Source organism: Echiichthys vipera (genome assembly GCF_963691815.1).
Source record: "Echiichthys vipera genome assembly, chromosome: 10".
NCBI lineage: Eukaryota > Metazoa > Chordata > Actinopteri > Perciformes > Trachinidae > Echiichthys > Echiichthys vipera.
The window spans coordinates 11,271,779-11,331,784 of NC_139835.1; the positions used below are offsets into that span (position 1 = coordinate 11,271,779).

The 60,006-nt window shown below is 40.9% G+C and overlaps 3 protein-coding genes across 3 annotated transcripts in view; 1 reads left to right on the plus strand and 2 right to left on the minus strand.

Moving 5' to 3' along the window:
* wnt6b (wingless-type MMTV integration site family, member 6b) overlaps positions 1–24,922 on the minus strand; it is a 29,155-nt gene extending 4,233 nt beyond the window's left edge. The window contains exons 1-2 of the mRNA XM_083921533.1: positions 24,611–24,922; positions 11,006–11,226 (exon numbers count right to left, since the gene is read on the minus strand). Coding sequence (XP_083777659.1) covers positions 11,006–11,226; positions 24,611–24,690 — 301 coding nt within the window. The 5' untranslated portion in view covers positions 24,691–24,922. The remainder of the gene's footprint in view (positions 1–11,005; positions 11,227–24,610) is intronic.
* A 15,788-nt stretch (positions 24,923–40,710) lies between these two features.
* LOC310953236 (FAST kinase domain-containing protein 3, mitochondrial-like) lies at positions 40,711–44,263 on the plus strand (the record flags this gene model as incomplete). Its single annotated transcript, XM_083922198.1, has 9 exons — positions 40,711–41,589; positions 41,771–41,921; positions 42,034–42,221; positions 42,356–42,524; positions 42,817–42,902; positions 43,217–43,388; positions 43,594–43,663; positions 43,842–43,956; positions 44,165–44,263. 9 exons carry the CDS (start codon positions 40,711–40,713, stop codon positions 44,261–44,263), a joined length of 1,929 nt encoding a protein of 642 aa, XP_083778324.1.
* A 1,543-nt stretch (positions 44,264–45,806) lies between these two features.
* cfap65 (cilia and flagella associated protein 65) lies at positions 45,807–59,725 on the minus strand (the record flags this gene model as incomplete). The annotated part of the gene is made up of 34 exons (XM_083922200.1): positions 45,807–45,882; positions 45,983–46,396; positions 46,710–46,841; positions 47,069–47,289; positions 47,389–47,439; positions 47,522–47,659; positions 48,351–48,467; positions 48,621–48,758; positions 48,883–49,041; positions 49,376–49,567; positions 49,895–50,005; positions 50,296–50,362; positions 50,496–50,581; positions 50,732–50,822; positions 51,912–52,031; positions 52,294–52,507; positions 52,636–52,764; positions 53,212–53,377; positions 53,532–53,678; positions 53,793–53,877; positions 54,011–54,150; positions 54,256–54,507; positions 54,810–54,938; positions 55,117–55,273; positions 55,365–55,603; positions 55,758–55,952; positions 56,161–56,429; positions 56,572–56,797; positions 56,884–57,026; positions 57,596–57,804; positions 57,954–58,120; positions 58,491–58,593; positions 58,753–58,922; positions 59,645–59,725. The coding sequence occupies 34 exons, from the start codon at positions 59,723–59,725 to the stop codon at positions 45,807–45,809; spliced, it is 5,334 nt and encodes a 1,777-aa protein (XP_083778326.1).
* Between the last annotated feature and the right edge of the window lie 281 nt (positions 59,726–60,006).

Below are 60,006 nucleotides of genomic sequence, written 5' to 3' on the forward strand. Positions count from 1 at the left end.
ATTTAGGCTGCTTTCTTAAACAAATAATGTTATTAAAGAATATTTAACATTGTTTTACATTATAGTATATATAATGCATTACATTGTGTACCCATTCTAGAAATAAAGAGAGAAAATAAAGAATAAAGACATATCAATTAGCTAAATAACCATTCACTTTACCATTTAAATAAAGAATAAAATTACAGATAGCTGCCAATATGACTATACTAGGCCAATATTGTTATATGTTCTGGCTCTACACAGAAGCCCTGGAAATGCAGAATATACTGATATCTGAAGTAAAAAAAATCTGTTGTGTCTTCACCACAGTGTAAAGGAATAATTTAAAACCTACATGTAGACAGGTACACCATCAACACATCATCATACATTCAAAACAGTGTTGTAACTTGCAAGCTAAGCTAATCAGCTGTTAGCTAGCTAAAAAAGAAAATCAACATATGCCCAAAACTATCCCTTTAAGTAATGGTATACATTTGAAACAAAAATTAAACAGGATGTTGAAAATTGGCAGCACTTTGAGCATTTCCACTATGACACATTGACATGACATGGACTTGATAAAAACCTACACATTCACCACACTTTTAGATAATAACTTCATTTCCCTAGACATTCTTGTGTAAGGTAATGGTCAATCCCTCTGTATTATAGTGGAGAGCTATAATTACAGGACTTTCTTTAGATTACTGCTGAGGTCAGTTAATCTGCCTTAGACTCTCGGAGGAACACACCAAAGCCATAATTTCTATTGGCGTCTTCTCTCTCACTCTCTGGCAGGTTGCAGACACAGCTTAGAGTTAGATGATAACGCTCACCATCACTGGGTAACATTTTGCATTTCCTGTAAATCCTTAATCTTCACGTTTATGCACTATAGTCAATTGGATGTTTACACATCTCCCTTTCGCTGTCTCGGTCCACCTTTCTAGTATAAGAATCTGAGCGTTGCTGTTTGAGTCTTAGAATTGAGGTGACTTCACGCACTACTTTGTGTTGACCACTCTTTTGTTCTCAAGTATAATAAACTCCTTCAGCATAAGACATACAGGGCTCTGGTACTTCGTCTTCTTCATTGGCATCACAAAAAATTCCTCCCTAACACACACCACATTTTGACATCTGTTGATCATACTCATAACCAATCACAGGACAACAACTGGGGAAAAGAAAAAGCCCTACAAGTGAAAGAAGCTAGTTTCCATCCCTCTCCATTCAGTCAATCAATATCACAGCTCCATGGAACAGGATAAAAGCATCTTTAGCTCAATCCTGCTCCATTACTACTCTCTCATACATCTTTGGATTTGTGTTGCTGAGAGGATGTCTATTTCTCCCTCTCTCATGCACACTCATATACACCACAGCTGCTGGTTTATTCTGGGTGCAGAGCTTAACACTCATGGATGAAAGCATGTCCAACTACAACTGCAAATTGATCGTCTGTCCTCGACAGTGGCTTCAGCATTCTATCCTCAGCGCAACACATCTTTATCCTCAGTTATTGCAGCTATGAAAGAATCTCAGAGATCTACTGGGCTGAAATAAGAGAATATCTTGTGCATTATTTGTCCTCTTTGTCCAGTGACTTTTAAAATTCTACTATGTTACTGTTAATACGCTGGTTTTGAAAACCTGTCTCAGTTATCTTTCTTCTTAGAAGATCTGTATTACAGTTTGACAAATCTAATAACCTTGAGTGCACCAGTACTGAGACAACTTTGCTGAATTTTGGACCATTTATAGGATTTGTTGACTATAGGAGTGTGTACATTTTGCAAACAAACAAGCAGTGGCTTTGTACTGGACATCATTTTTTTCACTGTGTGTGTGTGTGTGTGTGTGTGTGTGTGTGTGTGTGTGTGTGTGTGTGTGTGTGTGTGTGTGTGTGTGATTGTCTGTGTGTGCAGAAACTAAGCGATGGATTTTTATTTCTAAGAGCTGTAAGGCGGTGAGCGTGCAGTCACCACCATCAACGCTGCCAACTCTGTATCGCATGATTCAGTGAATGGGATTCATTAGGAATGGTAACACACACGCAGAATGGGTGGCGTGCGACGAGACCTGCACACCCCAGAACGCTGTGATATCAATACCAGCTGTACACCCCAACACCCAGAGTTGTCTCCAAGGCAGGCAAATTAGGTAAATTTGTGTGCATGTGTGTGTGTGTGTGTGTGTGTGTGTGTGTGTGTGTATGTATGTGTGTGTGTGTGTGTGTGTATGGGTGAAAAGCATTATTTTATGTAGATTTAAAGCATTTATGACATTTCACAAATACTCAGCTTGTCAGATGTTTTGTGTCTTATTGTAATGCTCGTTAAATGAACTCGTTAAGTCCTGTGGATTTTTAAAGGTTTACGTTTTGTGATATTAAGTAAATCACTTACGTAATTGTATTTGTGTGTTAATTCACATATGCATGGTGGTGTTTGCATATAGAACATTTCTGCAACTGTTTGTGAGCTGTGTACCTTTCTTGTAGCTCAGTTAAGACCACACCTTGTCCTGAAAAAGACTGAGATTTACAGGAGCAGCAACATACTCGGATCAAGATGTGTCATCTCAAAAAACTTCCTGGATTTATTTAGAGACACGTGTATGAAACACCAGCAGCATACAACTCAATATTAGTACAATATGGTGATAGCAACATGAGCTGTGTCCAAAGAAGATGAGAGCCTGTCCAGATGTCCTCAGATGCACTGGTGAAACACATTCAGTGATTCAGTACAGGACATCTACATGAAGGAAATGTCATATTGATACACATTTAAGTCAAGCACAAAAGTACTTGACTTAATTTTGACTGAAATTATTATTCTGGTTTATTAAAAAAAACAAAACTAAGTATCGGTAACCTGGAGCAAAATATCATCCAACTAGAAACAGACGGAGATAGACAGAGAAAGTCAAACAACTGTGAGTAAGAGGAAATTTAAAAGACAGAGAGATAAAATACAGAGAGAGAAGTATTGTCATGCGTAAAAGAAGCTATCAAAAATCTGCTTATTTGAGGCACCCTGTTTCATATTTTCCTCGGAGACATGAATTCCAAGCAAATTCTCTGCCACGGCGGGTGTCTGGGCCTGTCTACGTCTGCTTCTAATTCCAGAAGATCCTTCTGCAGGAATTAGCACATATTATTCTAATACTCTGGCTTTCAGGCAATGTTATGTTATAGTCGAAAGTACTTCAATATAAAACCATCTTGCAGTCTAGATGAGCATAGTTTAATAAACAAAAAAAAGTGCTATCTTATGGGGAAAGGTGTTGATTCTTAGATTTATCTGTTCTAAAATGCATCCTGCAGTATCTAGTCTGCCAGAAAGTCTTTGGAAGAAGATGTCTGATGTGTCTGGGGCTCACTGTGAGCACCAGCATATTAGATACGCTGTGATATTAGACCATCTCGAAATTTAAAGACACTGTAAGCTAATTAACAATTAGTTAAGAAAAGGTAAAAGTGGAAATTCATACAAGATAAGTGAACAGTACAAGAAAAATTAAAGAAGAAGAATAAATTACACTTGTCTAACCTTACCAATGAACTGCAATTAAAATTAGAGCAGATAGGTGCAGACCTTCTGACATAATATGGACATAACAGTTATTTGGTAACCTAAAGACTGCAGTCCTTGGAGTGAGACTTACAGGCAGAGGTATTTCACCAGTTCATCCATCCATCTTGAGACTGGCCTACCAGGAAAACAACAGCATCAGTCTTTTGCAGGCACCCCAAAACATCTGTTTACCCTCAAGTGGCAAAAAAGCCTTTTAGTGGCCTTGGTAATTTAATGGGAGAAATGCAGGAAGTCAAGTGACATCATTATAAACCGACAACGTTCCATGTAGATAGGAGGTAGGGAGATTGCTGTAACCCATTTCTTACTGTTGGGAACAATTGTTGGGAACAATTAAATAAAGCATTGCGGTGATTGTTCCCTAACATTAACCATGTGTTCTTTATTGTAACCATAATTAAAAAAAAACATTAACTAAGTGCTTATTGTAATCAAACTGCAACCTCTGGGGCTGAAAGATGAAGACAACACGGATGTGCTAAAAAATGCATTTCATCAAGTGCCTACTTGAGGCTTGCTCCAAAAGTAAGTCAGTCATTCCACATAGACCCCCCATGTTACAATGTACAACTTTACAGCACAGATAAACATTTTTAAAACCTTGGCTTTTATAGCTAAATGCCCTATTCATGACAATGGAAACATAGGGATGATGTCACAGAGACTACGTCCTGTGTATACCTGTCTCTTCTATGCAACCGCAGTACAGCCCAGAGCAAGAGTCCTTGTTTATTCTACAACAGTACAACACAAACTATGCTTGGGTGGTGTCAACAGTATTTCTAGTATTTAGAAATATTATAGGAAGGATTTTCAGTACTGTCAAGTATACAGACTCTACTCTTTCTGTTAAACTGATATGAAGATTTAAAGGTTCTGAGATTTTTTTAAATGAAATTTTTACAATCCTGTCTCTATAGTACAATGTATATCAAAATGAATAAAAACAATTGTACATTTCTCCAGACCACGAATACGCTGAAACTCAACTCTGTTTCTGAATCACTGCAACCCGTTATCATTCCCTATTGTCTCATATGGACTCCAGTCACTTTTTGACGTTGACATTTGACTTATCGACTACGAGGGGACAGCCATGCTATAATTTAGTTGTAGGCAACACAAACTGCGGTCTCCAGGGTGAAATTCCCATGGGTTTATGACCCAACCATCCATCCCGAAATCCTCTCTAAGTTTGGGGCTCGTCATACTACATCGCCTGGTTTTACAGGAGAGTCAGCTGGGATCCAAATGTGTTTCATATAAATGCTTCTGTGGTTTGCATTAATGTATACATCTTGTGATCAGGCTGATTTTTAAGATGTTTTTTAAACCTAAACATGTTATACAAGTAGCAAACACTTTTAAGGAATAACTGAGTACATGCCACACATGACATTAGCGAGTGTGCAGTCGAGAGAGAAAAAGAGTGTGTGTGCCAAGTTCCCATGTCGCTAACTTAAAGTGGACTGACCTTAAATGTGGACCAGGTATTCTCATTTCAGTGTAAATGTTTTTGTTATGTTATGTTTAATATATTTGTGTACCGTGTACCCCGATGAAATGTTAAGAGGGTATGAGAAAAAAGATACTGCCCAAGCCTGCCACTCACACATCCTGTGATGTATAATGACTTTCAAAGAGCTGCAGCATCCCTTATGTGATTACTAGCATCAATGTGTGCTGGCTGGCTCATCCTGCCAGTCATGACAGCTCCGGGGTTAGTGTGTTATCTAAAAATGGCAGAGATCAAGGAAAAGAGAATAACTACCAATGAATGAAAAAAACAGAAATATGACCTTGTTTTGAAGTTGAGTGTACGTGAAAGGTTCATGTCCAGAGGACAGAACACTTCAATTCCGACACAAAATAAGTTAACATCCTTGTGTCGACATGTTCATTCATTCATTCACTTGTTGTAATAAAGGTGGCAGGGTTTCAGTAATGTTGTGAAATCAACGGAAGCCCCTATTATATGAACACACACACACACACACACACACACACACACACACACACACACACACAAACACGTTTCCACATCTCTCCCCCTCAGCCTCTTTCTCTTTTCAAGTGGCTTCATGCAAAGTCCAACAGTAGACATTTGCAAGATGCCACATGCTGTTTGTGTGTTATTCCAGGCATACAGCTGGAGATGTGATGTATGCAATATCATGTTCATCATCTAAAACATTAGAATGAATGAATACATACACATGCGCACACACACATGCAGATATTATCAGTACAAAATCCCTTCAACTTATCTCATCACTTCACTGACAAGCTTTACAGTCAGACACACATGTTGACACAGAGCAGCCATGCCGCCCTTTAACACATCGCAAAGCACACCCCATTACTGAGGAAGGTTAGCTAATGAACACACCGCACGGCACAAGCGCTGCAAGCTGTAGGTGTTTGAGTAGTGGGTGAAGATAGCCCGGAGATATTTTTGTGAAGTGGGAAGTAGAAGAGGATGTTTCAGTCAGCTTGGTTGTGCTCCCAAACCAAGCTGTACTGTTATAACCCCAACAGAAAAGTGCAGATAACAAGGCAGTAATGAACCATTCAGTAACAGTAATTTAGTTATTAAATTTTTAGTAGGTTACTAGTTACTGCCAAAAGGAACAGAGTTATGTTACACTGGATGGGAGTGACAGGTATTCTACAGCTATAAGGCATGCAATCCACTAATAGTCTGAGGAAAACCTCCACCTTTAGAGCCACTGTGTGTTGATTTTGAAAAAAAAATGTAACTAAAGAAATCAGTGGGATCCGGGGGGGCAGACAAAAAAGCCCACAGTAAGCTCATGCACAACAGCCCTATGGACAAACAGATGAATGGACTGAAAGCTGCACATGTTTTCACTGGGGCTGTCTCATTCCTCTACAAAGAAAATGTTATGTAATTAAAATAAGTATTATCACATCAAATCTGAATAGAGGTCAGTGAGGTTAAATAAACCACTTAGGGTAAATCCACAGGAACTTTTATTTTGACATTTACTGCTATAGTTCATGATAAACAGCCATTAACAGCAGATCCAGATAATTGAAGACAAAGGCTTCAAAACAGAGGAGCACTTTGGCCTCCCTTATAGACAGGCAGGAATTTATGATTAATGGAAAGTCTGTCTTCTACTGGTAGATTCTTGTCTCCTTTCCCTCTCTCTTCCTCTCTGTCTCAATGTATCTTTGAGCCTTTATTCTTTTTCTCTTATTTCTATTCCTGTCAGAGACCCTTGCAGCACTGACTGTCAATTGCGACAAAGGAAAAATAAACATAGTCAGGTTCAGCTACAGTTACTGACAAATAATGTCACTATTCTGATGGTGTGAGACCAACTTGTGCTCACGTGGGTGGCTAGTGTCTTTTAATGTGACATGTTATTATGAATCTGAATGTTCCACGATATTTCCTGAGTGAAAATGTATCCTGTGTGGTTTAGAGAGAGGGTGCTTTCAAGAAATATTTTGCATTTTGAGTGGCTTCATGTTAATTAGCTTAGTGTGGGATTTAACCCATGTATAGTCTTCACTTTTGTGACCCTCTTGTATCCCTCATGGCAAATTAACCCGGGATTTATTGACAATAGAGATAACATATATGTTTATCAAATGCAAGCAGTCTCTACTAGAACACAATTAACAATGATAGTGTGATTGTTTTTTTGTCGTGGTGGTCGTGGAGGTGGACACATGACAGTGAGAGCAAACCGCTTCTCTGTGCTTACATTATAAAAATGCCACATTATCTTTGTGTGTGTGTGTGTGTGTGTGTGTGTGTGTGTGTGTGTGTGTGTGTGTGTGTGTGTGTGTGTGTGTGTGTGTGTGTGTGTGTTTGTGTGTGTGTGTGTGTGTGTGTGTGTGTGTGTTTGTGAGTGTGTGCGCATTGTTGTGTGTGCCTCTGTGTATTTGGGTCAAACTGACCAGAAGACCATATGAAGGATGTAAATGTGTAGGGTATAGAAGCATGTGTGCTCCATTATTTATTTTTTTCCTTTGTATATGTTTATCACAAAAACATGTAAACTTGTACCATGTTTCTTCTTGCAAAATCTTGAAGCAGGTCAATTTAACAAGAATACCATACATCCATCCATCCATCCATCCATCTATCTTCAACCGCTTGTCCCTGTCGGGGTCTCGGGGGGGCTGTAGCCGATCCCAGCTGACATTGGGCGTGAGGTGGGGTACAACCTAGACAGGACGCCAGTTTATCACAGGGCACATAGAGACAAACAGGGACAGACAGCCATACACACACACATTCACACCTAAGGGCAATTTAGAGTCACCAATTAACCTAACAAGTGCATATCTTTGGATTGTGGGAGGAAGCCGGAGAACCCGGAGAAAAACTACGCAGACACAGGGAGAACATGCAAACTCCACACAGAAGGGCCTCAGTCAAACCAGGAACCCTCTTGCTGTGAGGCGACAGTGCTAGCCGCCACTCCACCGTGCCGCGAATACCATACAAGGGTTTTATCTTATCATTTACAGTTAAACACAACTGAGAGTGATTTTTCACTACCTTTGCTTTCTTGTTATAAAAACTATAGTAAATTATTGCAGACAGTTATCTCCTTCCTGAATGCAACATACAACACAACTAAGTTTGGAACAGGATAGACACACACAACAGGGTGCCATTTTATATAACTCTATCTTTACAAATGATACCAATCTTCTCCCAAGGTATAGACTGACTGTAACAGTGCAAAGTTCTGTCTCGGAAGGCTTCTATTTTGATAGCAGGGAACAGGACTTTTTTTTTTTAAACATGCTATATTTCTGAGAAGATCCCATATTGTATAACAAGAGATTTCCATGTCTTTTTTTATTCTCATAAAGCATATCAAGGGTCTATATAAATACCGTGAAAATATCAAGATGTTCAAACCACAGAGAAATGCACACAGCCCGTAGTCCCATACTGCTTAAAGAGACAGATGCTAAAACGGACATTTTAGACAGAGGATGCATACAGGTATCTTAGACAGACAGACAGACAGACAGACAGCGTGTATGAGAAAAATGCGTTTTTAACATTAAAAGACCAAAACCTGAAAATAAGCATTTTAGACCAGTAATATAAAATGTCACTATTCTGGCTTTGTCTCAGGGACAGGATAAGTTTACACCTTACACTTTAATGTTAAATGTGTACACACATGTACAGCTGTCAACTTTTTTTTTCCAGTACAGGATCATGTCAAAGTGTATATCAGTGTCAAACAGCATTTTAAGAATAAATTACTTACTGAAGTAGTTTTACAAAATGAGAACACTATGCAGCTTTGATGTAAAAAGTCCAGAAGACTGATAATACCAATTCAGTATTGACTGTGGCATGAAAAATTAATATGATTAAAATGTCATTTCGCAGACGTTAGTGATAGGCGAGCACAAAACTTCAGCATGCACATCTTCCAGCAATGAGAGCCAAAATGGGTTTAATAACATGCTTGACACATTTTTCGTTGTATATTAATATTGGTTATTCCCTGTTTGTTGACTAAACACAGGAATAAAGGCTCTCTGTAGTACCTGTCAAAAAAGGGACAAGCAGCTCTCTATGAATCTAATGATACAAGAGAAAAACCAACACAGTAATTGGAGAAGACCCAGTGGTGACCCAACATCAGTTATATTATAGACTTCAAAGAGCTGAAGGAAGATGTTAAGAGATCTAAAGAGAGATGTTAAGAGAAAAAGGCAATTTTAGCTGATCATTTCAAGCGTGCCCAATCTGATGAAGAGGAGAGTCAGTCAAGTGTGAATATGTCTGGTGTGTAATACAACAGCTGCCCTTGTCTGTTGGAGTGGCATCAGACAGGGTCTAACCTCAAGTTGATGTAAGGCCGTCAGCTGCGGTTGGGAGGTCATGGGTTCAGATCTTGAGGTACTCAAGGATGAATTATGGGACATGACAATATTTTTTATGTTTTTTTTTCCTAAAAACTCTGAAAAAAAGGCTTTTGGAAGGACTGATGGAGAGAGCCACAAAGATGATTATGGGAATTCCCCATCACAAGTCTAGGTCAAGGTGCAAAAATCCATAGTACTGAGTTACATGCAAGTGTTTTAATTTTTTAACAAGTGGCTGAACAAATCCAAACAACTTGTATATGTATGACCTGTTTACAATTATTTGACTGATGCTGATGCTTTTTGTGAGTTTATAACAATGTTAAAATAAATTACAAATTACTCATAAAGGTTCTGCTTAGGTTAAAGAAATAGTTCAATATTTATGGAAAATACACTTGGGACTTTGTACCAAGAACTAGGTGAGAAGATTGATAACACTCTCATGTATGTCCATTCATTACAAGGCTACAGAGCCAGGGCACAGTAAGCCTCGCTTAGCTTAGCTTAGTTTAGCTTAGCTTAGTTTAGCAAAAATACTGAAAACAAGGGGAAACAGCATCCAGCTAGTACCAAAACTACTTAGTTAGGTTTCATATCTAACTTACGTACGTGAAGTTAAAAATCAATTAAATTTCCTTACGGGACTCATCCCAAAGGGATCAATAAAGATAAGTCTAAGTCTAGTCTAAGTCTAAGTTGGCAAGTCTGGCAGATCGAGTTGACTCAGTCAAATTTTGAATGTTGAACTCTCACGCCCCTCCTCCACTACCATCGAGCACCTCCGCTCCCTCCCATCGAGTGCTCATCAGTGCGCAGATTCCTGTGAACACGTCCGTCTCTTCTGTCATAGATAAACGGCATGGAGTGCACGCTGCACAGACGTAGGCTGGCTAACTTACTCATAGATAGCAATTGCTAATGTCAGCGTATGCCTAGTTTGAGGCGTTTAATATTGCTGAGTGGACCGGATAATACTGGTGCGGTCGATTTTTGCAAAACAAACAACAGGCTTTAGGTGCACGTCGAGAAGTTTTTTATAAACCGGATGATTTATGTTGTTCTATTGGAGCAGAGTGTCAGTTACGTAAAGTGACATGGGACACAAACAGCAGTCTCCTTACCGTGTCACTTTATACAACAACTATGTCATCTCACTGTGCTGTGGTCAAGCAGTTTAATCATAAAGAGGCTAAAGGATGTCTTGAGACAAATTGCTGTTTTTACATTTACTTGTTTGTGCGGATTAGATAAACAATAAATAATGTGTTAGTGAGCTTTAGAGTGCTTGTAAGCAAGGCTAGCTGTTTCCCCTTCCCTTCGGTCTACGCTCAGCTAAGCTTCTGGCTGAGCTTCATATTGAATAGACAGATTAATGAGAGGTTTGATCTTTACATCTAACTATGGAAAGAAGCAATAAAGCATATATGTGTCAAACTGTTGCTTGAAGTAGGTTTAAATGGCACTCATACTACATAATAGGGGGAAAAGAGAGACAAAGGGAGTGATCAACAAGCAAAACACATTCCTCCTTCACTCACCTTGCTGCAGTATTTTGCCAAAGTACTTGTTGTGGCTAGTGCAGTTCCATCTGCGGTACCTGAACTGGTACTGGCACTCCCTGACGCCAAGCCTGGCTCCTTTTGCCACCTCACTAACAATCTCTGGCTGAGTCTGGCACAGTTCAGCCTGCTTCCCTGCCAGACGCTTCGCCTTCCTGCAAATGCTGTTGGGGTCCATCACCAGCGGACTGCCCACCGCCCTATAAAAGTTTAAACAATGTTAGAGAAGAGAACAACCTCTCAATAACATAATAACAATTGCAAGTTCCCACTTTTGAGCAACACCTGTTAACTTAATCACAAAGTAAACAGTGTGGGTAGCCTCATCAGCAGCCACAACCCAAATGCAAGCAAAGTTCTTTCTGCTAAGCCTGCCAACTCTACCAGCGACTTCTCAGCTGTGGTGACAATTTGCTTTTTGAATGGGCATGTGGGAGACAACAAAACACAGAGTTTCCCAGAGGCATCTCAGCTCTGACGTCAGATTCACAAGTCTGTATTTTGCTTTTGGACTGCACTTGAGAGAACTGTGTGGTCCTCAAAAAGTTGGCAGTGAAACAGTTGGAAGTCTCTTAACAGACAGGCCGTTTACAGTTGATCTTAATGCTAAGTTGATTTTGGTAAACCAGAAGGCAGACTTTCTAGATTTCTTGATGATACAGCCTCTCTGGAGATTTTGTAGCAGTTAAGAACTTCACCGCATAAACCACATATATCCCTTGAATCAGTGCTGCGAAAACAATTCCCAGATTACCCATCTAAATGGAAAGATTTACATATTATGTTACTAAAAAGAACAAAAAAAATGAATGTTTTAACTGTGTGGCAAAAAATAATTCAAGCATGCCTCATGTAGAGCAAATATTTAAAACATTAAAGTATAGATACATACATTTTGCGTTTGATGGATATGGACCTTGGACCTCCTCAAAAGCTTTGACAGATGAGTGTATATAATAAAGATAAATTGTTTATTCTAACTCTTAATGGGAAAGAGGGGCTTGGCTCTGCTACTTCGAAACAGTGCCAGCAGCCGTGGCCACTTCAGTACAGGAAAGTGGCTTTGTGATATGACTTTATTTCCATTCTTTTCCTCCACTCCTTTCATTTGCTTTCCCTCACTCACCCCCTCTATGTTGTTAACTTTATGTTCACTCAATTCCTGTTTCCTCACATCCCCCCTTACATTTACTTCATCTCTCTCGACTCTTCTCCAGTTGACTTTGAGTCACTGAATCTCAGCAGATGTGATCCATAACTTCAAGTTTTACCATGAAATAGGAGTCAGGAGGGTATATGCATGACAGAAAGAGGCAGGGCAAAAGAGCGAGGGTGAGCAAAAGACTACCTCATAGGTTTTCATTCAGCCTTGTCCCTGTTAATCGCACCGCCTGATATCATTCATCTGCTTCGAGAGTTTGTTTTAAGAAGCCGAACAAACACTCTCCCCAATCCCCTCTCCTGGCGGTCTGATGCCGAGCAAGACATTTGCGCACACACAAACACACACACACACACACACACACACACACACACACACACACACACACACACACACACACACACACACACATACACACACACACAATCACACACACACACACACACACATATACACATACACATGCATGCATATTCATCCTTGCACACTCATTCCTTTTTGGAGGTTTCGAAAACCTATTTCATTTTAATAAAGCTATTTAGATGACAGACGTGATTGAATGACTATTTACAGGGAATCTTATGTCAGCCTCAGCCAATATCATCATGGAATGGAAGATCCTGTGGAAAACTGCCCAAATACTGTTATCCACAGGGACTTAAACATGTGATAATGGAGGAAAAGATGGATTACAGTTATGGTTTCCTTGTAATCTATTCTAATAATTCAACTTGTCTGAAGATAAGAGGGAGTAAATGTACCTAATGCTACAGTAAGAGCCAGGATATCTGCAGTATATTGTGGAATTTTTAGTTGAAGATCATAAGTGCATTGGCACCTAGGCATACATGCACAAATGCACGCATTAGAGCATGCAAGAAATGTCTGCACCCACACACACACACACACACATACACACAAACACACACGCACACACACACACACACACACACACACACACACACACACACACACACACACACACACACACACACACACACACACACACACACACAAACACACACACACACACACACACACACACACACACACACACAAACACACACACACACACACACACACACACACACACACACACACACATACACACACACACACACACACACACACACACACACACACACACACACACACACATATCTGTATGCATACTCAAGGGACACCCACTGCTGCATTCCTTCTATGAGTGTATTGACACAATTTCTATGGAAACAATGCTGTATTTTCAATGCAGGTGTTCTGTGTGTACAATGTGTGCTGGAGCGTGTGTGTGTGTGTGTGTGTGTGTGTGTGGTAGTCACTGAAATAATGCAATCACACAGACAGTCTGTATGTGTTAATTAGCAGGTACAGGTACAATACTTAGCAACGCACACTCCCTTTAAACAACCACATTTACGTATATACCCACTGTCATCAGGTGTGTGTGTGTGTGTGTGTGTGTGTGTGTGTGTGTGTGTGTGTGTGTGTGTGTGTGTGTGTGTGTGTGTGTGTGTGTGTGTGTGTGTGTGTGTTTATGTGTGTGACAGAGAGAGAGTTACATGCAATCGTATCTACAGTATATACACTATGGGTAAAGTTTTATGGACGGGAGAGAAATATATTGTACTTGTTTGTGCCTGTGTGCGTGCATGTGCCAGGGACAGTGCTGTGAAGACAGCTCTGTCAGCAGCTCACAATAGCCAGCCTGGTTTTTTACAATGGGAGGTGTAGAGTTGTAAAACTAGTGAATGTACTGGATGAGGTTTCGATGGAGTCCTAAAAGCAAAAGACAGACACAGTTAGAGGGCTTTGACAACGGGAGAAAAGGTTCCTTATGATCACCTTTTGCACAAAATGCAAAATACTGCAGTGGACTGGAGAAACTGATAAAAACAGATAGCTTCTGGTAGGAGATCAGATGCAAAACTAAATTTAAAACCACACTTTTTGTGTACTAAACATTCATTTATTTGTTTTCTTTCTCTGCACTGCAGATTAGTCCTGCCGTTTGTATACTGTGTAGTAGTAATATCTATTATGGATTTATCTCATCATGCATCTGTGTAATCTTCTCTTTTTTCTCCCAAACTCTAACAAATAAACAATATGAATTCACATTTTGCCATATCTTCTTAAGTACCATATCATACAACATAATTAACAGTTATCTTCCAAAGACTGAGCAGCTGCACAATAGTTGCAAGTGGATACTAGAAACAATGGAGAAAGGAAACAAGCAATAGCAGTACTCAAACTGGTTGGAGGCTAATTTTGTAACTGACCTTTTTACAATAACAAAATAGAATATAAATAAAGTGAATATGGAAGATAGGTACAAAATAAAATAGTAAAACCCTTTAAACACAGTTGACTGAAATCATCTCTTCATTTTAGTTGAAGGCTATTTTGATAATCCCCACCGGACTGTCTCCAGTACAAGTTTAGAAATGGGGGAATGATGGGAGGAGAATGGAAATGCAATCTGAATCGGAAAGTGGAGTGAACTGAGGTGGAATAGCACATTGCTGGCGATATACCCAAAGATGGGGTGCAATAATCGGACAATAAGATGACAGTAAGCACCCAACATTCTTGCCCTTGTTTGGAGAGTGTGAATCCCCTGCGAGGTTGAATAGGACATGGGAAAAATTTGACTAGTTGGTTTTTTTTTTAAATGATCAGAGCTAGGGTAGCTTAGGAAGATGTGTCTGCACACTGGACAGTAAACTAAGTGTGTGCTGCCTTCTGTAGGCTCAATGAACACCTGCTTTGAATGTTATCAGCAGATTGAATGAGCATTATCAGTTGTTCTCACTACAAAAGATATGAGGCGACCCTACTCGACCTCCTCAGTAGGCCATTATCATCTATTGGTAAGCTGGATCACCCATCCACATCAATGTTATATGCTTAGAGCAACTGCTCAAGAGTGGCACTGTGAGATGAGGTACTGTAGTATGAAAAGCAACATGGTAGGAAGTAGTAAAAGAGTGAGACTCTGGGTAAGGAGGAGGGTTGGGCTGATAGATGGGTCAAACTAACACAGGTGTCCCTGTCCCATGTGAAACTAAAGTTCTAATCTGACTTTCCATTAAATCACATAGGCTACATATGTTAACTTTCTTACGCAATGTTCCTTATATAATGTTTTTAACTAACGCTTTGAACGTAAGTATCTTATCCCCAACCACAATCTTTTACCAAACATAACCAAGAAGTTTTGTGGACTCACCTAACCAAGTAAGGTTTTGTTTGCATTCACAAAGGGATGCCCAGAGTGTTCAAAAGTGATGCAGAGGGGTCCTGACTAAGCTAAGAGAACACTATAGATGATAACGGCCTTCGGAACCCAAGGTGTAGGAGGCCCTTTCTAACCCATTAGATATGAGGTTGACAACCACAGATAACGTCCATTTAATAGAGTGATAACACTAGAAACAAGTGCAATGAAGATAAAAGTACTATCTACTACATCATATAAAGATGAAAGTAACCCTCAGATTCAAGTTTGCTCAAAAAATCCTGCAAAAATCCAGCAAATACACTGTACCGGCAGGAACATATATCCAAGCGCTACTGTGCACAGAGATAAAAGCACACTTGGAGAAAGAACTACAAAGCCAAACAGTAATTAGATCCTCTTCATGCAAAGTGCCACTGTCATTTATGATACAGATAACTGCAAAACCATCTAGGACATGTTGTCACTGACATTATCATGGGCTTTAAGGAAACACTGTCTGTCTTGCATGAACAGCTCTTCATGATGATAAAGTCTCAAAACAGAGATCGGGGTCATAGAGTGAGAGATAGAATGAGACAAAACAACAAAAATACCCAAATCAAAAGCACTGATAGCAGGACTGTCCGTGCTGCTGCCTGCTCAAGTTAACAGCAGGTCCACTCCAAACCTTTACCTTATGGTTGTTCATATTGCCTAGAAAATGTAATTAAGTTCACATCAGTGATGTTTTTACGGTTGTTCCTTGGATGTTTCTTAGACATATATGCCTTATTCAGTGTTTTTTGAGCCCAGAGGTGGGTCAATCAGAGATTAAACACTTGTGCTCAGGGCGACCTCAGGTTTCATTAAGGATCTCACGGCACCATAGATAAAGTGCTGTACTGTACGGAGCCCTTCTTTTTTTTTTTTTCTCCGCCCACGAATGAGTGAATTTCATCCCTCCTTAATCCCTCAAGTATGCTGGAGACGAAGACAGTCACGACAAGCGCTAGTCTGAGAAGCCAGTGTGAGAGAGAAAAAGAAAAAGGGTCAAAGAGAGGCAACTAAAGAGAGGGTGTCTAGAGATAGGAAGAGATGGTAGTTCAGAGTTAAGATAAGACTGAGATACAAAGAGATAAAGCTATGATAAAGTGATAAAGAAATTGAGTTGAACGTCAAAACATGTATTATTTGTCAGGCATCCCAAACAAAGAAGATGTAAAATAGATATGAACAAATTCAGCACCCAGCCAGCGTCCCTGCGAGGACAGTGTGAGAGGGTCTGTTCCCTTAATAATTGCTTTCCTATTTTCGTGACCCTGCAGTCTGGAACATGTCAATCCCTGTCAAACATGTTTGTTCATGTTGTTTTTGCTGATGTAAAAGACAGTTGAAAACAACTAAGTTTGTCTCAATACAAGGTTTCAGCACATAATTTGTTATGCACCCAATTTGAAATAGTGGCAATAAAGTGTGAGAAAAAGGAAACCAACACCACCAAACCAATTTCACCCACAAAATAGAAAGTCTGTACTGTTGTTACAACTTGGTGCAGTGGCACACCCAACAGTACTGACAGCCAAAAGTTAGAAATTGTCATAGAATGAAAACAGATGAAAAGCAGGGGTTGCAATGCATATATATTTGTAGGTCTCAGCAATATCAAAGAAATATGAAGAATGTCCCAGCCCCGTCAAGAAAAGGACAAAGAGGAGAGGACAATGCGTGACTTTTAACGAAAGAGTCATACCTAAATAACAAGCCATATGCCCAAGGAGAGAGAGAGAGACACTGACTGACTCCATATGGGTATAGATGATAATCAGTGATGCACTTCCTGCTTCCCTCCGAAAAGGGAAATACCATGGATATATAAAGACAAGTGGATACAGCGTTAGAGGCAGGGCCCCATTAATCCCTATGAAATTTGCTCAGTGGTGCATGAAGCCAAAAAAGTTCAATTGCCGTGGATGAAATTACCTGGAAGATCAGCACTGCTCCCACATTAGGGGCCCATAGCACAGGAGCAGTACAGACTTCTGCCAGCTAGGCTGGCTAATTCCAGGTTGGCTACTTCCAGGTTTAGCACTCCACTATCTTTAATGGGGATTCAATTATTTAATCGTGTGGCTCATCTAGAGGTTCCAAATGTTATCGGACAGAATGGATCAAATTTTGATATTAACACAAATTATGTTGCAGTAAGCTCAAAAGAAAAATGTTTCCTCATGTAAGTCAATGGGAAAAGGTATTTATGGATCCCATGGCATCAGGTTAGATGAGGAGGAGAGCAGAGCTTGGAAGGCCAGGTTTATATGAAGGTTGGTGCTTTTCCTACCTTATAAAATGGATATGGAAAATGTGTCCATCCAGCAGGCATGGAGCAACATTAACATCCATTTGGAGTCATGTGTCTGGCCACCAACTCCTGAGGGAAATATCTAGCTCTTTAGCTGGTAAGTGCTCAACTGCTTTCACTTGCTAGTCGCAAACATTGTCCAGTGCTTTGTCTGACTCTGACTTTGTCCAACGCTAACTTTGTCCAACGCTAACTTTGTCCAACGCTAACTTTGTCCAACACTAACTTTGACAACGCTAACTTTGTCCAACGCTAACTTTGACAACGCTAACTTTGTCCAATGCTAACTTTGTCCAATGCTAACTTTGTCCTACACTAACTTTATCTAACGCTAACTTTGTCCCACACTAACATTGTCCCGCACTAACTTTGTCCCACGCTAAACTTTTCCGATGCTTAACTTTGTCAGACACTTACTTTTTCCATTGCTAGGCTAACTTTGTATTTGTGCAATGTGTATTATGTTTGGCGCTAGGCTAAATATATTTTTATCTTTGTTGGAGTTTCACACACATAGACAGCAGCAGTGAGTGCAAGTGTGTGTATGAGCTAGAGTATTAAGTTAGCAGTAATGTCGTAAATGCAACAGTGCACAGTAGAGTGTATTTGTCAGTGAATGCTACAAGTCCTCAAGACCCAAGACCGGCAGAATAAAGTGAAGGGAGTTAGCCCCGAAGCTAGACAAAGCTAGATCGTTTTGCTCAGCAACACCTTAGTCCACTATAAGGCTCAGCTAAGTTTTTTTCATTTTTTTGAAAGCATACCTTTTTTAGTTCCTGTACAGTAGGTGAATTCTGTGATGAGCAGCCCAACTCAGCACTCCTCCCTTACCGCCAAAAAAAGAAACTTGGCCGCCCAGCCTAGCAACTTTTTTTGGGGAAACCCTGGGCTACATTAGCTGGCAAGGTTTCATTTAAGTTTCAAGCTGGCTCCTGCCAACCCAAAAACTGTGATAACATTTTTTTTATCCTCCACTGAATTGTAGACATTTTGGCATTTCTTGGACCATTTTTACGGCCTGCCCTGTATATTTCTGAAACTGGAACATATTTAAAGTACGAATGCCGCACAAACCCCAAAAATGCGTCCATGTACCACAGTGCAGTCAAACACACATACACACAACACACACACACACACACACACACACACACACACACACACACACACACACACACACGCACACACACATTTAATTCAGTTCTCTCCCTAATGCCAAACCCACATCGTCATTTAATCTTTATCTGTACCCATCTCCCTGGTCCTGATTAGACATCGAGCTTTTCAGACCAGGAGTGGAATAGACAAGATAAGATCTGTTACAATGAAACTCTGCTCTGGTGATGATGGCGGTTGTGTGTGTGTATGAATGTGTATGTGCATATATTTTCCCATAACTGCGTGACTAAATGAGTGTGGTCGTACATCTCCGAGTGCATGTTAAAAAGATTAACCAGGATCCACTGGTCGGAGATGTATTTGAACTGACACATACATAAACATGCAAAGGAGAAAGCTGAAGCACACACTCACACACACACACACACACACACACACACACACACACACACACACACACACACACACACACACACACACACAAATCGCAGTGTGTGTGTGTGCACCTGTAGGCCTGTGGCACACTCCAGACTGGCTGCCCGCCGAACTGGGGCTGTAACACACACACACACACACACACACACACACACGCACAAAGGGCAAAGTTGGCCCTGCTAAGTACTGCAGTCAAAACCAGTATAAGAGAGCAAAGGCATTCCTCACTCATCTGAGTCTCTGAGCTGTGCTCTCTGCTCTCAGGCCAAATGATTAGACTGCTCTAATCAGCAGAGGCACTGAAAGGACAGCTATCTCCCCGCATTTCATCTCTCTCACTCTCCGTCTATCACTGCAGCTCTCTCTCTCTCTTCCTTCAGCGACAACCTATCTGTATGATAGGTATTTTCCTTCAAAAGAAAAGCATGGCTAAAGACATACAGAGACATTGAAGAAGAGCGAGCACGAGACAGAGAAAGAGAGATGTATTGATGGTATGTCAAGCAGCTTTCAACAGAGAGCATCATTGTCCTGGCAGACTGAGGAGCAACCCACAGGTGTGGCTTCACCCAAGCTGCACCACAGTCGACCACTGTGTGTGTGTGTGTGTATGTGTGTGTGTGTGCGTGCGTGCATGTGTTTGAGTGTGTTAATCTCTGCCCAAGTGCATGCACACGTGTGTCTGTGCGAGTGAGTGTGGGAATGAGCTAGCAAACAAGTGAATGAGTGAAAGAAGATGACAACGTATGTCAGTGGGAATAATGAGAAAGTAGCTGATTTCTTAGTGTGGATTCTGTTAAACCACGACCGCTTTATATGGAATGAATGTCCTGGTACGGTAGAATGTGCACATTAGATTGAATATATCTTAACAGCTACTTAGTCGGAGCTTCTTACAAAGTTATCTTAAGATTTCACAATTAATCACCTGTGTTTTACTCCTCATTGCATGTTTTATTTGAAAGAAGCAGCATAGTCTTGCCTAACCAGACTAGTCTCAGCTCTGTGTCAGCTGGGAGAAGCAGCATGACTCGGGAGGGACTCACCAGCCAGCGCCGTGCCAGAGCACAGTGACATTACGCGCGGCTGCTCAATGTGGTCGCATTCATTAAATTCCCTTAAAACAATACCAGGCTGCTACAGTATAACCATACAGATGTCTGCACACATCAGGCTGCTAGGCTATAACTCCACATTTCTCCATTCTCCAGTTGAGATGGATGGCATAGCACTGCAGCATTTCAATGGCTAGCAGACCTCATAATTTAAACCAGACAGAACATGAATTGCAGCCTGCATGCTCGTTTTTTTCAGCAAAACATTGTTAAAAGAATAGCTAATATTGGTAGTGATAGCAACAAGTTAGCGGACTGCTGCACTGTTTGTGTGTGTGTGTGTGTGTGTGTGTGTGTGTGTGTGTGTGTGTGTGTGTGTGTGTGTGTGTGTGTGTGTGTGTGTGTGTGTGTGTGTGTGTGTGTGTGTGTGTGTGTGTGTGTGTGTGTGTGTGTGTATGTGTCTGTGTGTGTGTCTGTGTGTCTTTGTGTGTATGTGAAGACTGTGCTTTCTGCCAGGAGCTTATTTAATGTGTTTATATTTGAGGCCAACCTCAAAATGAGATTTTATAATCCTCGCCCACAGGTGTGTGCATCCTATCGTCTTGGTTATTTTCACGGTGCCGAACTGACCCTGAAATACACTGAAAAAGAAAAAAGTCTTGCACGAAAACACAAAAAATTATTTAGTGCATTGTAAACCGATCCAGGGGCGCAGATGAGATTTTTGAACTGGGGGGGGCCAAGCTGAGTTATTTTTGTGTAATTTGGGCTTTAACTAGCGCTCAAGTAGTTACTTTCGTGATAGCCTATGGGACAATGAAAATTGTTAAACGAAGGCCGACCTGATCAACACTAGTAATATATGATGAAGTGGTCTGGAATTCCAATCACCCACAAAAACTGCATGCCCTATGCAAAATTTGTTTTATTTTAACATTTGTGTATGCACTCAGAAGTTTTAAACAACAGCATATTAACACAAATAAAAAAATACGTTTACTGTAAATGAAATTCACATTTTAAATGACAGAAGTAGTACTATTAGGGATTCCCTATAGTGCAGCCAAACAAATTTACTGTCGTCAGGAATTCCCTGCAGGAGGATAATGTTAACGTTTTAAATCTCACAATTTCACAGAAGTTGCTTTTTATAATAACATCATTCATAAAATATATATTTTAAAAAACAACATTAAATCTATTCCCCTACGGCCTAAAAAGGCTTTTATTTTACTTTTAGCCTACTTCAGGTAAGAGCAAATGCTGTTTATTAATGTCAGACTAGCTACTCAACATTACAAAACGATTAGCTGCCACATCTGGGAAAGTCAACAGGCGTAGGATAGCCTACTTACATTGTTCGTTTGTTTGTTTTTTAAAAAAATGCTCTGATTGTTTTTTGTTTCTTCATCGAATTAAAATCACCCGCTCTGTCATAGTAGACAGTGGTCTGATCACCGCAACAACAGGCACAGGCGCAGCTACCATTTCCTCTTTAGGACCCTTGAGGAGTGAGAGACGTGCCTTATGGTGTGTTCCATTTACACTGAAAGTCGGAACTTTGATCTCGGAACAACATACCCCAAAGTTGAGTGCTCCCAGCACTTCAGGGCCTCACAAAAGTACAACAAAACGTATAACTACTGTTTACGTGAGAATTAGATAGCATAATTTCAATGTCTGGCTGGTGAGATTGATTTGACTTTCAGAGTTGGAGATCCGATTGCATGAGCACGGGGGGTTCTGATTAAAATTCTGACTTGAAGCTCAGAAATTTAAAATTTTGTGCACAACTTTAACGCCGGGCTGCAATGTAAATTATGCGTGCTGCAATGTAAATTAGTCTATCTAACGGAACATTAATCCTCTGTTTTACCGGCGATGTTCGTCGCCTTATTTAGGGAAAGTGGGGGGGGGGGGGGGGGGTCACTGTGAATCTGAGGGGGGTCATGTCCCCCCCGTCCCTAGTGCATTCTGCGTGCATTAACCGATCAATTATTTTTGTGCCCCATGTCCCCTTAGGGGCTCTATAGGATTCAGTCCTAGTAGATTATTTTGCCAGATTTAACCAATGTAAATGACTAACCCCTGTAGGGACATTGTTTTTTCCATCCACAGCTGGGTCAAAGCACAGTTCAGCTTCAGACCAGCACCCCTCTGGCTAAAAGTGACTTGTCTTTGTCGATACTTTGACCTCCATCAACACTGAGAAGGCATTTTCCCACCTGAAAACAGAGCTTTTGGAAAAGTGTCTCCAGTAGCCATTTTTGAAAATCAGGACTGGTGTTTTAGTCTGGACAAAATTCTTCTCAGGCATTGTCAGTGTGTATGTGACGAAGAATTAACTTAACCAACCTTCAGTCATTTTAAACATCAATAGACACACTGTCACTCGCCTGCATGTTGATTTTGTCACACAACTTTGTCATCATAAAACAGTGACCCAGTGTTACTTTGGAAGAGTTTCTCTTGCTTGATCAACATGTTGCATTTTTGAGACAATATCCGATTGCTATTTCAAGCCCGACTTCAACAGAATAATATGTAAAGTAAAAGAGAACAAATAATTAGTTAGACTTTATGAAGACACACTAACACTTATTATGGAGAGTATGGGGTCCACAGGACAGACTTTTACTGAGCTGAGACTCGGCAGAGTAACCGGACTATGTCTATCTTTAACAGCTGTTGGCTTTGATGCACTTTTTTTTTATTTGCTAACAAAAATGGGAAAAGAACAGAGCTGATTTTTAACTGTCCAGGTGTTCTAAGTGTAGATGTAGGTCCTAATGAAAATATCCTAAGAACACAAGATAGGTAACATGCTTTCCTAAGCTTAAACCTAAGTACTGCACCTTAGAGTCCATCACTGCTCAACTCCGGCAATGGAGATCAGGTATTTTCTTCAAAAATAAGCATAGATACATACAGAAAATATAAATTTTTTCAATGGTACAATGGACAATGGTAATTCTCTATGTATCTAATAATGCGGGTAACCTGCATTTGCCTCACATCTATAATGATCGCATGTAAAGTGACATGTGAAATATGGAAAAGTTCATGCTCAGAAACTTATCCTCTGAAGTGGCTGGTCCATCTGCCAGTCATACAAGGACATTCAGTAGACTTCAGCAGCCTCTGTGACACTACAACCCACATTGACCTTGACTGGGCTGTGAATGAACAGTGGGAGGATTCGCTGGGAGAGAAAAAAAAATCACAAAGCTTCACATTCAAACGCTGCCGCTTTGCAGAAGTGTGTGTGTGTGTGTGTGTGTGTGTGTGTGTGTGTGTGTGTGTGTGTGTGTGTGTGTGTGTGTGTGTGTGTGTGTGTGTGTGTGTGTGTGTGTGTGTGTGTGTGTGTAAAAGAGAGAGAGGGAAAGCCAGCCAGAAATATTAGATGTTGTCTAATGAAATACTGCACACAGACAGTGAAAGTGCTACACAAACAGACAGACAAAGACCCACATGGATCGAAAATATGTTATCAGCAGATCTGCATCGTCTGTCTGTCTGTCTGTCTGTCTGTCTGTCCAACTGTCACACACTTTGCAGAACTGAGCCTATATGGATTGTTTTATGATGACATATCCTCTGCGCCTAGAGGGCCACCTGACATTCCAGACTCTGAACCCCCACTGCACACAAACCACCTCCACCGATCTCCCTGTCCTCTCTCCTCCGTGTATTACTGCAGGCAATGAACAGCAGACACCTCTCTCACCACCCTGTTTCTCTGTCTCTTAGGCCTTCACCCTGGGGATCCATATTTCCCTGTCTCATTGAGAGGTATTCTTAATGTGAGGTATTCTCAATGTGGGTGACTTTTTTTTCATTTTCTTTAGCTTTGTTTAATTAAATATTGTAGGAAAACATAAAGTACTAAAGTGTGAATCATTTTTGTTTTTATATTTTTTTTGAAGCACTGTTAAAAATATGGATTTCTTACATCCAGTAAACTTGCGACAGTTTGTTTGTTTCTATTGCAACCTTGGATATGATGATGTTATTTGTCATCAGACCAGACGAAGGTTCCCGGACTATCCTGAGTATTTAGGTGAAAAGCCGGTAGGCTGCTGGTGCCGTGGCTAAATATAGAAAACATCATTACGCTCCATGTCTGTGCGCAGAAATCGAATAAAACTAAGCAAGGTGAGATCATTCAAATCCCTGGTTGACACGAGACAGAGAGACATAAAACACGTGTTAAACACAGAGCACTTACCACCAGAGTCCGATGATATTGACCGGACAGAGCAAGATAAAGAACAGGGCCAGTTGGATCCGTGATAGACGAACCGTCATGGTGAACGCAGCAACTCCTCGAGGAGATTCCCCCAGGAAAGTTTAAAGTACTGACGAGCTCAGTCGACACCGAATTGGATTGTTTCTTAAATACATAGGAGGTCCTCGTTTTCTGACGGTACACTCAGCAAAAAAAACTCACTGGAAACTGTCTGTCAACAAGAGCGCAAAAAGTTCCTCATCCAACTCCTCTTCTGAAGGGCGCATCTTAATGCGCAACAAAGTTGGTCAAGAGGCTACTGAAGAGATGTCCGCTCTCAAAGGTGTGGTTAACCTCTTCATTGTCGTTCTGCTCTATTTGTCGCGGGCACATCACATGCTTTCACAACGGCCCGGCGAGGAACGAGAAGTGAATCCAAGCGGATTCTCTGGGACTGCGAAACAGACCACAGCGGTTGTGAGGGCACCCGGAGTCTCGCCACTCTGTGAGGGATACTTACAGCATTATAATTATATGAAAGAAGCACAATACCGCTGATGCCTTTGTATGAAATCTCATTTTGGTCCTGCGGGATGTTGGCCGTTCACTACGCGCTGTGAACTTGACGCGCTGATGAGCTTGAAGAATTTTTTCGGTGCGCACCGGCTGCAGGTAGAGGCGTTTGTGTGCCACAGTCCGTCGATCTGTTTTCTTTGGATGATAAAGGGAGGAAAAAATGCGCTCGTTTTCCACCACCTTGGTGTGACGTCGCTCCGGGCGAAGCGAAATCCTCGCTGTCACTCAGAGAGGGAGAGAGAAAGAAACCTCAATTAGTTTCAGGAGGACCCGGCTGAGAGCAGAGAGGGGGTAAACACACACAGACTTGTCGTACAGTGTGTTTACTGTGGACCCGAAATCAGAGCTCGTGGAATGAGGTGATGTCAGCACAGGTGTGGTGGTACCTTTCTGATATCCGTGCCAACTGATTGGCACGAAAGTAACTGGGGGGGGGGGGGGTGTCTTGTCATGTTCTTTTTGGCTAAACTGCAAAGATGTAAAACTTTGTAATGTATGTGCGTGCGTGTGTGTGCGCGTGTGTGTGTGCGCGCGTGTGTGTGTGTGTGTGTTTGTGTGTGTGTGTGTGTGTGTGTGTGTGTGTGTGTGTGTGTGGACTGGGTAGTATTATCACCTATCTGGCCAAGGGCATATCCATAGAAATTGAACACCACGTACTGTAGTCGCCCATAAAAGCCCTGACACCCGACTTCGTTCCACTGCAGTGATGCAATCAATCACAAGTGTAACACAAACTCACCCCCAAGTACCACTGTCTGCCAGGAGGGCCTCCGTTCCATTCACTTATGCACAAACCCTAACCATGGCTATAAGTCAAACTTAAGGTTGACAATGAAAAGTGTCGACATTTTCACACAAACCCTTCCAGTGCAATTAATAGAATGAGCTCACACTTGAATTAAAGTAGAAACCCTTCGACTCAAAGTGTACTTTTTGCCCTTCCTCTGCAAAATATGAAGTCTGACCTGTAGTGGCAGGTTTCATTTATTTGTCTAAACTTTTTCATCCATTGAAATATTTTTGCAAGTCCTTGCTAAATGAAGAGGTTGAAACCACTTGAAACAAATCCGTTGAAAACGCATCAGAGTTTTTGCTTGATTTGGTCCTTTTAGAACATGAAGACTTTACACTGCTGCTGACCAAAGCACACCGTAGCTTTTTAGAACTTATGATGCGTTGTCCCTAACATGGTTCCAATTTATTTCGCTGCAGCATTAATGTCAACCTGTACAAAGTTGCTTGTGGCAATTTGTCACATTTAATTTCATGATTTCTATTAGTCAAAGTATCACAGTACTGACGATGTCAGCAGGAAAGGTGCATTCATGTGCTGTCAAACACATCATTCTTTATTGGGAATGTCAAAATGTATCTTTTTATCTCCATTTAGGCCTCATTTCCACACACATCCCCATTCAATTCAATCTATCTGGTACCAAATTGTCATTGGGTGGAAGAAGACAAGATGTAACTGCATTGTGTATGCATTTCAGTGTGGACACCAGGCTGTAGAAAATGAAAACCTTCACAAATCATATGATCTACACTGTTGTGGTTGGGGCCTCACATGCTACTGATTAGCAGGTCCTGACCCAGTTCTTAAATAAAGGCCAAATTCTATTTCTCTAAATCCTAGAATGAAGGGGGACAGCCACCTCTCAGCTTATCAAACGCATAGAAGGGGATGAGGATCTTTTCTTAAAGTGTAATTCCAGCGCAATTTCATCCCATGGTCTTTTTTGGCACTTACATACATCAAATCAGCCATCAAGACAGTTTTTTTAGTGTAACAAGAAATTACTGAGAAATCTGGTAGAGTCACTAACAGCTTGACGTGGCTAACACTGATTAGTTCGGGGCAGTACGGTGAAGGCATTAAAACAGCTTTTTTAGCCACTAATACTGCTCAAAATATCACCAAACCTCTGCAGAAGCATGATAGGAGTCCCTACACACAAAACAAAGCACCAACAATTTAGTTAGCAAACCCTGAGTTTATTAAAAGAGTGTTTTGAAAGACTCATCAAATGCAATCCAAAAGGAAGTCTATTGATGCTTCGTTTTATGTGTAGGGATACTTATCATGCTACTGCAGAGGTTTGGTGTTATTTTGAGCTCTACCGGATTTCTCCGTTAATAGTTGTTACACAGAAAAAACTGTCTCAATGGCTTATTTGATTATGTAAGTGCTAAAAAAAGACCAACGGATGATTTTGTGCCAGAATTACACTTTCATTTGATACACTGGCCTGCACTCCCTCTGACCAACTCCTAAGTTGTCAGCTGCCCCTATATATTTATATATATACAGTATATATATATATATATGTATGTATATATATATATAGTATGTAAATTTGATCCCATAAGGCAGTGGTCTTTTAAAAAGCTAATTTCTCTCATATGTGGGAGAGCATGCTTTTCGTGTTCACATCAGCATGGTGCTTCCTGCTGTTTGATAGCCTCATGTGGAGGTAATGTGTTATGTGTATGATCCTGACATTTGGGCCCAGTTACCTAGAGTGATGTTCTTTGACTGATATGAAACTGCTTTGCAGACACCCCTGTGCCCTTTGCTGCTGAATGGAATGCAGAAAACTTCAGAAGCATGATTATTAGTATGATTATCTTAACAATGGATAAAAACACTGTGGGTAATATAAGTAGAGAGGTGGGTCATATAAGAGGGTTCGAAGAGTGTTGATGAACACACAGATAACTGGGCTTTGTATTTCCCCTTAACTCTACATGGAGTTCTAGCATCTTTCACCTCAAATGGTACGCAATTACACTGTTTTGGTTCACTATCAACACTCTTCAACTGCGTTTGCAGTCGCAGCAGGCAGCTACTTTCATCCAAAAAGCTCTGTTGAACTCAATGTGCGTGACCTGCCAAGCACCACCAGCACACTTTCTGCCGGATGTGCAATGGGTTGCTAACATGTTAGCCAAAACATCTAAATCACTCTCTCGAGGCATTTTCTCATACAAACTCCAATAGATCAGGTCTGGATATTGTATGATGTTGCTCTTTCTCACATGTAGCACACAACAGGAGATTCTCCATGTCAGACACATTCTCACTTATTAAAAATACTCTGTTTGGCTTATGTGAGGGGTGGGGCCTTGGTAGAGCATGCCTGAGGCAGGACATGATGCTTAAACATCGGACAATTGAGTTATCACATACAGCTCCTACGGGTAATGTCTAGTTAATTTCAGGTTTGCAGTGATTAGCTTAAAGGGGCTCCAGGGGGCTTTAGTCTGTACAATAAACTGTAACATTCTATGGGTCTCATGCATAGACTGCATAAAAATGGACGTAGCATAGGCGTCAAGGTCCATTCTCTGAACTTGACCCAATGTCAGACTTTGACTCTGCCTCATTTCCTCTTACCAAAAAAGAAAACAGCCTATTTAACATTGGGGTCAATGAGAAATTGCTCTATTATGGAACATGCCACTCAGTGAACTACAATTTTTGGCACTTCCATATTGGATCAACCAGGAAGTCGCTCTGGTTGAGGCTTGGTTCCATGTAGGATTGGGTAATATCAAACCGATACAGATTTCACCATCTGTTTTTTTTTACCAGGATAGCTTTAGTATCTCTGGTTAAGTTCGGGACATTTCAGGTATACAAATCAGTGAACAGAACCCTTTATGGTAATATTGGGTTTGCAGGATTTTCTGCATTAAATTCTAAAACTGTAAGAATCGAGATATGTTGTTTCTCGCGGCCTATTTGCCGGTAAGATGTAACTGCAGGCGAGCCTGTTCTTTCTGAGCCCTCTATCTGGTCAGGTTCACGGTTGCTATGTGTGTTCCACTTCCAGCCCGTCCCCTTCTTGGCCAGGTCGCCCTTCTGAAAGAGATCCTGATCTCAATGGGTTTTAATCTGGTTAAATAAGGTTAAATAGAATAAAAAATATGTTCATCTCTTAAATCCATAGACACATGTTCCTATTACACTATCCTTACTACAAGCCTGACTCAGAAGTTGGAAGCTCCCGGTTTCCGATTCAATGAAAAGCAGCATAACCGTTAGTGACGAAGACCAACTGCTGTCAGTAGTGTCACTAAAAGCGGCACATTTTAATTTAGATAGGGAATGTTACAAACACAAAGATTGTAATACTCTGCAACAAGTGCTTTCATTAGTGGGTCATATGATCAGTCACTGTTATTTTAACTCACTCTTTGAGAGATAGTAACTTAAAAGACTTAAAATCGTACGGATTATATCTTTATCAAGATGATGATTCATTCATTCATTCATTCATGGTCAACCGCTTGTCCCCAGCTGACATCGACGTGAGGTGGGGTACACCCTGGACAGGACGCCAGTTTATCACAGGGCAAATAGAGACAAACAGAGGCAGACAACCATTCACATCTACGGGCAATTTAGAGTCATCAGTTAACCTAACACGTGCATGTCTTTGGACTGTGGGAGGAAACCGAAGAGAACCCGAGGAAAACCCATGCTGACACGAGGAGAACATACAAGCTCCACACAGAAGGGCCCCAGCCCAGATTCGAACCAGGAACCCTCTCACTGTAGGGCGACAGTGCTGACCACCACACCATATTTGAACAGCTAACTACATAATTTCTTTGAGACATGACTCATTCTGTGCTAATCTCGGTTGCAGTAGCAGGGAGCCACACAGTCTTCAACAAATTAAATTATGCATTTTGCATCTTGTCACTAGTAGCTCGTTATTTTTTTTTTGTGCAGCTTTGGTCTTACGTCAACAGACTTTTTTTTTTTCTTATCTTATAATTAATTCACAACAGCACAAGAAAATTATCATCTTGTGATCAGGCATTTCTGAAGCCATCCTATTGTTTTCTAGTTTCTATAACTCTTCAGAAGTGACGCATGTAGCATTTGCTATTCCCCCAGGTGTGACCAGGCTCTTTTAGCTCTCTGTTGCTTTGCAGTTACAGACAATTTGAATGTATAATTTGCCCTTGCATGTCTCACAAAACAAGATGAATAATTAGCATGCAGTGGATGGAGTATCACATACTCTGTTCTAGCAGAGATCTCCACAGAGAGGGCTGTATTGATATGACCACCCATAACAAAATTAGAAAGTTATGAAAATTGAGTTATCTCTATAATGACCTATAAATAACTGTGGCATAGTTGTATGGGCATTGTAGCTTTGCACTGGTTGCTCTCTCTCCAAATCTATCTCTCAACCACCTTACCAACTCTTCTCCATTTCTCTGTCGGTGTCTCACTCACCCCCAGGTTCTCTCTTGTCTTGTCCCCCTCTCTGCTGAGTGAGTGTGTTTTGTTAGGGAGGGCTGATTCTTCATACTTGGCTGAGGCTTTATGGACAATAAAGATCTGATTTCAAAGTCCAGCAGGGTGTTGGGCCTGGGGTCTTGGCTCACAGCTTTAGTTGCCTGCTGGGAGGAGACACTGCACAGCCCCTAACCAGATGGTCATCAGCCCACATATAGTATATTCATATTATACATGATGTGTATTGTTCAAATTATGTGCAGCTTCATACTTCACCATTACATAGTCACTTAGGGGCACTGAAAATGACTCAAAATGACTACTAATTATAGTGGTATAAGACTTTGACATTGTATACATTGTATGTACTGTACTCCTGAAAGCAAAAAGCATTTCACTTACACAACAAATACTGCAAATATACAAAAGGTTTTTGCATGAATAACGTTGATATTCCAGTTGGCTCTCAAATGTTGAAGCTTCCTTGAATGTTTCACACTTTTCTAGTCTGTGCTTGAACTGCATTGCCACACAGTTGGATTTGACAAGTTATAATAGGTTCAGTGTGGTCAATTACCGGTTTCATGCCAGTTTTAATAATAAAGTGAGTTGAGACCGGGTGACTGCCTGCTCGGCACAAAAGCAGTCCAGAAACATACAGTATGCTTTTGGTAACTCGTTCTCACTCCCTTTTCATCAGGTACAGCAGCTTGGTCAGTGGCTCTCAGTGTCTCATCCCGACTGCTCATCTCAGCCTGTTCTCGTGTATTTTTCATACATATAACCATGAAGAGTAGAATACACACTAATTTGTGTGTATTCCATGTGTTTATTGTGCATGTATTTCACATATTGAAACCATGGAAAGTAGTAAAAGACAGCAAATGTCAGAGTAAGGAGGGAGGTTGTGGTGGTGGATGGTTCCCAAAACACAGGACTTTCACCCGGGCAAATGGGGTTTGTTTCCCGGGTGGTGGCCGTTCATGTCCAGGTGCCATTCATGGTCCGGATGTACTAATCCAAACCACAGCCTTTTTTCTAATCCTAACAAAGTGGTTTTCATGCCCAAATCTAACTGTCACCACTACTACTTAACTTACATCACTTACATATATGTAATACTTACTCAAAACCACAATATTTCTGATAGTTTTTTTGCCCTAACCTAACCATATCCATGAGATCAAAAGGTACTCCTGATCAAGTGGCAGTATGTGACAAGTTGGTAGTGAAAATGTGTTGGTTTGGCGGAGAAGTGTAAGCGATTTGTGGTTAATGGGCTAAAACCATTCTCTCACACCTCCTGCTCAAAGACACTTCTGCAGGGGAAATGCTAGCCAATACAGGAGCTGGAACCAAACCTCTGGTTTAAGTGTGTCTCTCTACCCTCCCTCCCTTCCATCCCATGACGCCATGTTGACCTTAAACAGCTTTGTGGTCAACTGGAGTCCCCTTAGTTTTTTTTCCCTGACTGTTTAATCTTAATCACAAAGCTCAGAGTGGAGATAGTGACGTGTCCGTCCAGCATGTAGTATACATCTGTAGGGACTTAGTTCAGTGTTGTAAAGGAGAACGCCCTGCTAGATACAGGAGCTTCACGAGGAGCTGCCAACAGTGCATTTTTCAGTTATTACATTTAACTTATAAGATTGTTTTTGTTCTGTGAGATGTTTTGTAGTAGAAGAGAAGAATGATATTTCGTTTTAGAGAAAGAGAAGAATGACGAGTGAAACAAGGATTTACTTATGACATGACAAATTACTTGATCTCACAGCATAGCTCATGCCCCACATGTCACAACTTTTTAATATACTCCTAAGGAGACTTGTGCCATCTCTAAACACCAGCACTTAGCACATATTGAGGAAGAATAATTCGTTTTTCAAGCGCTCAAAGTTTGCTGTTCAATAAAGTTTGTTTTTCTTTATTTGTGATTTTGAATTTAATATATATGTATGAACACAACTTAAATCCACATGCGGTTTTAATGCATGCATTGAATTAGTTTGACATTGTTTTGTTACCACACATTTACATGCAATCCACTCTTTCATCCATGCATTCAACTAAAACCAGGCCTTCATTCAAAGCAACTCAGGAAGTAAGTGGTTTTATAATATTGTGGGTATGGAAGCATTTTAACACATGACCATTCCTCAGCATCCAGTAAGTTTTATCAATTCAACAGAATTAATCCATGACAATAAGTGTGTTTGTTTTATAGCCAGTGTTTCATAAAATTGTATTTTATTGACTGTTGGAGGATTTGCTAATTGCATTTAACTTTGTATTCAGTTTTAATCAAGCAGCATCCACCAGGGCTGAAAAATGAAGCCAACACAGTTCCCTAAAATGGCCACTTGAGGCTGGTTCAAAAAAACAAGTCAATCCCTTTAGACTCCCATGTTAAAATGACCAATTTTACAGCAAAAATAAATATGCTTGCAGTCTGATAAAAAAAAAAAAAATACAAGAAATAGTTTTGGTCTCCAGAGTAACTTCCCCATTTGTGACAACTGTACAGGGGTCATTTTTTTTAAATACAATTTACCCATTCAAATTATATTATGGCATAAAGTTCAGCATAACTGAGGGCATGCAACTTTCAGTGACTGGGGGGGCTAGGTGGTTGCTCACTAACCAGGCATCATTCAGCCTGCTTCAGCTTCACCACTTGAACATGTTAAGCATTATACCTACCACAATCTCAAAACCCATCCGACAGTATACCAGTCTTCTGTGGGCAATACAAACCAGTGGATAGTAACCCGAGACTGAATAATGGAGTTAGAATTGAGAGACAGCGTCTCGATAAAAAATTAAACTAATGAAAAATCGTGTCACATTGTCTACATAATATGCCATGTCAGCATTGTCATTGTGAGCATGTTGTTAGCATTAGCATATAGCTCAGAACATTGTTGTGCCTGAGTACTGCATGGACTTTTTACCAAACATCACAGTGAAACTACCAGCCCCCTGATACTGTACCCTCCTTTTATGTCACAGTGGAGCATTATAAAATACTGTAATATAGGCTACTGTACTGGAATACTGTGTCAAACTGTATACTGTGTCATACTCTGTTTGGACAATCTTGTATGCGAAGGCTTATCTGTACGGAAAACATATTGAATAAACAATTAGTTGCAATAACTTTGGGTTTCCCCTTGGGTCTCCCACTGATTGAACTAAAAGAGCAATTGGTCCTGGTTATGAATCCTCCCTCCCTCCTCCAACTAGGAAAAGCTAACAGGCCTAACCCCTGTCCTGCCACACCTATCATACACAGGCTACACACACATTCCCCCTCTCACACTGCTTTCATCTGGGCGTGAAATGGATTCCTACTGTCTGCCAGAATGCACCACCTATCTCTGGATGTGATTCTCTTTCGCCCTCCACACGTGTGCCCTTTTGTTTCCATAAAAAATACCTCGCCCGCCCAGCAAAGTCCACAAAACCCATTCCCGGGGGCTTATGATCGAAAATAGATTAGAAATCCCATAGGAGCTACTATTTTATATGACAACTTGAATTAGATCCAGATCAGAAACACATGAGGGCCCTAACTTTTTTAAAAACAAACCACAGTCATCCCTGGAATCCCCAAGAGAAAGGTATGTTCATGAAATTCCTTCAGAATTTGCACACACACACACACACATACTGAAAGTGTAAGAGAGGTTGTAGTATAAAATATTGATACCTCTCGCTGCCACATGATTTTACATGTTCAGAAGCAGAATGTCTGTTTTCGAAGAGGTAGGAACTGAAGTTGTGCAAAATTACGGTCTTGTTACAGCAAGTAATGAAAGTAAACCCTGTCCCAGGCAACTGCCTCTCACTGAGAATGGCTGCAATCTGTCAACAAAAGCTACATAATTTGGTGTGATTCAGATATATCCTGCTTTTTGTCTCTCATAGGGCTGGGCCGGAGTCAGCTCAGTGACCCTTTAGTAATTGAACACACATTATTTGGATCTTAAGAAACCCTTGATATCATCCAGCTGACAAGTTATTATCTGGAAGAACAAGTTGCAGCTCTGCAGAGAGATGATGGTAAGGAGCTAAACCTGAATGTTCCAGTGAACTAGGTAAAGATCAGTTCTCGGGAATTGCCAGAGGCATCTCAATTGTTCAAGTGATATACATAATCTCCTCTTGCAGTGCTATATTTGTACACAGGCAGATAGTAGAGGAGAAAACACTTTCATAACTACGTGGTGTCCTCAAGTTCGGCAAAGTTTTATTCGATTGCTTTTATAAATGCATTTCTTGTTACCTCTTTTCAGAGAAATATTTCTCTGATGTAGAGGCAGAACTTTAAGAAGCCAAATCCAAAACATAAGACTGGATACACTTTTACATTCTCAGTTCACATCGTAAATTTAAAAGATCATTTGTAGCTGTGGCTCTAAAAGTGCATGAGCTTTTTTCACATCGGATAGAGCTAGGGGTGAATTGTACCGAGCAGCAGCGGTGGAATGTAACTTTCTACATTTATTCAAGAAGTGCACTTAAAGAGATATTATAAATATCCAAACAATAATATACTGTTATAATACAATCCAGCTCTGTATCATGGTAGTGTGGCAAGTGTGTGCAGATGAACAGTGTTTGGTCCACCGAGAGCCCGTAGAAATAGCGTCCCTCCGATGCTCTGCTCCACAGGCATTTCCACAGCGGAGGGAAGCCAAATATCGTTCATTTGCACACACTTCCCACACTGCCATGACATAGAGCTGGTTTAGGAATCTGCTTGTCATGCAATCATGCAATCATGCAATCATGCTTTCAAGTACATCTTTGAGATACTCTCTTGAGTACTTTACTGGGTGGATCTATTTTTTTTGCAATGATTCACTATTAGAATTTGATACATTTGGTCCGATAACCTTTCAAAAGTCTGGAAGAGAGACACAATTAAATAATTGAATTTTTTTTTTGAAACTTTTTTTGGCTTCATATGCCACTGATCAACATTCAGGGGAATGAATGGGCCTCCGCCTCGAACGCTGTATCCAATTCTCTTTATACATCCATGAGCAAGCATGGAGAAAAGTTTACAAAAAATGGCTTTGTTAGACAATAACACTGAATGTTAACAGAAACACTGTTTACAAAAACACACAGGCCACTTTTAAGGTTTACATTTAATGATTAGTTTATATATGAAAAATTGTTACAGATCAAACTACCCAATAACATCGGTGAGTTAAAATGATGTCTATATGTTGCGATAAATAAGTGTGGAGTTTGCATGTTCTCCCTGTGCATGCGTGGGTTTTCTCAGGCTCCTCCCATTTCTTGCAGTCCAAAGACCTGCAGGTTGGGAGACTCTTTTGGGAACATGAGAAATGCTGATTGTGAAATATCCTTATAATTCCTTTATTGATTAGACAGATGTTCTCATCTTTTGTTAAAGATTAAACTAAAGCTTAACATGGTCCAGTGTTAAGCTTCAACATCCTCAGTGTCATGATACCAGAGAACCAACCTATTTTTTAAAACACTTTTGTCTGTCGTATGTCGCATGATGAACTCTCCCAGTGAAGTTAACCATTTGAACTGTGTTATTTTGAATCCAATAGCAGCAATAATTTAGGCAAGACAGGGACAGTCATGTTCTCCAAATGCGTCACATCCATTTGTGAGTAATGATAACATCGCTGCTGAACTTTTGATTATTAGATTAGATTTGGCCAAAGCATGGTGTGATGTTATTCCCATACACCGTGTGTTTGTGTGTACATAGATAGATGCGTGTACTGGCATGTGTTTCCACTGTGTAACATTTAGTAAGTTTCCAAAACTTTTGCCAGTTTCACTCACTAGCACAAGAAAGTTCCTTTTGTCTTTTTCATGTTCTTTTAAAAGTCCAGTGTTTGTAATCCAAATTCAAAAAGCGTATTTCTGTCCCATGCTGGAACATACAGAGAGATATTTTATGATTTATGATGATAAAATCGGTTGATTTAGCTCCAGAAAGGTATTGTTTGCATTTCTTGTAAACATATTTTTGGCTGAAAAGATTATGCAGCTGGTTTAAAAAAAAAAAATCACAGCAGCAACACAAATGTGTTTTCTCAAGAAACTAAAACTACTCAGTCTTCTACTTCCCTCGCACAGACTCGCAGGGACACACAGCCAGATTGACTATTCGGTGTGATTCATCAGCATTACCGGCAGAACAGTAACTTTATTATAACAGATCTTATCTGGTCTGCCCTGCTCACCATTTGAAAGCTCTGGGTCTTTTTTGCTCTTTCTTCTTTGTCCAACTTGTGTCCAGAGGGCTTGTGGTGTTGCGAAGAGATATAAGGGGAACCAGCCAGATGGGTTACACACACATACACACACACGCACAGATTGTCTTGGAGATATGCGGTGCAGAAGACTTTCGGATCAGCCTTCACACACTACTCACTGGCCACACACAAACTCAGAGCACCTCACACAGCAGCACATTGCATGACTGACCTTTGTAAACTCCAATTTCTTAGTCTGTGCTCATCCCAAAAACACGTACGATATCCATAATTAACACAAGAAACATGCAACCCAAACATGTGTTCTGCAGGCTTTGCTGTATAAAAACACACTCAGCATTTAGACCAATTTCTGACACATTGAATATCAGAGCGAAAGTTTTAAATCACTGAATAAAAAGTCATATGTTTGATGAAATGTAGAAACCAACCTTAAGCAGGCTACACATATCTAATGCAGGTGATCTGCGGTTACTGTAACATACCCATTAACAGGCCTGTTCTGTTCAATATTGGTAAAATTGGCAATGTGAACTAAGAGGCAAGTCAGTTTGTTTGTGTATAGCACCATCTTGTGGAAAGTGTTACCAGAACACCAGAAGGAGGAGGAAGATGACGTTGGAGCTTTATAAAGAAGTAGTTTTGCTGAAACAGCTTTAGATACACAATTGTATAAACAAGGGTTAAAGGGACAGGGAGAAATGTAATAAATGTAAAAACCTAATGATTCTATACAATAAGGTCACAAGTATATAAATACCAAAGATGCCTGCCTGGCTCTGTGTATTTTGTGTTGGTTTCAGTGTGTTTTGAAGGGTTATTTGAAGAGGAGCTTCATTCTGGGATGAAAGATTGTGTTGCCCTTTTTTTGATAAGTCACCCTTTATAAAGGGTTTGTAAATAGTAACTGGCTTTATCAATGTTCGTCATCACTGCAATCCTTTTTTCTAAGCGTGTCTTTTTAGCTCATTAATTCAAGGAAGACCCTCTGATGGATATCTTAACATTTGGGAAAATATTATATTTATTATCACATAGAGAACAAAGTATTAATACTTGATTTATTTTGAAATATTGTTATTTTTTGTTCAGAATTTCATAGAATATCCACTGTATCTATACTACTGCTCTACCAGCATATTTTTTAAATAACCAAGGCATTTCAAGAAAAACCTTTATTTAGTGAAAAGGCAACAGTAACCATTGTGTCAGAAGAGAAGATAATAAACAATATTTTCTTAGGGTTATAGGATTCAAAAATGAAAAGAAGTGTAGAGGCCACAGCTTTGAATGACTTCAGCACATCTGAGCCCACAGGACATCACTAGTTTCTCACACTGCACTGGTTTGATCTTGGTCCATTCTTCTTCAGTCTCTTCCACAGTTCAGTAACTGTAGTGGGTTTCTTAGACATGAATTTGTTGCAAAGGATTTTCCAGAGATTCTCTATGGAGTTTAGATCTGGACACTGACACTTCCTCCTCCAAATTTGTGTTCAGTTGATTCCAGTCTGCCGCCGAACATAATGTTTCCCATCAGACACAAATAAATTGAGTCTACAGCCATCTGGACAAGCCTGCGAGCACTGTGAGTCATGTTCTTTGACTTCTCCAGTGCATTCAACCCCATCCGTCCAGCTCTACTGGCTGAGAAGATGGCTGCGATGCAGGTGGAGACACCCATCATGTCCTGGATTGTGGATTACCTGATGGGCAGACCACAGTATGTACGCTTACAGAACTGTGTGTCAGGGTGGTCAGCAACACTGGGGCCCAACAGGGGACTGTCCTCTCTCACTTTCTCTTCACCCTCTTGACCTCAGACTTCCACTATTGCACTGAGTCCTGCCACCTTCAGAAGTTTTCTGATGACTCAGCAATAGTTGGCTGCATTGGAAAGGGGGATGAAAGTGAATACAGAACAGTTGTGGGCAACTTTGTCACTTGAGTGAGCTGAATCCTCTGCAGCTCTACGTGACTAAAACAAAGGAGCTTGTAGTGGATCTGAGGAGGGTGAAAACACCTGTGACCCCAGTCTCCATCCATGGGTCCCTGTTGACACTGTAGAGTATAAGTACATGGGGGTGTACTTCAATAATGAGTTGAACTGGACTAGAAATGCAGAGGCTGTCTACAAAAAGGGCCAAAGTTGACTCTTCTTCCTGAGGAGGCTGAGGTCCTTTAACATCTGCCGGACGATGCTGAGGATGTTTTATGAGTCTGTGTGGCCAGTGTGATCTTCTTCGCTGTCACATGCTGGGGCAGTGGGCTGAAGGTCGCAGACACCAACAGACTGAACAAACTGATCAGGAGGGCCGGTGATGTCATGGGGGAGGAGCTGGACACTCTGACGGCCTCCTCGGACCCAGATGCACCACAGAGCACCACAGGAAATCTTTCCTGCCTGTGGTCATTAAACTATAGTGTACAATGCATCCCTTGGAGAGTCTGTGATCTCATCTCGGTATTTCAGACTAAACCACAGACGATCTTTGATCATCTTTATATACTTCACTACTGTAAATATTCCTTTCTGTAAATTCAAATTCTCTAATATATGTTTAGTCTGTATAATATTTGTTGTTTGTAGATCTGGAGAAAATAATTCCCCCCAGGGATTCTGATTCTTATTCTGATGTAGCAATGTCATGATTTGGGGGATGTTATCTGCAGCAGGAGTTGGTCCTCTTGTACAGCTACATGGCAGGGTGAATGCAAATGTTTATGTGAACCTCCTTCGGCAACATTCAATACCTTCACTGCAATTGTCTCCCAATCAGCTTCAATTTGCATGCAAGACAATGCCCCCTGTCACACTGCAAAACAGGTTAGGCAGTTGAAGCTAAGAATATTGAAACAAGGAAATGGAAACTAGTGATGTCCTGTGGGCTCAGATGTGCTGAAGTCATTCAAAGCTGTGGCCTCTAGACTTCCTATTCTTTTTTTAATCCTATAGCCCTAAGAAATATTGTTTAAATCTTCTCTTCTGACACAGTGGTAACTGTTCTCTAATTTTGCTCACTGTTTTTTTTTTTGTTTTCACAAAATAATGTTTTTTGTTGAAATGCCTTGGTTATTTAAAAAAACAAACATGCTAGTACAGCAGTGTTGTAGCCACAGCGGATATTCTATCAAATTCTGAACAATAAAAAAAACAGTATTTCAGAATAAATCAAGTATTTATGATTAGTTCTCTAATTTTGATCTCCAGTGGGCCCCTGCATACTGGTGCTTTATTTGAAACTGTGAAACCCACAGGTATTTATTAATGGTTTACCGCCATGGTAAACCGGCCAACATGGCAACGTAACCAAACTGGCAACCCAATATTTTTTTCCTATTTCCTGACTGCAGGGGCTTCTCCATTGTGCAGCCCGTCTGCAGTATACGGTTTGACCTCGGGGTGGCAGCACATGTAAACACATGTAACCATCTTACACAACCTATTACCAAACACTGAAGGCGAGTTCTATAACGTTGCAGCTCCACTTCATAGCACTGCTGTCTCCTGAAGGTAAGTCGTCTAAAGTCTTAAAGACAGGGGCAAATCGCTTTGCGCAGATGCTTGACTTAAGTCTCATTCATACCTAAGTAATAATCCGCCGCATTAATTTTAAAGTTGACAGTTTCGGCTTGTGTTACCGCTTTCTTATCCCCAAAGCAATTTCTGTCAAAAGCAACTGGACTTGGTGATTTGTCTAGGAAGACGATTCACTTCTCATCCAAGAGGCTGAAACGTCTTCCTAGACAAACAACCAAGTCCAGTTGCTTTTGACTGAAATTGCTTTGGGGATAACGATGACCTGGACAAATGAGAACATTCACAGGCTTACTGCTTCCTTGCAATATGATAAAGTCTCATCTTTCTTAAGCTTGTCTGTTGACTTCACAAAGTGAATCACTGTGTGTGGAAGCAGGGAAATACACTGAACGTGACTTTTCTTGTCTTTACGGTGTGAAACAGGAAGGGGCAGTTACATCACTAAGTCAACAATGAAGTCCTTCGCCTGCTTCTCGTCGTCTGTCAGAACGGCGTGTCAGAACACATCAGCTTGTTTTCCTCTAAATCGGGGTCTATTTGTTTCCAGTCCAGTTGGTAGATGTTCCAATGTGGATTTTGCCAGCAAAACTGTAGTTGCGCAACAACCGTGCGTAATAGGCGCGCGTACTTTTCATAATACGCACGTAAACACAGCAGCGGTCCAGCAGGTGAGTGCGACCCCTCACCCCACCCCGGTGCCCATACCAGGGAGAAGAGAAGGTGAGCTGACCGTGTACCAGTTTGGCAGACCAACGCCACCTAAACTAGCAAGAGCAGTCCCACACCTCTCTCCATACAGCCCCTACATCAAACCACAGAGCAAAGCAGCTCCACTGGTCAACATCCAGTCTCTGACAGAAGGGGAGGTTATTGTTGAGCTGTGCTCCAGGCTGGCTGACTTCCCCAGTAATGACAGAGCAGAGGGATTGGCCACTTTACTTGGAGCATGTGCTGAATTTGGCCTGGAGGCCCACAGCCCTCTAGTCCTCAGACTGATAAATGAGTGCCTGGAGCTCCTCTCCAGCAAGGACATCGGGGTGGCACAGCTCTGCCACCTGGGTGAGGTGGCAAATGCCCTGGAAGGTCGCCAGTCAGCCGTGGTTACAAAGGTCCTGAACTCTATAGGTGGTGCTGTAGAAAAGGATGTTGTCTCTCCCAGCGAGGTTGCCAGAGTCTACTCCCTACTGGCTCTGTGTCACAATCCTGCCAACCAGCAGCAGAAACTCATGCTGTCTACTTTGCACAGACACACAAAGAGGCTGGTTCACCGGCTGAAAGCCAGTCAAGTCAGCGATATACTGCAGTCTCTGTTGAAGGCAGAGCAGAGACAGGTGGGTAGAGCAGCCTCTTCTCAGCTCTTCTTTGATTTGTGTTGCAAAATGACATTTCACTTGGACATTTTTGAACAGCTCACACCTAAATGCGCTGCATTGTATTGTCTATGAATGTTTTTTTCCTGTGATTGGGATTACACTGAAGCTTAGGATTTTAACACTGATATTGGTTTCACAGGCCATTTCCCTGGTGCTGAGGCTGAGTCACAGAGCCTCAAGAGTCTTAAAAGCTTTTAGTGATGATGAAGTTATTAAGGTGCTCTCCGCGCTGATGATCCTGGGACAGCATAATGAAGAGCTTCTGGCTGCGATGGAGAAGCACCTACCAGGTTTGGTTTATTTTCCTCAACTGAGCTTAGGGAAAGGGGGCCGTTAGTCTAAGTAGATGTTTTATTTATGCTTGGTGCTATTTGGAGACAAAACCTCTGTGCTGTGTTTCAGGGAGGCTTGAAAAGTGTGACCCGGAGCTGATCAGCACTATCATGGAGTACTGTCTGCAAATGAGGTGTCGCTCTGAGTCCATTTTTGAGGCTGTGGCTGAGAATTTTGTACGCCATGCTGAGAGGCACAGCAGCCTTCAGATAGCCAAACAGATTGTTGCCATGGGGAAACTCAACTATCTGCCACAGGTGAGGCTGTTTTAAAATGTTGCAATATTGTATCTAAATCCAAAGAATATGAAATGGAACGAGCAGTATTTGATTATTGGAAGATTATCTGATGCAAACAGTCTGTTCTAATGAATGTGTCCGCTACTCCACAGTGCTCCAGTGAGATGTTTAAAAAGCTGGAGAGCATTTTGGCAACAAGGTTTTCCCAGTTTCAGCCTTGCTCCCTGATAGAGGTGCTGCACGCCTGCATCCACCTGGAACGCTTCCCACTCAACTACATATCCAAAGTCTTCAGTCCGTACTTCCTACAGAGTCTGCAAGGTGTGCATCGGACTACTTACTCAAAAATAGTGAACATTTTAGGCATCATAAAGGCAGACTCAATGGCAGTATAGTTGCATTGGATTACATTAGATTGTATAATGTAGTGTGATCAGTAAACCACCCTTTTTTACATGCTGCTGTCATTCCACATGTTGACACAGAGCTGTGCTTAAAATATTAGGTAGTATTTGTATATGTTTTTGCTGTTTGTCAAAGAAAAAAGCTGTCATACAGAAGCTAGCACAGCCTGTACAACATGTCAGTGTAACTGTTCTTGTCTTTCCTACAGCACAGGGGGAGCCATTGAACAAGAATGCGCTGAGACAACTGACGCAGCTCCATCTCTCAACCTCATTAGAGTGCACTTACTACTGGGTGAGCATCAAACAGCTTAATACGTTTGGGAGTTTTTAAAGTTTAAATCGTGCTAAAATAGCTTACTGAGTGCAAGAGTAACCATAATGAATTCTCTAAATAATGATTAAAGGTCCCATATTGTAAAAGGTGAGATTTTGTGAGATGTCTTAAAAGCAGACTGGGCTTTTTCAGGAGAGAAGCTTGACAGTATGAGAAAAATAATGTGTTTTTGAACATTAAAGCTTTGTAAACATGTTCTTGTAGAAACTCAAAATACAAGTATGAACCTGAAAATGAGCATCATATGTCCCCTTTAATATCTTCCTCATCAGGGTCCCAGACTGCCCTACTTCCTCCATGTGAAGAACTTTTTCTCCGTGGACCAGGCCTTTGAGACACCTATGGAGAATCTCCTTTACAAACAGGTCAAAAAGCCGCTTACAGAGCTGCTTGGGGGAAAGTTTTACTCCACCAGAGTCTTTACTCCGATTGGATACACAATAGGTAAGCAATAACCATACATACACAACAAGATCAAAATGGAGAAATATCAATTTATTGTGAACACAGAGCCAAGGTTAAGTTGCACAACCTCAGTATATCCCTTCCAAAATCAAAAAGAATGAATTGTATGCTAATTTAGCCAGTGGCTAACCAAAACTGCTGTACTCATGGATACCATGTCGGTCTGTATCACATCACTTTACAGATGTGGAAATATGCCTGGATGAAAAGGGATATGTTCTGCCACTTTCTCAGTGGGATCACACATACAGAAGGTAAGAGTGAGACCTAGAGTATTCTGTAGTGCTGTTAGCATGTGCAGTGTAATCGTTTACATGTTGAGCCAAATAAGAGTGAACAAACCCTGGCCTGTGTAGTGTTGCAAGTGAGTTCCATGACATTGATACCTTATTTGAATCTTGAACTTTTCCATCATATATTCTTCACGTGTAGGATAGCACTGTGTTTGGATGGTCAAAACCGTTTCTGTAGCAACACACATCACCTGCTGGGGAAGGAAGCCACTAAAAGGAGACACCTCCGCAGCATGGGCTATGAGGTGGTGCAGGTATGCTTGAGAATCTGGATCACTGTACCTTGGTAGACTCTGAAGTTTACTACTTATCGTATATGTTTCATTAAACTTGCATTTAGTTTTGTGGATGTGGGCTCCACTATAACACTGAAATTCTGACAGTTTTATTCAAGGCATTATTTCCATGGGGAAGTTGGCTGCCAGTACAATGCCCAACATCTCTGCTGTTTTTCTCATCCAGATTCCTTTCTTCGAATTTGAGAAGCTGATAACTCCAGAGGAACACCTCCAATATCTTCACAACAAGATCTTCCCCACCATTTTCAAGTTCAACCATTGATCTTAGTCATCTAAAAAGTTCAACAACAGATTCCGCAGTCACTTTTCTTGGTTGATCCTTGCTTTGCTGTAGAAATCAACCAGTCGTCTAAAGAACTGCATACATACTGTATACAGCTGAGTACTGCACACTAGGTTTGTGTAATATGAAGAAGATACAAGGCATGTCAGACTATGGAAATACTTCTGTCTGGGAATCTTCAGCTTCAGCACATACAGATTCGAATGGGGGACGCTAATGTCTGGAAATAAGGCAGAATAAAACATTTCACAGGCATGTTAGTGCCAAGTAACATCATTTAACAGGTTACTGTAAAATATTTCTGGCATATTTGTTTGTCCCCATGTTCCCTTAGTTTTTCGTCATTTTATGAGACACCCTGCCTCGTTTTGAGCTTCTAAGTAAAAAAAAAATGTCAGTGGATCGTTTTACAAGAATCTTTTTTTAAAAGATGATAAATGAAGTCAAACCCCTTTTAAATGCATTTGCTAATAGTTTCCTTAGCAGCTGAAATATGCCCCTGACCATTTGTGACTATATCTTGTATTTGCACCTTTGACCTGACTTCAGCCATATTTTAATGGCTACTGTTATACTGATTATTCTGCTGTTAAATTAACATGGTAATGATGATGTTCAAAGTGAGATGTACAAATGTGGGACATGAATTTTTTCTTTTATTTGATGTTTGAAGACATACCATAAATTGCCTTTTATCCATATTATTCTTTGGACTGGTGGCTGATTCTTCAAAACAGGAAACACTGACAAGAGTTGATAGAACATGTACAGGTCCAAAACATTGTAGGATCCAAGTGATTTCACATAAAATATTGAAAGGATTTACATTCAATAGCAAATGAACAGCAGCTATGGATACTGTACAATTACCCATATCTGCTGTTGATATTGATATGATGAGAACATTCACAGGCTTATCAGAGAGATAGACAAGCCTAACACCATGAAAACATTGAGTCAAGGCTTAAGTTTAATTAAAGAAAACTGATGTGCAAAAAGTTAATGTTAATGTGCAATATGATAGGGGAATGAGGTGACAGACATTTAAATATACTTTTGTATCCTCAAGCATATAGAATTCTTATATATTGTCTCTAGTCTTGTCAGTTTTACATGCATTGCATAGTCTTGCAAAACGTCACACAAATGCAAAAGCAACCTTAATTAAGTATACAGTAGATCATGGCCAAATAACCTGTGGGCACATTTTAAATATCAGCCATAGTGTAAAGTACATGTATGAAAATGTAACATTCTAATAAGTCTGAATCTTTTTTATTAATGCATAAAACATTTGGTAATGTCTGCATACAATTTAAACATAATTTATATAGTGTTTATGTTTATGTCAGAGAGGGACATGAATAAAGCAGTTGGAATGGAGGGAAAATGATGGATGGGTGGAGTACAGGTGTTAGGGCAAAGTGAACATGGAAAAGAAGAAAACTGATGGACTTGAAGTTGAATTTTAATGACAACAGCAGAGGGAGACAGACCTTGGATTGTGGGTAGATAGTGAGACTTATGTCCCTGCTGGTTCCTTTTTGTTCCTCAAATATCTCTCCTCTTCAGCCATGGCTTTGGACACCCTCCTGGTTCTAATGAAACACACAATATGTTATATGTCTGACTAATGCAACAAACAGAGGATGGAGGTAACACTGCCAGAGCGACTGTACAATGTGTGTTTGTTTTCACCTGGTGGAAACAGGTGGCAAGATAACAGTGCGGGGGTGAGCTGTAAGGACAAGCTCTCCTCTGACAGCTTCCATCATCAGGTTCTGGAGGGTGTTCGACAAAACATCTTCAGTCATGTCTGCAGGTGCACGTTCAGTGTGTGGTGTGTTCTGTGTTTGGGGCCTGTTTCTCAAACATCCTGCAGTCCCCTCACTGTCCACTGCGTTGTGCTGTTCTTTCTGCCCAGCCACTGTCTCACTGAACAGCAGCTGAGGTGCAGGTTTAAGGTGAGAAGATGATTGACAGTGAGGGGGAGGGAGGGAGGATGGAGATGAGGAGCAATCAGAGGGACTTGTTTTTTCAAGCTGGTAGGTGATGGGCTTGGTTGCCAAAGTAATGAGAGACTGGGTGAAGGCCGGGTCATCTAGTATGCCACTGGAAAAAGGAGAGAGACTTATGATATACAAACACACACACACACACACCGAAAATATACCATTTCTTGCTTCAATGCTCTCAACCCAACTGTAAATCCAACCACCTCCATAAAAGATTAAGGATGATTTAAGAGGCGCTGGGTCATTTACACACTATTCATTAAATAATTCATTTTAAATTATCACAGTGACACTCCTACAAAAGATAACCGTAAAATCTAATCTTATATCAATAAAGTAAGTTCAGTCCAGCACATAGGTCAGGGTGGATGTCTTTACTGCATGGATTTGGGTGTCTGTCTAAGTGTTACCTGAGCAGAGAGGTGAGTATGTGCATGGTGAGGTCTCTATCAGGGCCAAGTGTCGATGTAGACAGCCCAGCAGGCAGGGATGTGCTTGAAGAAGGGATTTCAGGATGCTGGGACTTAACTGACTGGAGGCATCTTAGGAAAACAGTGCAGGTTTAAATGTTTCCGCTGCTTCATACACAGCAGAATGCAGATCATGCTCTTCTCTATGCTTAACAGGTGAACAACTTATTTCCTAAATCTTAGATACATTTTTGTATTTGTAAAGCATAAGTTTAAAGGACATTCTTATATCAAAGGTGTGCATCAGATTCTGTCTCTGTGTCTGTGAAGTTTGAACTGTATAAGAATTATACCCTTACCTGTAGTGCTCACTGGACTGGTCAGGGAAGTGTGGGAGGTACTCCAGAAGTGCATGGGAGTGTGCTGTAATGCCCAGACACAACAGAGCAGGTTGGGGGGGTTCAGGGCGCTTCCATGCTTTAGTTGATTCCCGCTGTGCCCGTCGCTCAGCTCTTGTTAGCTTGGTACATATTGTGCCCACTGTTTCACAACTACTGCTGGAACAGATAGGAGGAAGAGTCTGCAGGGGGGAGAAAAGTGAGACATGAAGGTGCATTAAAAATGAAGCTTTATTTATAAGTTTGATTGAGGCCTTATATTTACAGCAAATGAGGACCACCTTGTATTTCCTGAGTGGTGGCACTTTTCTTACTGGAGCTGCTACAGGTTCCTGTAACAAGACAAAGGGGGGTATGTGGTGAAGAAGACTGTTATATCACTGTCAAAATATGACAATGAATTTGAGGAAGAACCTTATCTATCCGAATTCCTGGACTTTCTGCACTTCTGTCTTTGTCCGTTATAGTGAATTCATCTTGCTGCCTCGCTTTCTCTTCCTCCCAACGCTGCAAAGCGTCATGATACCGAGTCAGTGCAGCTTCCTCAATAACCTGATGAGATAAGAGATGAGATAGAAAGAAAAGCCTACATGCCACTTAATGCTAACCTGTCTCTCGCCAAATTAATTTCATTACGCCTTGCTTACGCCTAGCTCCACTCATCCATCTGGGATCGCTCCATAGCAGAGGGATTTGGGGACCACTGAAAAATGGTCGAACCAATCACGACCACTGGGCTGGATTTTTATAGATGTGATGAAGCAGAGAAGCAACTGTTTTGATTCAGACAATGGCGGCTCTCATCGAGGAAGCAGGTGTCAACATTGATGCTGCTATATCATCCATGTTGTCCAATCTAGCAAATATATTTTCTTTAAAAGAACATCAGAGAACAGCCTGAAGGTTTTTGTTTCTGGAAACGATGTTTTCGCCCTTCTCCCGGTTTGGCAAAAGCTTAATCTACCAAATGGCTCCGACCGGTAGTGGTAGCGTCACAGGTTGGTTTCGATGTGAGTGGTTGAAGTAGCATGTCAATTTAGATACAAGGACAAGTGGTTTATCCAATCCTATGCAAGGATTTTTCATAAGGTCCAGCCTTCTAAAACACCTCTCCTATTGAGTGATCGTAGATGGATGAGTGAAACTAGGCGGAAGCAAAGCGGAACAAAACTCATCTGCCGAGAGTCCAGTTAACTTAATGCTGCTTTAAAGCTCTAAATCTACACTAGCATCGCGTTGGTACCTGACAGATGACATCTAGCCTATAACCAGTGGGGTAGTCAGTGGATGTGAAGGTAAGGACACAAAGTGCACACTCCCCTGGACACAGACTACCTCGCTCTGGATGGATTTGCACTACCTGACAACACAAAACACATAGACACACATGCAAACCTGGTCACCAGTGATATTATAACACCTTTACTTCAAATTTTGGATTGACATGGCACATGGCAAAATTATGACATTTACACACATATATAAAACAAGCCACATGTACACAGGCCTGTACCTGCTGATTGTTCTGCAAGTCCCACGTATAGTGGACAGTGTCTGTGTGGGACACATTGGTCAGGAAGAAGATTCTTGAAGATCTTGAGCACACTGGGATATAGCCAAGAGTGACACTGTCCTCGGACAGGAATACCACCTACACACACACACACACATATATTGTGATGAATGCATATAATTGCAACAATTACTGACACAGAAAACATAAAACTTATAATGGACAGACTGCTGTAATTCAAGTTTCCAAGAGATGCTGTCACCTGTCCTGGGAAAGGCAGCCTTTGAACACGGGGGTCAGATGCCTCAGTATCACTGCAGTTATATGGGTTTGTGGAGCCCATTGAGGGAGGATTAATGCCATATCCCTCAAATCTCACCAGTGTGGAGCACCCACCCCGGATGTGGATAGGAATATCCATCTGATAATAGACAAAAACAGACAAGACTCAAAATCACAGAGATTGGACATTTAGGTACTAAGTCAATGGTAGAAATGGCATCTGTCAATATTCTAAATATGAATTAATGCATTTTTTTATCTAAGTATATATGTAAGTATGCAAACTTCTGTTAGCGTTTAGTAACATGAGTTTATGTTCCTGCTTGACTTCTAAAATGCTATGAACCTGATAACAGAGAACACAGAGTGGATGGAAACACAGTGCCCACAATACAAGCTGCTCAAGCCAGTTGTATAAAAGGTTTAAGGGGACAGTGAGTTAGAGAGCAGCGAAAGGTAGGCTCGTTCCTTACATAGTACATCTTAGCCTCCAATGGAGAGAAGATCCATTCCAGCATGGCCGTCTTCCCAGGTAGGGCCTCTCCCTTTGGGTTGAGGCAGCACAGCACTGGATGGTTAAAATTGTCCACCTGCAGCTGTGACAACACAGCCGTGTCCACCTCATAAAAGACGGGCACTGCACCGCCATTGTGTAGTTCATATACCTGTGGGTCAAACAAGGATATACAGATGCCAATCAACACAGGCTTTGTCTAGCCTTTTAGAGAAGCTCAGGTTGTGATGTTAACAGTTACAACAGTTATTTTTAATTGTAGAAATATAAAGAGGAATAAAAAAATAAGTAAAGAAAAAATTTATAAATATGAAGCGGAATAAATAAAAAAGGATTAAATAAAATTATATTTACTTATTCTTTTATTTATTCTTTAGATTTATTCTTATTCTTTTACAGATGTCTTTTTCATATGGCACTCCTATGAGTCTATACTACAACTATAATAGGCTTTATGTTGGAGAAAGTAAACACACACCTGTCTCAGGGGAGTACAGTCCCCAATAGTTACAGAAGTGAAGACATGTCTGTTGGAGGCAAAGTGGAGATACGGTCTGTCTTTTTCCACTGTCACCCCCTTAAAGTTCAGCTGCACACAGAACAACAACACACGGACAGGAAGTTGATATAAAATATCTAACAAATATTAGAAGTTCACCATACTTGATGTATTAGGTTACTGAATTTTTCGGACCTTACAGAAAATAGATTCTATACAGTAAACAATAAAACAGTAAACAGTAAAGTACAGTAAACGAAACAGGAATTGCACCACTGAAGTGAAATAAGTGTGGTATAGTCAAGCAAATTTCTGTTTTTGTGTTGATAAACTTGAATAAATGTGAGCCTCGTGTAAATGTATATGGAGTTCTGACTCACCAAGATCTCTCTTCCATAAGAAAGTTTGAACACAACAGGAAACTGGTCTGTCCCAGCGAAGTCATGGCTGCAAAGGACAAAGTTTATTATTTTGGCATCACGTAATTAGTGTTATCTGATATTAGACAACTCTCATACTTGACAATATTAGCAAATTGTTTGATTTATCATTCTGTGCGTCCTTTGCAATAATCTCTCACCTGTAGGTGAAGTGTACTGCCCTCTGCCGGCCAGGGAGCAAAGTTCCAGAACGAGGAGAAATGCTGAAAAGATGGTTGTCTTGAACCTGTCGGTGAGATGAAGATATGTGTGCCTTGTGTCATTATTATTTATTTTTTTGAAAAGGATATATTTTGAGATGTGAGAATCTCAGTAAATTTCAGTCACATGGTTATATTTACTTCATGTTTTTGGATGAAGAAAAGAAATCCCTGACCTTCATGTGGTACAGTTCAGTGCTGCTGAACTCTCCGGTCTCAGCCCAGTACTCCAACTCTATCTGTTGGTCCTCTGGAAACAAGAATGCCCTAATATTGAAAAGAAGGCCAAGAATCAGTCATTCAGTCAAAGATTAGTAGAAAAAAAAGTCGATTCAAGTTGTCCATATCAAGCTCTACTTCACAACCCATTTGAGTGTATCCTGTATATTCAGCATTGGTAGAATTTTTTTTTTTTTGTGATCAAGTTTTTTAAAATGTTCTTTATGAGGAGGATTCACAAAATAACAACTATAATGGTTAAAGACACCTGCACACCCCATCCATCCAGCCATATCCCTCCTCCAGCTCACCCCTCACAAGAAAAAATGAAAGGAAGAAAAGCATTGGTAGAATGATTAGCTGTTTACAACAAATAACCACATACAATGGCTATGACATTTACTTTTTTTGCACAGTATGTATGACTTTATGAAAAAAAGTTACCTTGCCATGCGGCAGCCGTTCCCCAATGGGGCAATGAAGCCATTATTAATGCTCTCTTCAAAGCCACCAGGCATTAATTCTACTTTGCAGAATACTGGAGCGGTTTACCGCTGCCTTAATCAGTTATAGTTTGTTTGTGTCATTGTATGACTTTGGTGAATGCTAGCTGCTAGTAATAATTTAAATAATAGTAACTTTATTTATAAAGCACCTTTTAAAGATAAATCTACAAAGTGCTTTACAATAAAAACATGATAAAAGAAAATAAGATTGAGAACTCAAGATATAACAATATACAATAATAGAAATAGACAACAAATACCATTAGTTAAGAAAAAGCCATAAGACAAAAGAGTGTCTTAAGAGGAGATTTAAAAGAAGTTATTGAGATTGCCTGCCAAAGATCCTCAGGCAGGGAGTTCCACAGCTGAGTGGCTATGGAATATTCTGGTCCCCTTTCCAGGAGGGTCTATTTTTATTGTAAGCATAATTAATTATAAATAAAAAATCTATTTAAATTAGAATGTGTCTATAACTTACATTTTGCCATACTTGATAACTCTTTCATGAAAGAAATTGCTCATGACACAGCCAGTCATGCCAAGCAATTTATTACATATATAAATAGAATGCTAAATGCAGTTACGCTTGACTTTGGTTGACTGTCATATCTACAGTCTGCTATTTACTCACCAGTCTACAGGAATTGAACCAGGGTTGTGAAACATCAATACAAAAGTTGAGGGCTCTGAATTCAGGGGAGAGGCACTGAAGTTGAAATCCAACATGGCTTTGGTGAAGATGGGAGGACAACTACTCAGACAGGAGGCAGGAGGAGAACATATGGTCATGCGCACACCACATCCTGATAATGTAAATACAGGAGATATTATTCAGGTATTCTTACATTTCTTTTGTAATACATGAACAATCAAATAATGATAACAACTATGGAATCAAGCAAAAAAATTGATGAAATTCAAAGCCTTCACTTCTCTTATAAAATAGCATATCATGGTCTTTTATAGTTTTTTCATATACAATGTTTAATTGAGTAAGATATCCTTGTCCTAACCTGTGCCTGGTTGGGGTTCTGTCAGTGAGTTCTGCAAGGGAGGGGTTGGACAGCATGTGCTCATTGAGGCTGTCCAGTGAGAAGAGTTTCCATAGGTACACCTTGCTGAGTCTGCCTACACTGCCACCGCTGCCCACATCAATCACCTGTAGGGTGGGAAAGACACCCTTAGCTCGCACTTCACACACTGCTATGGGAGGGGATGACACAGACCCTGGGGAGAGGGAGAGAGAGAGAGAGAGAGAGAGAGATGTAGAAAAGGAGGAAGCAGTAAGTATCAAGTAATAGAATACTAAATGGCAGAATATATTCAGGTTTCTAATGTTTGTGTTTTCTATCTACCAGTGGCATTCAGCAGCTGGTAGCTGATGGTCCACAGGTACTGGGCTCTTCTGTATGGTCTGACAGTGGCTCGGAGCAGCATTGTGGAGTGTGAGGCGATGGTTCCCCTCTCACAGTCCAGCTGTAGGGCTAGAGGACCAGATAGGATAGAACATGTTTCAACTATATCTGTATCAGTTGTGGTCAGCAGTCAAATTTGTTTCCACTTTCATGTCTGTTACCATTGGGTCATAGTTTAAAGTTTAGTTAGAGCAGGCAAGGTCACAGCACTGTTACAGATTTAGCACTGACATGGTTGAAGTTACTTATTTACTTAGTTACCCAATATGGAACCAATTTCCCTTTTCATGGTTGAATGCCGATTTACCACAACTTCTTAAATATCGCATTCAAGGACTTTACAAGAACTTTTCAGGCCCAATTACCTAAAATTCCATGGCCCAATATGGCACAGTTTGAGACACAGACCAAAGTGAATTACTGTTACAACACTGTTTTCACTGTTTAATAATAAGAAGTAGCTAAACAATATTCTTTGAATACAGTACACAAAGCAATGACAGCAAAAGAAAATACCATTCGGCTCAAATTCAGGGTCATGAGTAAGTTCCTTATCCAGAAGTATCTGCTGTACGGAGAGCCAAAAGGACACAGGGCAAGGGCTGTTGTTCACAAGAGGAACCTGAATTGACCGACAGCCTCCAACCAGAGTCTCCCCCACATCCAGATTTGCTTTTTCGGCCTTGGGAGGAAACAAACATGGACATACTGCTTTTATTAAATTAATTTCAAAAATAATTCACGCTCCAAATATTAGAATTTTCTTCAAAATGCACATTCAATTCCAGGACATGCACATACACACATCAAATCGACAAAAACAATAATAGTCCCACCTCTATGAAGCCTTTCGAGCCCATCCCCACCACTTTAAGGGTAAGGTGTGACTTGTTACACCCTGGAGTCTGGATCGGCCAGAAGGTGAGAGTGGGTCTGAGTGTGTATGTTGTTTCTGCCAGTGGGATGAAGGACCATATGTGGACCTGTAACATCAATCAGTCATAAACAACAATTTTAAAAAAAAGGTAAATAAAGTCATTTTTTGTTTTAATCCATTGCACAATCTCTGCTTGCATATTTTTCTTCCAGTTTCTCACTGAGCTCTCATTGGGATGCAGTTCACCAACATCTGGTTGAACAAAGATAAGCTCCTGGTCTGGCTCTGGAATGCTCCACTGGAATCTGTCATAAGGGAAAATCACACAACGCCAGCTGAAGAGAAGATTAATGATGCTGGGAAAAATCCAGACTACAAACAATACAAAGAAAATGTCACAAATACAGCACTGGAATAACAACCATTATGACAACCAACCGTAGAGGTAGGCGGCTGAGGTTTTTGATGTGGTGGGAGCGCTGCGATCGTGAGCCCACCGCTGTTGGCTGGAAATATAAACAGTTTTCTCCTTCCAGAGACACACACGGCTTTTCCACAACACTGACAACTGTCAGTTCCTAAAGGACACAGAGACAGGTGCACAGATAAGATGTCATGCAGTCACAGATGGGTGAGTGCCACAGCTTTTGTCCTCTGAATTCCTGTGTAGTATATAAAAGTACCGTTGTGTGTTTAGCTGCATTGAGCTGAAGGTGTAAACTGAACCCCTGTTTGGGACTGTCTTCTGTGGGAGTTGTTCTGAGGGTGAGGATTTGGTGATTCCCAGGCTGGATCAAACCACAGCTCGGCACTACAATCACAGATTCTGTCAAGGCGGGGTTTGGATTGTGGTCCAGGCAGAAAGTGAGGGGCAGGTCTCCACAATTCTGGAGCAGCACCGTCCGATAGGAAAGAACACTAAAGGCTGGAAACACCTTTAAAGAACAAAATATTACAGTAACCAGAGTGTCCTCTCTTAGTGTACATCAGTTTTACGACCTCCCATATAAATATATTTTTATGCAATGTTCTTTATACTGGTTTTAAAGGAAAATTTTAGTTTTTTTTTAAATTGGAATGTTAAATTAGATCAAAATAAATAAATAACACCATCTTTCTTTTGCTGTTTAAAATTGCAAAACTCTAGACAAAGGAGGAGAGTAGATGGATGGATGTAGAAAGAGAGAGAGTAAGATAAACTGTACGATTTGTAATCATTCTTATGCTTGTGTCTCACCACTTGAGGGGGCTTCAGGGAAAGGTTTGGGATGAAATGCTCTTTGCCTGGCTGAAAGGAGTGGCCTATGACTCTGACAGTAACACACCAGGGTGGATACAGCAGTCGCCCCTCTAGGTGATGATTGTCCTGCAGCATTCAGAGAAATAAGAGGATAGAGTGGCAGTTGCATGTCTTCCATTTTTTATTTTGTAGCTGTACTCTCAACAAATGTTGAATTAACATATTTATTGAGATGTTTACTCAAAGAAGAAAGGCCTGTCTTGATGTGATGGAATTTTTACTCTTGATTATCCAATAACAATACCTTATAGAAAGCAAAGCACTCAAGTTGTGCTCCATGCAGAGTATTGAGCTGCTTGGGGTCATAGGTCACTCTGAATGAGGTAGACTTCAGTGGAGCTAGGTCACATGATGAGGGAGAGACAGTGAATGGAGAGTGTTGGGTGGCAGTCCACACCAGGCTGAAGCAGAATCACATGCAGAAGAAAACAGATTAAAAAAAAGAAAAAAAAACATAAAGCCATCGTGAGAATCCAAGGTAAACAAGGGTACCTGAGTTTCCCCCTGGTGTGGTTTGTGATGGAGACGGACTGAGAGGAAGTGATTGAAGTTAACAAAGAGGAGGACATTTTGTGATTAAATAGCAGGTCAGTGGGCACCACAGACACATGTGAAGACAATAGAGAAGAGCTAGAAGAGAGGGGGTCCATGCACCCCAAGCATGATTGGTAATATTCTTCCATGGGCTCTCTGGAGACAACACCAGCCCTGCCTGGTCTCTTGTGTGACTCCTGGAAAATGATAAAGATTAAGTATCAAAGGGATTAAACCGATACTGTGCCCTTTACTGGTGACATCTGGTGTTCATATGTGATTTAATGTTGTCTTGTAAAATACTTTAAACTTAGACAAATCTGCACATGTCATCTCTTTTTGGCGCTTTACCTCCTCCAGGGGGCAGATCCCTCCCTGTTGGGCCAAGTGTACATTTTGATCTTGCTGCATGGCACCGGGAGTGTCTGATGAGTCCTGTCTGCGGTACCAGTGGAGCTTGTACAGAACCAAGTGCTCAGGTTTCAAAATGGCTGGTTGCTGGAGCTCTGAGTGACAGGTACCAATCATGTCAAGGAACATGGGCTCCTTTAGGGAAGAGTAGGTAGGTAAATAGAATGAATATTGATGATGATTGTGTGTGTGTGTGTGTGTGTGTGTGTGTGTGTGTGTGTGTGTGTGTGTGTGTGTGTGTGTGTGTGTGTGTGTGTGTGTGTGTGTGTGTGTGTGTGTGTGTGTGTGTGTGTGTGTGTGTGTGTGTGTGTGTGTGTGTGTATGTATCTGCATAAGCACCCACCTTGTGCAGTATGAGACATGCCACTCTCCTGTGATGTGCGATAGGCTGCGTTGGTCTATAGACTGCCTTCAGTGTGGTATGGCTATGTGGGCGCACAGTGCCGCTTGCTGGCTGGATGCTGAACACACTGTTCCCACTACAGTCAAGGTCCCACTGGTAGATAGCCTCAGCGGACGAAGAATTAACCAGCTCCACTGTCTGTGCAAATGCTCCTCCTTCCTCAACACAGCCAAAGTCCACCACAGAGGACGACAAGGAAACTTTGGGACCTAATTACAGAAATAAATACTTTTTACAACCATGTATCTAATTGTAGATTCCCTTACTTTTCTCATTCAAGAAAGTTGAACAATATGCTAGTGGTGTACATATTTATCTGGCTTTAGATTCACAAATAATTTAGTCCCCTACCTACACAGTTCCCAGTGAGTTTGAGCAGAGCTTCGTTGAGCGCCCCTCTACATTTTAGAGACAAGTACTCGACAGAGATACTATCCACCACAGCAGGAGTATATGTGACTGCAGCCCGTAGTGACCCACCAGGCACCACCTCACCCCTAGTTACATCACAGCTAAACTCTGACCCCAACAAAGGTGCCCCATTGGACAGTCGTGAAAGAGAGAAAGACGCATTTACCTGGAAAAGAGGAGCAAAAATAGAGATCATGCAGAAGGCAATTGAGAGTGTATATTTGCAATTGTGTATCTTTAGGTACCACTCACAGGGGAGGGGTTGAAAATGTCAAAGTGTTTCTGCAAGCTTTGTCCAACTGCCACAGAGCCGAAGTGCAGTTCTTGACCACACTGTTCTTTTTCCCTTTCATCCGTGGTACCCAGATTTCTCAGCTGGATACATGGGTATTTAGCTGAAAAGAAAAGCAGAGGCAAGACAAGATTATTGGTTCCTGTTTACCTATCATCTCCTTTCCCACAGTATTCTTAGAATAACTATATACTCTGTTGCCATATGGTTCGAGGAAAGCGTGGCTGCTAATCTGCACCTACCGCCCCTCCGAGCACAGCAGTCATACACATTGGCTGGCTCGCTCGACCAACTGAGCCACAGCTGCCTCCTTATACACATTTATACTGGAGAAAAGCCAGGTAGAATCAGTGGCTTAAGCGTTTTGATTGATGAGGTCCTATCAGTCACAACATTTTGTGTATTTTGTAGGGGTCCTTTTTCAATTTTACTAATATTACTAAGAGAAAGAAGCTATTTCATTCTTTGATTATGGTAGTAGACCACATCCGTTTACATTTGGATTGTAAATTGTGCCCTAAACAGTAACCTTTTAGATACTGATCACAAAGTCTATGGTACTGACTTGCCTGTTGTCAAAATTGGAAAATTTAATTGGTACCCTTAAAATCTATTTAACCACATATATATGTATCCAAAATCTGAGGATTATTAATCACATCTTGTCCTGACCTAGTCCCTCCAGCAGCACATTGCAGCAGCTCTCTGCCTTGTCCACTTCTTCTCCAAACCTGCAGTTGGCCTGTTGCCGGTACACCAGTGCCTCTTGTGGTCTGAAGACCACAGTGATGTGACACTCCTGGCCCGACTTCAACAGCCCCTGCTCAGGACTTAGCTGGAACGGTGCTGTGCTCTCCCACTGGAAGCATGTCTGGAGTTTACTGTAGGGAGAAGAAAAGTATAAACACATATGTAAGAAAATGAACACACAGACACTTCAAATACATACTTAAAAAGCATTCTGCTTCCTATCCTCCCAGGATATGTATCCTTCCTACTTTCTGCAACATAAAAAAGCACTCATATGTACCTGGCATTTTTGAGCAGAAAAGTAGTATGTGAGGAGTTTTGAACAGCACAGAGTGGCAGTAGCACAGAGTCAGGCACCTCCAGGGCATGATAGGGAATGGTGGCACGGAGGAATACTTGAAAGCTGCCATCTTTACCTTGAAACTCAATGCTGTCTTCATACTCACACTGTTCCAAGCAGTCACACAGACACGCAAGCACAGACACAAGACATGAAACAGAAGATGTAGATCATGTTACACCTCTTTGACTATTTTATGAATAACAATCTTTCATCTTTTTATTGTCATAAATGCTTCTTGTGGGGCTGCAAGTTATTTTGTCCACACAACATTCAGAGTACAGTATCATTAAAAAATGTAATGGTCTAGATTTTTCTCAGTTCCTGTTTTGTAATGGTCCCATCTCCCTCATCCTAATTATTCATCCTTACAGTATCCGACCATTTCTAATGGTAAGACTTCAAACTTATTTGTCAAGAAATGTTAATTAGCCCCACATCTGAAAGCCCTGGGGCATGACATTCAAAATATGTTACCCTCTGGAGTGGTCTAAAGATGATTGGTATGGAGAAAGAAGTCCCTGGGCTGAGAAAAATTATCTGTGGAATCAAGGTGGTGAAAAACTTGGACACTGGAGGCCTGTGAGGGGACAAATATAGGATATGATGAGCCTGCAGATACTCATATGTACATTGCATTGCTTGGAAGTAAACAATAGCCCATACATTGTGTGTGCATTTGTGTAAACACTTGAGCCTAGTGTGCACTCATATGTATGTCCATGTGTGTTTGTAAGACCTAACGTGCAGCTTCTGTAGCTTGCTGTGAATATTCTTCAACACTAATGTCTTGGTGAACTCTCTTCGCAGATCCCAGTCCTCCCAGACCAGATCCGGCTTCAATTCCAACCCAAAGAGACAGCTTTTTTGGCTGGATGCTTGTCGCTGGTATTTTCCACCCCATTGCCTCTGGTGAATCCCTGGATCCTGCTGGGTTGAGTATTGCAGAATATATGAGTTACTGGAAAAAGACACAGATAACTGACTTTTAAAGAAATTGTATATTGAAAAGACATTATAAATTGAAATTTCAGTATTTCATGTTAATTGCTGAGCTTGAGCAGCCATATAGCTATACAATAGCTTTATCAGAAAAGCCCACAATCTCTACAAGCACTGAGTTGTGTAATTCAGACTAAAACCTTTTGTGCTGAACCTGTATTGGGGGATAGACCAGTACAGAAGGATGGAATCAGTTATAAATCAACTTGTTGTTTGCATACAGGTATGCGTCATTAATACAACTGTTATTAATACAAAAAATTGGTAAAATTTATTTCAGTGCCATGTCAGCAGCTAATGTTTTAACTACTGTAACTGTTTTGGGAATAAACTTATGTTAATTCTAATACATTAAATAAGTATGCTGCACGCTGTGCCATTGACTCTTCAATAGCAGCCCACCTCCTTGTTCTTCTCACAGGTGTATATATATATATATATACACACACACAGGCGGAGAAAAAAAGACAAGGGCAGCTTGATATTTCGCTGATTCTGGGAGTGTTATAAACTGATCAAATCTAACAGACAGTTTAGTGAAATCAGTGAAACTGACTGTCTGTTACAAAGGAAAAGAGGACCACAAGTTGTTCATGATGCCAAGCTGTTTCTATTCAAACTTGAGTTACTTTGATATCCTTCCCAGTGGTGGTGGGCTTCCATGGTGCTCCTGAAGCCAACTGGTCAGTACCCCGAGCCTCAGCTAACATGGCTGGAAGAAGACAGAAGGCGTTTAGCTAACGTTAACTGACCTAGACATGTAGAAAATAAAAAATACAGAGGACCGTTTCAGGTGGCAGCCTAGCGTTTACTATGGTTTTGAAGGGGTTGTCACTTCGCACAGTTGACACATTTATGACAACCTCACTCTAAAAGAGCTAGCTAGTTAAAACATAACGTTGGCTTTGATTACGCTGAGAGTTTTGGAATAACTTAAACCGAACACGGGGAACGAAGCTGACAGCTAAACAGATTCAATCCTCTCTAAATT